Source organism: Triticum urartu, chromosome 6A, assembly GCF_056163025.1.
Source record: "Triticum urartu cultivar PI428250 chromosome 6A, HENAU_Tu73, whole genome shotgun sequence".
Classification (NCBI taxonomy): Eukaryota; Viridiplantae; Streptophyta; class Magnoliopsida; order Poales; family Poaceae; genus Triticum; species Triticum urartu.
Window position 1 is genome coordinate 190,234,366 of NC_141878.1, and position 72,089 is coordinate 190,306,454.

General features: G+C 46.4%; 3 protein-coding genes across 3 annotated transcripts; 1 reads left to right on the plus strand and 2 right to left on the minus strand.

Annotated features, from left to right (window-relative positions):
- The first annotated feature begins 40,987 nt into the window (after positions 1-40,987).
- On the plus strand, positions 40,988-44,176 carry LOC125517534 (Exostosin family protein). The gene is made up of 5 exons (XM_048682735.2): positions 40,988-41,508; positions 41,975-42,261; positions 42,755-42,987; positions 43,122-43,279; positions 43,660-44,176. The coding sequence occupies exons 1-5, from the start codon at positions 41,071-41,073 to the stop codon at positions 43,759-43,761; spliced, it is 1,218 nt and encodes a 405-aa protein (XP_048538692.1). The 5' UTR covers positions 40,988-41,070; the 3' UTR covers positions 43,762-44,176.
- A 265-nt stretch (positions 44,177-44,441) lies between these two features.
- LOC125517536 (cyclase-like protein 1) lies at positions 44,442-49,488 on the minus strand. Its single transcript, XM_087527425.1, has 6 exons — positions 49,031-49,488; positions 46,434-46,478; positions 45,673-45,745; positions 45,485-45,582; positions 45,249-45,319; positions 44,442-44,895 (listed from the first exon to the last, which is right to left on the minus strand). The coding sequence occupies exons 1-6, from the start codon at positions 49,413-49,415 to the stop codon at positions 44,770-44,772; spliced, it is 798 nt and encodes a 265-aa protein (XP_087383551.1). The 5' UTR covers positions 49,416-49,488; the 3' UTR covers positions 44,442-44,769.
- A 432-nt stretch (positions 49,489-49,920) lies between these two features.
- LOC125517535 (cyclase-like protein 1) lies at positions 49,921-52,620 on the minus strand. Its single transcript, XM_048682737.2, has 6 exons — positions 51,912-52,620; positions 51,470-51,514; positions 51,044-51,116; positions 50,834-50,931; positions 50,599-50,669; positions 49,921-50,354 (listed from the first exon to the last, which is right to left on the minus strand). The coding sequence occupies exons 1-6, from the start codon at positions 52,447-52,449 to the stop codon at positions 50,229-50,231; spliced, it is 951 nt and encodes a 316-aa protein (XP_048538694.1). The 5' UTR covers positions 52,450-52,620; the 3' UTR covers positions 49,921-50,228.
- Between the last annotated feature and the right edge of the window lie 19,469 nt (positions 52,621-72,089).

The following is a 72,089-nucleotide window of genomic DNA, read 5'->3' on the forward strand; positions in this document are numbered from 1 at the left end:
CGCCACAAATTCCAAGGTGGAGAGTGCCATGAACCACAGGCGTCGCCGAGCCGTTCTCCGTGACGCTTGTTTCTCCCAAGAGGCATTTGACGCCTTCAACTCGGGAGACGCGTACCTCCGTGCTGCTCAGAATGGTCTAGCCAGAGCCACGGACCAATATGTAAAGGATATACGGGTGAGAGAATTTGATGATTATATATAGTAGTAGCCCCTGAGACTTGAAACAGTTAGAATAACTGATTTAAGGATCATTTGTTATGCAGGTTCTTACAGAAAAGAATACCCAATTGTCCCATGAGCTTGAAGAGTGTAAGGCCCAACTTCAGGCCGCACTGGCCGCCGAAGAGAAGTCCAAGAAGACCCCCTCTGGTAACACATATTTAAAATGATAGATACCGTACAGAGTGCGGCATATGTGCACATATGACAACAAATATTGCAGATGATGCTGGAGGAAATACGGATGAGCAACATCTCTTATGCCGGCTAAAGGCCGGCGAGAGCGTGCTTACGAGGGTTAGGAAGGAGAAAAATAATCTCCAGGATGCCAACACCCAGCTGGGCGTGGAACTGAAGGACATTCGTGCCCAACTGTCGGACTCCGTGAAGGAGAATCAGCGGCTTCGACGCGGCATTTTCAGTAAGTGCTTGAACGAACTTGTTAAAAAGAGTTCGGCGAAGAAGCCTGCTAACAGAGTTATGTCTGTAGGTATGCTGACGGGTCGTCCCACGGATGAGATGCACGGGTCTGCGGGTGATCTTCTACCAGAGCTGTCGCAACTGCACGAACGAGTTCGGCAGGTGATGCGAGGTGTTGCCCAGGCCTTATGGCCATCCGACTCCCTGCCTCAAGGTCTTGGAGAGCTTGCGGAGAAGCTTAAGGGAGCGCGGCGGCGCTTCCGATTATGGAAGATATCGGCCTGCCGTCAAGGTTCCAGGGAAGCCTGTGCCATGGTGAAGACACGGTATACCAAGGCGACCCAAACCACATGGCCGAGGTCGGACCTGTGGGGCCCGATGGGAAAGAGATCCCCGTGAGCTTAGTGTACGGGCAAGTAGAATTGGCCGCAAAGTATTCCCAACAGGACTGTAGACTAGACAGCTTGTTGGATGGTATAGAAGAGGAATTTAACCAGTCAAATTGACTATGTAATTAAATTGACATGTATAATGCCTTCTAGCCGGATTGTAGATCATTTGTCATGGCGGACCTTTCCGCTTCAACCTCGGGACCCGATAGTCCGGAGTGTATTCGAATACCCTCTCGGTTATGTAAGAACCGAGGCATGCATGGAAACCAGGCGTAGGGGTCATTAGTGCTTGAACAGACAAGTGCCCAACTAGTTATGTTATATTACATGGTTAGTAAGAAACATCTTCCAGGGAGAATAGTTCCGTTAGGGGTTCCTTTCCCTGGGTTCGCATGCCCTAAAGTGCATGTCTAGATTGCGAAAAGAGACGCAGAAAAGAGCATCTAGGGGCACATATATAAATAAGTAAAAAATCATCTTTTGTTCACCGACCGAATATTCCCTTAAGAACGCTAGCTTTCGGCTTCACCCAGTCTGAGGTACACATCCGGCTGACCCAGCAGTAACAATCGCAAAGGTGCTCCCCTTATGCCCTAGCCGAATTAACGGGAACGTAGGGCATAAATACAAGAGCCAGGCAACCCAGCTTGGCCAAAACTTAAGTCATATCGATGCATATAATGGTGAATAAAAGGTACATGTGGAAGAATGACACATGTGATGGGCATGAAGCCCGTATAGATAAATAAGCTTTTGTGAGAGAAGCCCCCAGGTATAATGAGCGCGGATAGCGCGTCCATTGTGCGCAAATAAGGCACAAATTGGCCCTTAAAGGTTGTGAGAGAAAAGAAGGGGGGAAGGAGAGAAATAAAAGACAGATAGTAAAAAGTGGATAGAGGAAGGAGATGAACACATAGTCCGGCGCTAGGCGTAGAATCTTTGGAGTCTGGCTGCGTTCCATGGGTTCGGCTCGAGTCGATTATCCGATGCATCCCGCAGACGGTACGCTCCACCAGTCATAACTTGGTCAATAATGAAGGGACCCTCCCATTTGGGCTTGAGTTTGTCCTTTTTCTTCTCCGGCAGGCGTAGAACTAACTCGCCAATGTTATAGGTTTTGGCCCGTACTTCTCTGCTTTGGTATCTTCGAGCCTGCTGTTGATAGAATGCGGAACGGGCTTTTGCCATGTCACGCTCCTCCTCCAGGGCGTCCAAACTGTCCTGTCGATCGAGCTCGGCTTCTCTTTCTTCGTACATGCGCACTCGAGGTGAGTCATGAATTATGTCGCAGGGCAGAACTGCCTCTGCGCCGTATACCATAAAGAATGGTGTGTATCCGGTAGTGCGATTCGGCGTGGTCCGCAGCCCCCTGAGTACGGAGTCGAGCTCCTCTACCCAGTGCGTGTTAGATTCCTTTAGGGACCGCACTAGTTTGGGTTTGATGCCGCTCATGATAAGACCATTTTCTTGCTCGACTTGACCGTTAGTTTGTGGGTGATAGACGGAAGCATAATCGAGCTTGATGCCCATGTTTTTGCACCAGAGTTTTACCTCGTCGGTCGTGAAGTTTGTGCCGTTATCTGTGATGATGCTGTGGGGGACACCATAACGGTGTACAACCCCAGATATAAAGTCTATCACCGGTCCAGATTCGGTCGTTTTAACAGGTTTGGCTTCTATCCATTTGGTGAATTTATCCACCATGACCAGCAAGTATTTCCTCTTGTGGGTTCCCCCTTTAAGGGGTCCAACCATGTCGAGCCCCCAGACCGCGAAGGGCCATGTAATGGGGATTGTTTGGAGGGCGGTGGGTGGCATATGGCTTTGGTTTGCAAAAGGCTGGCAACCAACGCAGCGTTGGACTAAGTCCTGAGCGTCTGCCCGGGCCGTCGGCCAATAAAAACCTGTACGGAAGGCCTTGCTTACAAGGGCCCGGGCTGCAGCGTGGTGGCCTCCGAGTCCGGCATGAATTTCAGCCAGAAGCTTCCGCCCTTCCTCTTCGGAGATGCACCTTTGAAGGACTCAGGTGGTTCTTTTCTTATAAAGCTCTCCCTCATGGACCTTATGGGCTTTAGATCGCCGCACTATGCAGCGTGCCTCATTTTGGTCCTCGGGGAGTTCCTGCCTAGTTAGGTAGGCCAGGAATGGTTCTGTCCACGGGGCGATGACGGCCATTATAACGTGGGCTGAAGATGTTATTTCGGTGGCAGAGCCTCCGATTATGTCAAAGTGTTCGGTATCGGGCATTGCGGTTGGGTCCCGGCTGTTATTGTTGGGTTCCCCTTCCCATACCATGGATGGCTTGAATAGCCTCTCCAAAAATATTTTGGGGGACTGCATCGCGTTTTGCACCGATGCGTGCGAGGACATCTGCCGCCTGATTGTTTTCCCGGGCTACATGGTGAAATTCGAGCCCCTCAAACTGAACTGACATTTTTAGGACGGCGTTGCGATAGGCCGCCATTTTTGGATCCTTGGCATCAAAGTCTCCATTTATTTGGGATATTGCGAGGTTTGAATCCCCCCGCACCTCTAGGCGTTGAATGCCCATGGATACTGCCATCCGGAGACCATGTAAAAGGGCCTCATATTCGGCTGCGTTGTTGGAGTCCGTATACATTATCTGGAGTACGTATTGAACTGTATCTCTGGTTGGGGACGTTAAAACGATGCCAGCCCCCAGACCAGCCAACATTTTGGGCCGTCGAAGTGCATGATCCAGTTGAAATACGCGTTGTACTCTTTAGGGAGTTCGGCTTCCGTCCAGTCAGCGACAAAGTCGGCCAGTACTTGCGACTTAATGGCTCGCTGCAGCTTGTAAGTTATGTCGAACGGGAGAAGCTCAATGGCCCATTTGGCAATCTGGCCCGTGGCATCGCGGTTGTTTATAATATCATTAAGTGGCACTTCCGAGGCTACTGTTATCGAACACTCTTGAAAGTAGTGTCGCAGTTTGCGGGATGCCATGAATACCGCGTATGCTATCTTTTGATAATGCGGGTACCATGACTTGCATGGAGTAAGGACAGTGGATACATAGTAGACCGGATTTTGAAGGGGGAATTTATGTCCGTCCATTTCTCGTTCGACGGCGAGCACTGCGCTCACAACTTGATGGGTTGCCGCAATGTATAACAGCATTGGTTCGCCAATGTTTGGCGCGGCCAGGACTGGGTTGGTTGCTAATATGGCTTTTATTTCTTCCAATTCGGCTGTGGCGGCATTCGTCCACTCGAAGTGTTCGGTGCGTCGTAGGAGGCGATAAAGGGGTAATGCCTTTTCTCCCAGGCGGGAGATAAAGAGGCTTAGAGCCGCCACGCATCCGTTTAATTTCTATATTTGTTTGAGGTTCGTTGGGATATCCAACTGTGACAGAGCTCGGATCTTGGCCGGGTTTGCTTCAGTTCCTCTGCCGGATACAATGAAGCCCAGGAGCTTTCCGGCAGGCACGCAGAAAACGCATTTTTCCGGGTTGAGCTTGATGTCATATGTTTGGAGGTTATCGAATGTGAGTCTCAAGTTGTCTACTAGAGAGTCGACATGCTTGGTTTTGACGACCACATCATCTACGTATGCCTCCACTCTTTTGCCGATCTAGTTTGCCAGACATGTCTGAATCACGCGCTGATATGTTGCGCCGGCGTTTTTTAGCCCAAAGGGCATTGTGTTGAAGCAGAAGGGGCCGTATGGTGTGATGAATGCCGTTGCGGCTTGGTTGGGCTCCGCCATCTTAATTTGGTGGTAGCCGGAGTATGCGTCGAGGAAACACAAAGAGTCGTGTCCTGCGGTAGCATCAATAATTTGATCGATGCGGGGGAGGGGGAAGGGGTCCTTTGGGCTGGCCTTGTTGAGATCCTTGAAATCGACGCACAGGCGCCAGGATTTATCCTTCTTTGGTACCATCACCAAGTTTGCTAGCCAGTCCGGGTGTTTTATTTCTCTAATGAATCCGGCCTCCAATAACTTGGCGAGTTCCTCTCCCATAGCTTGTCTCTTAGGTTCAGAGAAACGCCGAAGAGCCTGCTTGACCGGCTTGAATCCTTTTAGGATATTGAGGCTGTGCTTGGCCAGCCTGTGTGGGATTCCTGGCATGTCTGAGGGATGCCAGGCGAATATGTGCCAATTCTCGCGCAGGAAATCTCGTAGTGTGGTGTCCACGGCGGGGCTTAACCATGCCCCGATAGTGGCTGTTTTTGTAGGGTCCGTTGGATGGACTTGTATTTTGACTGTTTCATCCGCTGGTTTAAAGGAGGTAGACTTGGATCTCTTATCAAGTATCACGTCGTCCCTATCCACCGTGGAGCGCAGCACAGTCAGTTCCTCGGCCGCGAGGGCTTCGGATAATGCCTCGAGGGCCAATGCGACTGTCTTATTTTCGGCGCGGAGTGCTGTGTCCGGATCGCTAGCGAGAGTGATGATTCCGTTGGGCCCGGGCATTTTGAGCTTCATGCACCCGTAATGGGGTATGGCTTGGAAGATTACGAACGCCTCCCGCCCTAGAAGGGCGTGCTATCCGCTATTGAACGGGGCCACTTGGAACGTAATCTCTTCGGACCTGTAATTCTCCGGCGTGCCGAACACCACATCTAGTGTGATTTTGCCTGTACAGCGCGCTTCTCAACTGGGGATTATTCCTCTAAAGGTTGTGCTGCTTCGCTCGATGCGGTTCCAGTCTATTTCAATTTTTTGAAGGGTTTCCTCATAGATGAGGTTTAATCCGCTGCCGCCGTCCATGAGCACCTTGGTGAGTCGAAATCCGTCCACGATTGGACTGAGGACCAATGCAGCTGGTGCTCGGGCTGTTCGGAACTTAGGTACATCACTGGCATTGAAGGTAATAGCCGTGTCACTCCATGGATTTATTGTTGCCACATGGTAGATTTCGGCAAGGCTGCGGAGCATTCTCTTTCGCCTATTATTTGATGCGAAGGTCTCAAAGACTGATAATACCATATTGTTATCCCTGGGATGGTGCTCTGTGGCCTCTGGGATGAGAAGATCCTCGCCACTTTTGGCTACCTGCTGGAGTATCCAACATGCTCTAAGGCTATGTGTTGGTGTGGCGCCTTCTGTATTATGAATTTTGCACGGTCCGTTGAGCCATCCCTCCAGTACGGTTCCATGCCCTGTAGAGGGTTTTTGCTTTTTGGTAGTTGACCCGGGTGTATTGTGATAATGTACCCTTTTATTTCGGACTGGGTTTGTATTCAGGACCGGATTATCCCAAAAGTTTGTTTCGGTTTTCCAGGCACTTTCCATCGCACAGTACTTTTGTACTATGGACGCCAAGTCAGCGAAGCGTGTTATCTCACGGTGATTTATGGCGTTAAGGATTCCCTTGTCCGTGCAATTATTGCAGAAAAATAGGATTGCGTCTTCCTCGCGACAGTCCTTAACCTTGTTCATCGCAAGGAGGAATCTGGCCCAATAGTGATGTACTGTTTCCTGGGGCTCTTGCCTGATGTGGGAAAGATCGCTTATGTTTGGGTGGGTGGAATTGAATCCGAACCCTTACCCGATCTGGGATCCAGGGGCCGAGGAGTTTCCAATTTTGGAGGTTCCGGTTCCGGGCTGTTACCCAATAATCCTGGCCCGCTGCCTGACTCTAAGTTCAGGGATTGGATGTTGTCCTCCCGCGAACGGGCATCCGGCTCGGAGAGCTCGGGAATCCGGACATAGTTGGTCCTCAAGATAGAGGAAAGTTCGCCGCATTGTTCCTCCACCACTACAATATGATGGGTGACCGGTGGAGAGTTAATCTCCCTTTGATCGGGTTTAAGCCCAATCCGATCATAGTCCGTAGCGACTCCCAAGGCGGTGATGCGATCCAAGAGCTCGTTTAAGGAAGCGAGCTCCATTGGATCCATCTGTTCGGCGAGTGCCGATTTGACGTGGAGGCTGTTTTCGATGACCCGAGAAGTCATCGTCGGCGCGGCGGCCGAACAGGCAGTCATGATGAAAATGCCTAGCCGGAGAGTTTGGCCGACAGCCAAAGCTCCCCCAACAGTAGTACCGTCTTTAAAGACGAGATGAGACATCCTTCCTTCTAGCGACGGCACAGTGGAACTCTCAATGAAAGCACCAATGTCGGTGTCAAAACCGGCGGATCTCGGGTAGGGGGTCCCAAACTGTGCGTCTAGGCGGATGGTAACAGGAGACAAGGGACACGATGTTTTTACCCGGGTTTGGGCCCTCTCGATGGAGGTAAAACCCTACTCCTGCTTGATTAATATTGATGATATGGGTAGTACAAGAGTAGATCTACCACGAGATCAGAGAGGCTAAACCCTAGAAGCTAGCCTATGGTATGATTGTTCTGATTGTGTCCTACAGACTAAACCCTCCGGTTTATATAGACACCGGAGGGGGCTAGGGTTACACAGAGTCGGTTACAAGGAAGGAGATCTACATATCCGTATTTGCCAAGCTTGCCTTCCACGCCAAGGAGAGTCCCATCTGGACACGGGACGAAGTCTTCAATCTTGTATCTTCATAGTCCAACAGTCCGGCCAAAGGTTATAGTCCGGCTGTCCGGATACCCCCTAATCCAGGACTCCCTCACCCCACCTCACTCAACTTGTTGTCTAGTCTAGGTGTAGGCATGGAATTAGGGGGAGTGTTGTTCTCTCAATGAACTTTCCCTCCCCCCATAATGCATAAACTAACCAAACTCTTTCACATTAGCCATTTTTTATGGTACTTGTGCTTCAAAGATGAGTGTTGGTCATGGGCCCAAGGTTAAAATCTTCCCGGCGCCATACCTCTGAACTCAAACATAGGTGGCCTCGGCCACCGTCCTCTCTTGGAGAGGTGTGTATCTTCTTTCTTTTATCGGTGTTGTGTGTGTGTGTGTTCTCGTTTTGTCTCGGTTTCTTCTCTTGTGTTCTGCCCGGTTTGGTCGGCCCTTTTTGCGGCAGAGTGGTACTACCGCTGACAAGCATCAAGCGGTACTACCGCCCACCCCAGCGCTACTACCGCTGCGGGGCGGGCGACGGGGGGTTATGTCGGGGCAGGGGGAGTTGTTTCTCCCCCATACCCATTCGCCCCCACTCGTCTTCCTCGTTGCTCCTGCAACCTCTCGCCGCAGGAGGGGCCAGGCCGGCCGCCGTTTTCGTGTCGTCCCTCTCCATTTCCTCCAGTGGAGTCGATCCCCACCACGTCCTCTAGCCATGGATGTCGGTATTGCCCCTGTTCCCGTTCTCTCTTTGCCTAGATCTTGCATCTAGTTTTTAGGGGCAATAGGCATTGTTCTTCTCGTCTTTTGGCTAAGGCGAGGCTTGAGTAGGATGGAGATGGCCTCTAGGCACTATGGATTGTAGTTTGGTAGGTTTCTTTTTGAATTTGGCATCTCCAGTAGTGTCGGATCTGACCACGGTAGTAGGGAACCGTCGTTCCCCATCTAGCGCGGTACTACCGCTCTCCTCGAGCGGTACTGCCACTATTGTGTCACGGTACTACCGCTCAAGTGGTACTGTCGTTGTTGGGTCGCGGTACCACCGCTGGATGCCCAGTTCCATCTTTTCCTACCAAGCTTTGATCCTTGTTGTTTTGTTTGGTGGCTTATGCTCTTTCTTTCGTGTGTTTCCTTTGGTCGTGTGTTTGCTTCCAGGTGATGATCATCCTGAGCAGCAGGTCCGTCGTGTCAACCCCGGTCATGCAACGTCAAAGCGCTACCACACTTCTGAGTCAGCAGGTGGTTCCTCTAGTGCCCAACCGCCGCCAGCAGGCGCAACCTTAAGTGCTCCACCGCCACCTCAGCACTCGAAGAGATCTGCAAACAAGCCAAAGGGAAAGACTGTGACTGAGATGACTGCCAAGGAATTTTGGGCAAAGCACCGCCGCAACCCCTATGAGGAAGACCAAGATCCCACTTTGGTTAACCGTTGATACGTCTCCAACGTATTTATAATTTTTGATTGCTCCATGCTATATTATCTACTGTTTTAGACATTATTGGGCTTTATTTTCCACTTTTATATTATTTTTGGGACTAACCTATTAACCGGAGGCCCAGCCCAGAATTGTTGTTTTTTGCCTGTTTTAGGGTTTCAAAGAAAAGGAATATCAAACGGAGTCCAAATGGAATGAAACCTTCAGAAACGTGATTTTCTCATTAGATAAGATCTAGGAGACTTGGACCCTCCGTCAAGAAAGCCACGAGGTGGTCACGAGGATAGGGGCGCCCCCCCCTAGGGTGCACCCCCCTGCCTTGTGGGCCCCTCGAAGCTCCACTAACGTACTTCTTCCTCCTATATATATCCACGTACCCCCCAAACGATTGAGGACGGAGCCAAAAACCTAATTCCACCGCCGCAACTTTCTGTACCCATGAGATCCCATCTTGGGGCCTGTTCCGGAGCTCCGCCGGAGGAGGCATCGATCACGGAGGGCTTCTACATCATCATCCAAGCCCCTCCGATGAAGTGTGAGTAGTTTACTTCAGACCTACGGGTCCATAGCTAGTAGCTAGATGGCTTCTTCTCTCTTTTTGGATCTCAATACAATGTTCTCCCCCTCTCTCGTGGAGATCTATTCGATGTAATCTTCTTTTTGCGGTGTGTTTGTTGAGACCAATGAATTGTGGGTTTATGATCAAGTCTATCTATGAATAATATCTAAATCTTCTCTGAATTCTTTTATGTATGATTGGTTATCTTTGCAAGTGTCTTCAAATTATCAGTTTGGTTTGGCCTACTAGATTGGTTGTTCTTGCCATGGGAGAAGTGTTTAGCTTTGGGTTCAATCTTGCGGTGTCCTTTCGCAGTGACAGAAGGGGCAGCAAGGCACGTATTGTATTGTTGCCATCGAGGATAAAAGATGGGGTTTTTATCATATTGCATGAAACTATCCCTCTACATCATGTCATCTTGCTTAAGGCGTTACTCTGTTTTTTAACTTAATACTCTAGATGCATGCTGGATAGCGGTCGATGAGTGGAGTAATAGTAGTAGATGCAGAATCGTTTCGGTCTACTTGTCTCGGACGTGATGCCTATATACATGATCATACCTAGATATTCTCATAACTATGCTCAATTCTGTCAATTGCTCAACAGTAATTTGTTCACCCACCGTAGAATACTTATGCTCTTGAGAGAAGCCACTAGTGAAACCTATGGCCCCCGGGTCTCTTTCTCATCATATCAATCTCCATCACTTTACTATTGCTTTGCTTTTACTTTGCTTTTACTTTATTTACTCTGCATCTCTATACCAAAAATACCAAAAAAATATTATTTATCATCTCTATCAGATCTCACTTTCGTAAGTGACCGTGAAGGGATTGACAACCCCTAAGCGCGTTGGTTGCGTTGAGATATTGTTTTTGTGTAGGTATGAGGGACTCAAGCGTAGCCTCCTAATGGATTGATACCTTGGTTCTCAAAAACTAAGGGAAATACTTACGCTACTTTGCTGCATCATCCCTTTCTCTTCGGGGAAATCCAACGCGGTGCTCAAGAGGTAGAAACCGCCCGTTCTGGAACCGCTTTCAGTTCTCCATCTTCTTTGATGTGATCAAGGCTAAGAACAATCACTTTGTTGATGTCCGTTCCATCGACACCGATCCAATGGAAAAGGACCCTAAGTACTTTGGCGAAGCCCTTCAGATGTGCACTTAGTTGAACATTCTCAGAATCATGCAGTTCAACAAGGACTTTGATGCCGACATCATATGCCAATTCTATGCCACTGTCCATCTTGGAACTGATGCAGAAAGGACCTTGACTTGGATGACGAATGGCAAGTTTCTCACTGTCACGTGGAAGGCCTTCATGGAGTTACTTGGGGTGGAAGATCACGGGCTTGAGCATCCAGTCGGCTTTCGTCCTCACCGCAATGTCACCTCCACCCACAAGCAAGCTCTCTAGCCCTACTGCTCTTAGAAGGTTAACCCCGAGACAAAGAAGGTAACCTATGAGTTGTCTACCTATCTATACATCCTTCACTGTGTCTTCCGCAAGACTCTTTTCCCGCGCATTGGGAATCTGGATATGGTTCACTCCTATCTTGTGGACATGCTTCTCTTCTGCCAGCATGAGAAGGAAGAAACCACTGGAGAGACCTTGGACATTTCTCATGTTATGTGGTCTGAGCTTCTGTCTGCCATTTCTGAGCGCAAGTACCCAATCTATGGTCCTTTCATCATGCTGCTCATTGAGAAGGCCTGGCCACATCACTATCCCAGGGCTGTGCTGGAAACTGGAGAGTTGATTTCTCATGATATCAAACGTCTGCGAAAGAAGGACAACTAGGGCACCCAGGCCCCTTGTTCTGATGCTCCACCTTCTGAGGCTGACATGGAGTCGGAGGATGATGCTGAGGCCGACAAGGATGAGGACTATGAGCCCTCCGGTGTGGAGCCCTCATGGGCTAAGTGGATCAAGCGCAAGATGAAGAAGCTTTTCTACATGGAGTCTCATGGACAGTACATGTCTCATGTCTCTGAGAAGAAGGCCCGCAGACGTCACAAGGAGCTCATGCGCCAGTTGGGTGCCACTGTTAACAGCGGATCTGAGGAGAGGATCACTGACGAGGAGAAGTGGGTTCAACAGCATTGCCCATGGACTGGTTCAGACGCCGAGCAGTTTCCAACCGACGACGGAGGTGCGGACGATCATGCTGAGATGTGATGTTCGTGATCCTCAGCTTGCTATCATCTGGAGCCGTAGCAACGCTCTTTGCCCTTTTGGTGTCTCGCTGCCAAAGGGGGAGAGAGTTTTAGGGATTTGTGTTGTTGCTGTGTTGCAAGTGTGTCTTTGTGGTGTGTGGTGTCTTGTGTGTTTTCTCGTCGTTTTCCTTGGTTTGGTTTGGTGCCGTGAGACCTAAGTTCTAGACATATGGTGTGAGACATATGCTACCTTATCTTTACCTTTATTATCTATGTCTATTCAGTACTGTAGTATCTGATGAGATGCATGCTTATCCTGTTCTATACCCTACTCTCATGTATCCTGTGCTTAGAATTTTTGGACTATAAAATATAGGGGGGTGTTGATCCTAATGTGTGTGTCCTGCATTCCAAAGGCACTACTATCTAGGTGCACACATTCAGGGGGAGCCCGTCTATATTTTGTAGTTCTAAGTATCCTTACTTTTATGTCTTTTCCCTGTGCAAATCCCTGGTTGTCATCAATCCACCAAAAAGGGGGAGATTGTTAAGGCATATCTCTCTCGATGTAGTTTTGGTGATTGATGACAACATGTTTGTGGACTAACCATGTGCTTTGAGCATTTCAGAGATTCATCCTTTGGCTCGAGACGATCTCTTTCCCCTCAGAGCGTGTTTAAAGACGGTGTAGCTCTTTCGTTTCTTGTTGGTGGACTAGTTTCGTAGGAGTCACCTTACTATCAAGAGGGGGTCCGCTTTGGTAAGGGTAGGGTGGAATCATCACATACACTTTCATTTCACACCCTCTGGGCCTTCCCGCGTTGTTGGAGGTTTGTTTCCTTGCTGTTTTGGGCAGTCTTTTGCCCCAGCAGTAGTACCGCGGTGTCATGCGGTAGTACCGCTTGAGGGTCCTCAGCGGCAGTACCACTGTGGTACCGGGCCACTACCGCCTCGACTCGAGGTGGGCACTTCTCATGTCGGGTTGAGCGGCAGTTGCAGCGGTAGTAGGTGCGGTAGTACCGCTCGTGAGCGGTAGTACCGCCCTGCCACCGCAGCGGTACCGCACGGGGCCTGTCCGGCAGTACCGCGCTGGGCCAGTCCCTCCTCTATCTTCAAGCCCTCTCTGGCTGTGCGGTAGTACCGTAAGGGGGAGCGGCCGTACCATTGGGTCCAGCAGTAGTACCGCTGCCCCCTACAGTAGTACCGCCCTCTGCGGGGCTGTTTAGTGGGGTAACAGTTGGATTGTTACCCCCGCTATAAAAGGGGGTCCCCTTCTTCTTCATTGAGCTACCTATTCCCCCAAAAAGCTCCATTATTGCTCCAAGCTCCATTTTCGCCCGATCTCTCTCCCTAGCCAACCAAACTTGTTGATTTGCTCGGGAGTAGTTGAGAAGTCCCCGATCTACACTTCCACCAAGAGATATTTGATTCTCCCACTAATCCCTAGCGGATCTTGTTACTCTTGGGTGTTTGAGCACCCTACACGGTTGAGGTCACCATGGAGCCATAGCCCATTGTGGTGAAGCTTTGTGGTGTTGTTTGGAGCCTCCGATTGAGTTGTGGAGTTTGCCCCAACCTTGTTTGTAAAGGTCCGGTCGCCGCCTCCAAGGGCACCAATAGTGGAATCACGGCATCTCGCATTGTGTGAGGGCATGAGGAGAATACGGTGGCCCTAGTGGCTTCTTGGGAGCATTGTGCCTCAACACCGCTCTAACGGAGACATACTTCCACTCAAAAGGAGGGAACTTCGGTAACACATCCTCGTCTTCACCGGGTCCACTCTTGGTTATCTCTTACCTTACTTGTGTAAGCTTATTAGTGTTACTTCTCTTGCTTGCTTGTATGTTCATTGTTGTTGCATCATATAGGTTGCTCACCTAGTTGCACATCTAGACAACCTACTTTGATGCAAAGTTTTAATTTGGTAAAGAAAAGCTAAAAATTGTTAGTTGCCTATTCACCCCCTCTAGTCAACCATATTGATCCTTTCGCCTTCATTTGTAAGCAAAACAAATGTATCCAATTTAGGCAGCATCATATTCTCATGAACATTAGAATCATTACCAAGAAACGAAAGTACCTGATAATTTAATTGGCGTGCGCGAGCTCTAGTAATTGGTCCAGTATGTATAGCAGCAGGGGCTGTGGGTGTAACAATGGTATTGATGTCCTCATCATCGCTCAACGACGGTACTGTGCTGGTCCTAGGCTAGACCATGCTAGAGAAGCGAGCCTAGAAAACTAACAAAATCACGACGCTGCACATAAACAAGGGAAAAGCACACTCTGGAACTTTTTTTCGCTTTGTTTTTTTTGTGCTCCTCTTTTTTTTTGCGCTCCTCTTTTTTTGCGAAAAAACACTATAATGGAGAGTGTCTCAAAACTCTTCCCTCGTCAAACTGACAGGATGGGCACGAAATTTTTTTGACTTTTTTCAGAAATCAGGGCAGCGACGACGAGAAAGTGCGACAAAAAATCACTATGATGGCACATGGCTCAAAAGACTCAGAAAAGCCTAAAAAATAGGATAGGGAAAAATATTTTTGGTCGCTGAAATTATGGCCTAAAAACTGCCCGGGGGTCTCCAGACTCTTTTTTTTCAAGACCTACTCAGGCAAGGAAACACAAAACGAAAACTAGATGGATCTCGAAAACAAACCTAATATGAAAAGAACTCGGATTGGTGGTGGACAGGCAGATATATATGTGGACTCGGATTGGTGGTGGATAGGCGGATGTATATGTGGACTCGGATTGGTGGTGGACATGCGGATGTATATGTGGACTCGGATTGGTGGTGGACAGGCGGATGTATATGGCAGCGGTAAGGAATATGTTGGTTGTGGTGGTATGTGGTAGGAACGATGACGATGGTGCGGCGGTGGCATGACAACTTGTGAACAGAACTCGAAACTCTAAAGGAAACTAGACGCTAAGACCAGCAACTAGACAGGATGATGCAACCGCAAATTCAACAATGCAAAACCCTAAAAAGATTATGCAAAGGCTCAGATTGGTTCGGATATGATGACCTAACCCTATTTTTTGGCTTTTTCGTGGACTGTAGGTATGAAGAACAGACTCGATCTAAACTATGAAAATTGTAAAATCTCACCGAGCAACCTGGAAATCTAATACCACTTGATAGAGGCAAAGGTGTCCCGTATTTCGATGAGATGGTGGCTATCATTTTGGAGGAAGTCGACTTTGACGATCCGACTACGAACGTGCGAGGACGTCGTGCCTTAGCAATCGCTAAACCAACTCCGAGAGGTTATTGACCACGCCGGAGCACGATCAACCTGACCACGAAGGTCTATTTCCTGCAGGCAAACGAAGAACAAGCAAGAAACTAAGATTGCAATCTAGATATTGCGAATATAAGAGGAAAGCTTTATTGATAAAGGGTGGGGTTCTGTGACGTCTTGGTCTGGTCATTGGACACAAACGAAGTACGCGAAGTTGCAGCTAGGGCGAACTTTTAATCTAAACAAAACCCAAAGTCTAAACGACGCCCTAAGGGCTGTATATATGGAGGAAGAGGGGGGGATTTCGTGGCCCTTGGAGGAGGGGTCCGAAATCAACCCCAACTCTTGTTTCCCCAGACATACGGACTCTAAAAACAGCCTATACTTAAGTATTTCGAAAATACATGGGCCTGGCCCAATAATAAGGTGACGCAGCACCTAGAATAGCCTCTGGATGAAATTTATGAAGTGACATCTTGTATATTTCGTCCGAGGCTTCATGCACTCCTTATGGTGGCTTCAAAGTCCTGAAATCATCACTTGTAACTCCGTTCTTGATCCCCTTGCGCATGCCATCATCTCCATGCTTGGTCTTGCTCCAGTGTTCATCCCTCTTATCCGTGCCAGGCCCTTCATTTGTAAGCAAAACAAATGTATCCAATTTAGGCAGCATCATATTCTCATGAACATTATAATCATTACCAAGAAACGAAAGTACCTGATAATTTAATTGGCGTGCGCGAGCTCTAGTAATTGGTCCAGTATGTATTGCAGCAGGGGTTGTGGGTGTAACATTGGTATTGATGGCCTCATCATCGCTCAACAACGGTACTGTGCTGGTCCTAGGCTAGACCGTGCTAGAGATGCGAGCCTAGAACACTAACAAAATCACGGCGCTGCACGTAAACAAGGGAAAAGCACACTCTGGTACTTTTTTCTCGCTCTGTTTTTTTTGTGCGCTCATCTTTTTTTTGTTTTTTTTTGCGAAAAAACACTATAATGGCGTGTGTCTTAAAAACTCTTCCCTCGTCAAACTGACAGGATGGGCACGAATTTTTTTTGACTTTGTTTTTTGGAAATCAGGGCAGCGACGACGAAAAAGTGCGACAAAAAATCACTATGATGGCACGTGGCTCAAAAGACTCAGAAAAGCCTAAAAATAGGATAGGGAAAAATTATTTTTGGTCGCTGAAATTTTGGCCTAAAAACTGCCGGGGCTCTCGAGACTTTTTTTTCGAGACCTACTCAGGCAAGGAAACACAAAACGAAAACTAGATGGATCTCGAAAACAAACCTAATATGAAAAGAACTCGGATTGGTGGTGGACAGGTGGATATATATGTGGACTCGGATTGGTGGTGGACAGGCGGATGTATATGTGGACTCGGATTGGTGGTGGACAGGCGGATGTATATGTGGACTCGGATTGGTGGTGGACAGGCGGATGTATATGGCAGCGGTAAGGAATATGTTGGTTGTGGTGGTATGTGGTAGGAACGATGACGATGGTGCGGCGCCGGCGTGAGAACTTGTGAACAGAACTCGAAACTCTAAAGGAAACTAGACGCTAAGACCAGCAACTAGACACGATGATGCAAAGGCTCAGATTGGTTCGGATATGATGACCTAACCCTATTTTTTTTTGGCTTTTTCGTGGACTGTAGGTATGAGGAACAGACTCGATCTAAACTATGAAAAACTATAAAATCTCACCGAGCAACCTGGAAATCTGATACCACTTGATAGAGGCAAAGGTGTCCTGTCTTTCGATGAGATGCTGGCTATCATTTTGGAGGAAGTCGACTTTGACGATCCGACTACGAACGTGAGAGGACGTCGCGCCTTAGCAATCGCTAAACCAACTCCGAGAGGTTATTGACCACGCCAGAGCACGATCAACCTGACCACGAAGGTCTATTTCCTGCCGGCGAACAAAGAATAAGCAAGAAACTAAGATTGCAATCTGGATATTGCGAATATAAGAGGAAAGCTTTATTGATCAAGGGTAGGGTTCTGTGACGTCTTGGTCTGGTCATTGGACACAAACGAAGTACGCGAAGTTGCAGCTAGGGCGAACTAATCTAAACAAAACCCAAAGTCTAAACGACGTCCTAAGGGTTGTATATATGGAGGAAGAGGGGGGGATTTCGTGGCCCTTGGAGGAGGGGTCCGAAATCAACCCTAACTCTTGTTTCCCCACACATACGGACTCTAAAAACAGCCTATACTTAAGTATTTCAAAAATACATGGGCCTGGCCAAATAATGAGGTGACGCAGCACCTAGAATAGCCTCTGGACGAAATTTATGAAGTGACATCTTGTATATTTCGTCCGAGGCTTCATGCACTCCTTATGGTGGCTTCAAAGTCCTGAAATCATCACTTGTAACTCCGTTCTTGATCCCCTTGCGCATGCCATCATCTCCATGCTTGGTCGTGCTCCAGTGTTCATCCCTCTTATCCGTGCCAGGCCCTTCATTTGTAAGCAAAACAAATGTATCCAATTTAGGCAACATCATATTCTCATGAACATTAGAATCATAACCAAGAAATGAAATTACCTGATAATTTAATTGTTGTGCGCGAGCTCTAGTAATTGGTCCAGTATGTATAGCAGCAGGGGTTGTAGGTGTAACAATGGTATTTATGTCCTCATCATCGCTCAACGACGGTACTGTGTTGGTCCTAGGCTAGACCGTGCTAGAGACGCGAGCGTAGAACACTAGAAAATCACGGCGCTGCATGTAAACAAGGGGAAAGCACACTCTGGAACTTTTTTTCGCTCTGTTTTTTTTGGCGCTCCTTTTTTTGCGCTCCTCTTTTTTGTTTTTTTTTGTGAAAAAACACTATAATGGTGAGTGTCTCAAAACTCTTCCCTCGTCAAACTGACAGGATGGGCACAAAATTTTTTGTGACTTTTTTTTCCGAAAATCAGGGCAGCAACGACAAAAAAGTGCGACAAAAAATCACTATGATGGCACATGGCTCAAAAGACTCAGAAAAGCCTAAAAAAGGATAGGGAAAAAATATTTTTGGTCGCCGAAATGTTGGCCTAAAAACTGCCCGGGGCTCTCGAGACTCCTTTTTTCGAGACCTACTCAAGCAAGGAAACACAAATCGAAAACTAGATGGATCTCGAAAATAAACCTAATATGAAAATAACTCGGATTGGTGGTGGACAGGCAGATATATATATATATATGTGTGTGTGTGTGTGTGTGTGTGTGTGTGGACTCGGATTGGTGGTGGACAGGCGGATGTATATGTGGACTCGGATTGGTGGTGGACAGGCGGATGTATATGGCAGTGGTAAGGAATATGTTGGTTGTGGTGGTATGTGGTAGGAACGATGACGATGGTGCGGCGGTGGCGTGACAACTTTTGAACAGAACTCGATACTCTAAAGGAAACTAGACGCTAAGACCAGCAACTAGACACGATGGTGCAACCGCAAATTCAACAATGCAAAACCCTAAAAAGATTATGCAAAGGCTCAGATTGGTTCGGATATGATGACCTAACCCTAATTTTTTTTGGCTTTTTCGTGGACTGTAGGTATGAAGAACGGACTCGATCTAAACTATGAAAACTATAAAATCTCACCGAGCAACCTGGAAATCTGATACCACTTGATAGAGGCAAAGGTGTCCCGTCTTTAGTCAACTTTGATGATCCGACTACGAATGAGGGAGTCCTGGATTAGGGGTTATCCGGACAGCTGGACTATTTCTTTGGTCCGGACTATTGGACTACGAAGGTGCAAGATTGAAGACTTCATCTCGTGTCCGGATGGGACTCTACTTGGCGTGGAAGGCAAGCTAGGCAATACGGATATGTATATCTCCTCCTTTGTAACCGACCTTGTATAACCCTAGCCCCTCCGGTGTCTATATAAACCGGAGGGTTTTAGTCCGTAGGACAATATACAATCATACCATAGGCTAGCTTCTAGGGTTTAGCATCTCCAATCTTGTGGTAGATCTACTCTTGTACTACCCATATCATCAATATTAATCAAGTAGGACGTAGGGTTTTACCTCCATCAAGAGGGCCCGAACCTGGGTAAAACATTGTGTCCCCTGCCTCCTGTTACCATCCGCCTTAGATGCACAGTTCAGGACCCCCTACCCGAGATCTACCGGTTTTGACACCGACATTGGTGCTTTCATTGAGAGTTCCTCTGTGCCGTCGCCAGAAGGAAGGATGTTTCGTCTCGTCTTTAAAGACGGTACTACTGTCGGGGGAGCTTTGGTTGTCGGCCAAACTCTCTGGCTAGGCGGTTTCATCACGACCGCCTGTTCGGCCGCCGCGCCGACGATGACTTCTCGGGTCATCGAAAACAGCCTCCACGTCAAATCGGCACTCGCCGAACAGATGGATCCAATGGATCTCTCCTCCTTCAACGAGCTCTTGGATCGCATCGCCGCCTTGGGAGTCGCAATGGACTATGATCGGATTGGTCTTAAACCCGATCAAAGGGAGATTAATTCTCCACCGGTCACCCATCATATTGCAGTGGTGGAGGAACAATGCGGCGACCTTTCCTCTATCCTGAGGAACAAATATGTCTGGATTCCCGAGCTCTCCGAGCCGGACGCCCGTTCGCGGGAGGACAACATCCAATCCCTGAACTTAGAGTCAGGCAGCGGACCAGGATTAGCGGGTAACATCCTGGAACCGGAACTTCCAAAATTGGAAACTCCTCGGCCCCTGGATCCCAGATCAGGTAGGGGCTTGGATTCAATTCCACCCACCCACCCAAACACAAGCGACCTTTCCCATATGAGGCAAGAGCCCCAGGAAACAGTACATCATTACCGGGCCAGATTCCTCCTTGCGACGAACAAGGTTAAGGACTGTCGCGAGGAAGACGCAATCCTATTTTTCTGCAATAATTGCACGGACAAGGGAATCCTTAACGCCATAAATCGCCGTGAGATAACACGCTTCGCTGACTTGGCGTCCATAGTACAAAAGTACTGTGCGATGGAAAGTGCCTGGAAAACCGAAACAAACTTTTGGGATAATCCGGCCCGGAATACAAACCCAGTCCGAAATAAAAGGGTGCATTATCACAATACACCCGGGTCAACTACCAAAAAGCAAAAACCCTCTACAGGGCATGGAACCGTACTGGAGGGATGGCTCAATGGACCCTGCAAAATTCATAATACAGAAGGCGCCACACCAACACATAGCCTTAGAGCATGTTGGATACTCTAGCAGGTGGCCAAAAGTGGTGAGGATCTACTTATCCCAAATACCACAGAGCACCATCCCATGGACAACAATACGGTGTTAACGGTCTTTGAGACCTTCGCGTCAAATAATAGACGCAAGCGAACACTCCGCAGCATGGCCGAAATCTGCCACGTAGCAGTAATAAATCCATGAAGTGACACAGCTATTACCTTCAATGCTAGTGACGAACCTAAATTCCAAACAGCCCGAGCACCAGCCGCACTGGTCCTCAGTCCAATCATGGACGGCTTTCGACTCACCAAAGTACTCATGGACGGCGGCAGCGGATTAAACCTCATCTATGAGGAAACTCTTCAAAAGATGGAAATAGACTGGAACCGCATTGAGCAAAGTAGCACAACCTTTAGAGGAATCATCCCCAGTCGGGAAGCACGCTGTGCTGGGAAAATCACACTAGATGTGGTATTCGGCACACCGGATAATTACAGGTCCGAAGAAATTACATTCCAAGTGGCCCCGTTCAGCAGTGGTTATCACGCTCTTTTAGGACGGGAGGCATTCACAATCTTCCAAGCCGTACCCCATTACGGGTACATGAGCTCAAAATGCCTGGGCCCAACAGAATCATCACTCTCGCCAGCGATCCGGACACAGCACTCCGCGCCGAAAACAAAACAGCCGCATTGGCCCTTGAGGCATTATCCAAAGCCCTCTCGGACGAGGAATTAACTACGCTACGCTCCACAGTGGACAGGGACGACGTGATACTCGACAAGAGATCCAAGTCCACCTCTTTTAAACCAGCGATGAAATAGTCAAATTCCAAGTCCACCCAACGGACCCTACAAAAACAGCCTCCATCGGGGCACAGCTAAGCCCCGCTGTGGACGCCGCACTACGAGAGTTCCTGCGCGAGAACTGGGACATATTCGCCTGGCATCCCTCAGACATGCCAGGAATCCCACGCAGGCTGGCCGAGCATAGCCTCAATATCCTAAAGGGATTCAAGCCGGTCAAGCAAGCTCTTTGGCGTTTCTCCGAACCAAAGAGACAGACCATGGGAGAGGAACTAGCCAAGTTATTGGAGGCCGGATTCATCAAAGAAATAAAACACCCGGACTGGCTATCAAACCTGGTGATGGTACCAAAGAAGGACAAATCCTGGCGCCTTTGTGTCGACTTCAAAGACCTTAATAAAGCTTGCCCAAAGGATCCCTTCCCCCTCCCACGCATCGATCAAATCATTGATGCTACTGCAGGACATGAATCATTGTGTTTCCTCGACGCATACTCCGGTTACCACCAAATCAAGATGGTGGAGTCCGACCAAGCCGCAACGGCATTCATCACACCATACAGTCCCTTCCGTTTTAACACAATGCCTTTTGGGCTCAAAAACACCGGCGCAACATATCAGTGCATGATTCAGACATGTATGGAGAAACAAATTGGCAAAATAGTAGAGGCATACCTAGACGATGTGGTCGTCAAAACCAAACACGTCGACTCTTTGATAGACGACTTGAGGCACACATTCGACAACCTCCGAACATATGACATCAAGCTCAATCCAGAAAAATGCGTTTTCAGCGTACTAGCCGGAAAGCTCCTGGGATTCATTGTCTCCAGTAGAGGTATTGAAGCTAATCCGGCCAAAATCTGAGTGTTGTCACAGTTGGCTACCCCAACAGACCTCAAACAAATCCAGAAGCTAACTGGATGTGTGGCGGCTCTAAGCCGCTTTATCTCCCGCTTGGGAGAAAAGGCTTTACCCCTTTATCGCCTCCTTCGGCGCACCAAACACTTCGAGTGGACGGACGCGGCCACAGCCGGATTGGAAGAAATAAAGGCCATTCTGGCAACCAACCCGATCCTGGCCGCACCAAACATCGGCGAACTAATGATGTTGTACATTGCGGCAACTCATCAAGTTGTAAGCGCGGTGCTCGTTGTCGAACGGGAAATGGACGGACACAAATTCCCTCTTCAAAATCCGGTATACTATGTATCCACTGTCCTCACTCCATGCAAATCACGGTACCCGCATTACCAAAAAATAGCATATGCGGTATTCATGGCATCACGGAAACTGCGACACTACTTTCAAGAGTGTTCGATTACAGTAGCCTCGGAAGTGCCACCTAATGATATTATCAACAACCGCGACGCTACGGCTCGGATTACCAAATGGGCCATTGAGCTCCTCCCATTCGACATAACATACAAACCTCGTCGGGCCATTAAACCGCAAGTACTGGCTGACTTCGTCGCCGAATGGACGGAGGCCGAACTCCCTAAAGAGTATGGCGCATACTCTAATTGGATCATGCACTTCGACGGTTCTAAAATGCTGGCCGGTCTAGGGGCTGGCGTCGTCCTGACTTCCCCAACCGGAGATACCGTTTGGTACATACTGCAAATATTGTATACAGATTCCAACAATGCAGCCGAATACGAAGCTCTGTTGCATGGTCTTCGGATGGCAGTCTCCATGGGCATTCAACGCCTGGAGGTGCGTGGGGATTCAAACCTCGCAGTATCCCAAATAAATGGAGATTTCGACACCAAGGATCCGAAAATGGCGGCCTATCGAAATGTCGTCCTAAAAATGTCAGCTCGGTTCGAGGGACTCGAATTTCACCATGTGGCTCGGGAAAACAATCAGGCGGCGGATATCCTCGCCCGCATCGGCGCAAAACGCAACACGGTCCCCCCCAACATATTTCTGGAAAGGCTCTTCAAGCCATCCATAGCATGGGAAGGGGACACCGGTAACAACAGTCCGGACCTGGCCAAAATACCCGATACCGAACTCTCTGACACAATCGGAGGCTCCGCCACCGAAATAACACCTTCAGCCCACGAAATAATGGCCATTATTGCCCCGTGGACAGAACCATTCCTGGCCTACCTAACTAGACAGGAACTTCCGGAGGACCAAAATGAGGCACGCTGCATAGTGCGGCGATCCAAGGCCTACAGGGTCCATGAGGGAGAATTGTACAAAAAAAGCACTACCGGAGTCCTTCAAAGGTGCATCTCCGAAGAGGAAGGGCGGAATCTTTTGGCAGAAATTCACGCCGGACTCGGCGGTCATCACGCCGCAGCCAGGGCCCTTGTAAGCAAGGCCTTCTGCATAGGATTCTATTGGCCAACAGCCCGGGCAGACGCATAGGACTTGGTCCAACATTGCGCCGGTTGCCAGCTCTTTGCAAATCAAAGCCACATGCCACCCACCGCCCTCCAAACAATCCCCATTACATGGCCCTTTGCGGTCTGGGGGCTTGACATGGTTGGACCCCTCAAAGGGGGAACCCACAAGAAAAAATACTTACTGGTCATGGTGGATAAATTCACCAAATGGATAGAGGCCAAACCTGTTAAAACAGCCGAATCCGGACCGGTGATAGACTTCATATCAGGGGGTTGTACACCGTTATGGCGTCCCCCACAGCATCATCACTGACAATGGCACGAACTTCACGACCGACGAGGTAAAACTCTGGTGCAGCAAAATGGGCATCAAGCTCGATTATGCTTCAGTCTATCACCCACAAACTAACGGTCAAGTTGAGCGAGCAAATGGTCTTATAATGAGCGGCATTAAACCCAGATTAGTGCGTTCCTTAATGGAGTCTGACACGCACTGGGTAGAGGAGCTCGACTCCGTACTCTGGGGGCTGCGGACCACGCCGAATCATAGTATCGGATATACACCATTCTTTATGGTGTACAGCGCAGAGGCAGTCTTGCCCTGTGACATAATTCATGACTCACCTCGAGTGCGCATGTACGAAGAAAGAGAAGCCGAGCTCAATTGGCAGGACAGTCTGGACACCTTAGAGGAGGAGCGCGACGTAGCCAAAGCCCGTTCCGCATTTTATCAGCAACAGGCTTGCAGATACCAAAGCAGAGAAGTACGGGCCAAAACTTATAACGTTGGCGAACTAGTTCTATGCCTGCCGGATAAGAAAAAGAACAAGCTCGAGCCCAAATGGGAAGGTCCCTTCATTATTGACCAAGTTCTAACCGGGGGAGTGTACCGACTGCGGGATGTATCGACTAGTCGACTCGAGCAGAACCCATGGAACATGGCGAGGCTCCGAAGATTCTACGCCTAGCATCGGACTCTATGTTAGTCCCCTCTCTCTGTCCATTTTCTGCAAATACATTATCTGTCTTGTTTTCCTTTCTTTCTTTCTTTTCTTATTTCTCTAGGCCTTCAAGGGTCACCTTGTGCCTTGTTTGCACATTACAGATGCGCTAGCCGCACTCTTCATACCTGGGGGCTTCCTTCATAGAAGCTTAAATTATTTATCTGGGCTTCATGCCCAACACATGTGTTATACTTCCGCATGTACCTTTTTTCACCATTACATGCATCGATATGACTTAAGTTTTGGCCAAGCTGGGTTGCCTGGCTCTTGTATTTATGCCCTACGTTCCCGTTAATTCGGCTAGGGCATAAGGGGAGCACCTCTGCGATTGTTACTGCCGGGTCAGCCGGATGTGTACCTCAGACTGGGTGAAGTCGAAAGCTAGTGTTCTCAAGGGGATATTCGGTCGGTGAACAAAAGATGATTTTTAATTTTCATATCTGCCCCCAGATGTTTTTCCTGTGTTTCCTATTGCAGTCCGGACATGCACTTTAGGGCATGCTTGCCCAAGGAAAGGAACCCTTAACGGAACTATTCTCCCTGGAAGATGTTTCTTACTACCCATGTAATATAACATAACTAGTTGGGCACTTGTCTGATAAAGCACTAATGACCCCTACGCCTAGTCTCCACGCATACCCCGGTTCTTATGAGTGGGTATTCGGATACACTCCGGACTATTGGGCCCGGAGGCTGAAGCGAAAAGGTCTGCAACGACAAAAGATCTACAATCCGGCTAGAAGGCATTATACATGTCACTTCAATTACATAGTCATGCAGACTGACTAAATTCTTCTTCTATACCATCCAACAGGCGGTCTAGCTTACAATCCTGTTGGGAATACTTTGCGGCTAATTCTACTTGCCCATAAACTAAGCTAACGGGAATTTCTTTTCCGTCGGGCCCCACAGGTCCGACCTTGGCCATGTGATTTGGGTCTGCTTTGGTATACCGCATCTTCACCATGGCCCAGGCTTCTCTGGCACCTTGTCGGCAGGCAGATATCTTCCATAATCGGAAGCGCCTCCGCACTTCTTTGAGCTTCTCCGCAAGCTCCGCAACACCTTCTGGCTGGGAGACGGACGGCCACAAAGCCTGGGCAACACCCTGCATCACCTGCCGAACTTGTTCGTGCAGATTTGACAACTCGGACAGAAGATCACCGGCAGACCCGGGCATTTCCTCCGTGGGACGACCCGTCAGCATACCTACAGACATAATGCTGTTAGTTGGCTTCTTCGCCGAATACCTTTAAAGGATTCATTCAAGCACTTACTAAAAATGCCGCGTCGAAGCCTCTTATTCTCCTTCTCGGAGTCCGCAAGCTGGCCCCGAACGTCTTTTAGCTCAACGCTCAGCTTAACATTGGCATCTTGGAGACTGTTTTTCTCCAGCATAACCTTAGACAGCACGCGTTTGCCAGCCTCTAGCTGTCGCATAACATGCTGGTCCCCCGGACTTTCTCCGGACTCATCTGCAAAATCAATTGTTAGATCTGCAGACACGCCGCACACTATATGGTAACCACCATCCTTTAAAGTAAAATGTTACCAGCGGGAGGCTTTTTCTGTTCCTGCATTGCGGCAAGAGCAGCCCCCAGTTGGGTCTTGCATTCCTCCAGCTCCTGGGACAACCTAGTATTCTTCTCTATAAGAACCTGCACATTAAAGATGATCCTTAAATCAGTTCTGCTAACTGATTCAAGTCTCAGGGCCTACTGATACATATAAATCGTCAGATTTACTCACCCGTACATCCTTTACATATTGATCTGTGGCTCTGGCTAGACCATCTTGAGCGGCACAGAGGTACGCCTCTTCAGAATTGAAGGCGTCGAACGCCTCTGGTGAGAAACAAGCATCGCGGAGTACGGCCCGGTGGCGCCTATGATTCATGGCGCTTTCCACTTCTGAGTTTGTAGTGGATAATCTATCAGCATCCTCTGTCGGGGGATTATTTTGCGCCTGCCCCATATTGCCTTCCGCCTCCATGTCCGGTCCTGGCGCCCGACTGGTGGAAGCTTGATTGGCAGCATCGCCGGACATATTCCGGCGAGCGTTCTTTCTGTTAAAAGAAACGCAGGCGTCATTACATTTTGAGAAAGACGACAACCACGGAGCAGGGTTTTTCCTATACCTTTGCGCCGGCGTCTCCGTCCTGACCGCCTTCCTTTTTGGCCTACCCGACCTCAGCACCTCTTGTCGGCGAGTTGTCGCGGGTTCGGCAGGGCGTCCCGAATGCCTTCCCTGTAAAAGATGCCATGTGTATATGGTGGATGAAGTGCCTAAAAGGGGATCCTAGTTTTGGAGTTGGGACTTTTTGATTTTTCTTACCTGCGATACAGGGAGCAGTCCGGGATAGTCGGCCATAATGGCCACCGGGGCATCGTCGCAGCTTAACTGATAGAACTGCCGATCTATCAGTTCCACAGAGATAACCGGATCTTCTTCGAGTTCGGAATCGAGGGCCCGGTCAGGGTCCTCTGGTTGTGGAGAAGGGCTACTGACCTCCTTTATGGCTTTCCGCAGTTCCTGCCGCAGGGTGGCAAGGTGAATACTTACGACTAAGAATGCGGGAAAAATGGGAGCAGGGAAATATAACTTACCCAGCTTGGAGGATTGTACATAGAGAATCCATCCCGTGGCTTGATGCAGGTGAACTCCTCTTCCTCGCCCTTGAACAGTTTGGACAGAATCTTCGCTAGAGTGGCAGCATTGTCTAGACCCTTACGCCTGCAGCGGGTGGCGTCATCCGCCCCGTTATAACACCACAAGGGGTGCCCACGATATTGGAGTGGCTGCACTCCCCGCATTATGCAAATCGACATAACTTCGATTATTGTCAATCCAGATCGAGCTAGTGCTTTGATCCGGTTCATCAGATAGAGGGCTTCTCCGTTGTCTTCCGCCTGGGGGCTTCGTGGGCGCCAACTTTAGCGCTTCTTCATAGGAGCATTGTTGAACTCGGGTAGACCCCGCCGAACAGGGTCCGGAAGGGGGACGTCCTCCATATAAAACCATTCTGAAGGCCAGTCTTCGGACGGCTTCTTCGGGGTACCGGACAAATGTCCGGTATCGGCGATGCGCCATACTTCGGCTCCGCCCACTTGATAAAGTGATTCCCTCTGTGTGCGAGGGACAAGGCAAAATATCCTTTTCCACAGCTCGAAATGAGCCTCGCAACCCAAGAACAACTCGCAAAGGGCAACATAGCCGGCGATGTGTAAGATGGAGGCAGGGGTGAGATTGTGTAGTTGGAGGCCATAGAACTCCAGGAGCCCGCGGAGGAACGGATGAATTGGAAATCCGAGTCCCCTTAGTAAGTAAGGAACAAGGCAAACCGGTTCCCCCATGGAGGGACAGGGAAAGTTCTCGGCTTGCTCCCCGCCATTGTAGGTGGCGAGCCCGGCTCGAACGGGCACCATGTATGCTGAAGGAAGAAATCCTTTAGTCTGCAGCTTGACTAATCGACTGTGCGGGACTGAAAACCTCTCCCAATCACCGGGCTTAGGGCTATGGGGGCGGGAGGAAGAGCTGCGGAGGTCGGCCATGCTGGAATGGATCTTTCTGAAGCACGCTCTGATGAATTCTCGCTGGGGGAGGATGGTATGGATCGGATCTAAGAATCCCCATCCCTTTAATAGACAATTTATTTATCTGGCTAGGGGGGCGAATGTAAAAACGCCCTGGCGCCTCGTATTCATTCGACGCGTGGGATATAGCCCTTATTGGGCACAGAAGCCAAGGGGTTCAACATTTATGGAGCCGGACACTGCCTGCGAATACTTGAAAGTTGGAGAAGAACCTGCCTTGCAATGCCGAAGACAACACTGCGCGTCGGACTCATCGTCATTGAAGCCTGGTTCGGGGGCTACTGAGGGAGTCCTGGATTAGGGGGTATCCGGATAGCCGGACTATATCTTTCGTCCGGGCTGCTGAACTACGAAGGTACAAGATTGAAGACTTCATCTCGTGTCCGGATGGGACTCTACTTGGCGTGGAAGGCAAGCTAGGCAATACAGATATGTATATCTCCTCCTTTGTAACCGACCTTGTGTAACCCTAGCCCCTGCGGTGTCTATATAAACCGGAGGGTTTTAGTCCGTAGGACAATATACAATCATACCATAGGCTAGCTTCTAGGGTTTAGCCTCTCCGATCTCGTGGTAGATCTACTCTTGTACTACCCATATCATCAATATTAATCAAGCAGGACGTAGGGTTTTACCTCCATCAAGAGGGCCCGAACCTGGGTAAAACATTGTGTCCCCTGCCTCCTGTACCATCCGCCTTAGACGCACAGTTCGGGACCCCCTACCCGAGATCCGCCGGTTTTGATACCGACAACGAACGTGTGAGGACGTCGCGTCTTAGCAATCGCTAAACCAACTCCGAGAGGTTATTAACCACGCCGGAGCACGATCAACCTGACCACGAAGGTCTATTTCCTGCCGGCCAATGAAGAACAAGCAAGAAACTAAGATTGCAATCTGGATATTGCGAATATAAGAGGAAAGCTTTATTGATCAAGGGTGGGGTTCTATGACGTCTTGGTCTGGTCGTTGGACACAAACGAAGTACACGAAGTTGCAGCTAGGGCGAACTTTTAATCTAAACAAAACCCAAAGTCTAAACGACGCCCTAAGGGCTGTATAAGAAAGAGGGGGGGATTTCGTGGCCCATGGAGGAGGGGTCCGAAATCAACCCTAACTCTTGTTTCCCCACACATACGGACTCTAAAAACAGCCTATACTTAAGTATTTCGAAAATACATGGGCCTGGCCCAATAATAAGGTGACGCAGCACCTAGAATAGCCTCTGGACGAAATTTATGAAGTGACATCTTGTATATTTCGTCCAAGGCTTCATGCACTCCTTATGGTGGCTTCAAAGTCCTGAAATCATCACTTGTAACTCCATTCTTGATCCCCTTGCGCATGCCATCATCTCCATGCTTGGTCTTGCTCCAGTGTTCATCCCTCTTATCCGTGCCAGGCCCTTCATTTGTAAGCAAAACAAATGTATCCAATTTAGGCAGCATCATATTCTCATGAACATTAGAATCATTACCAAGAAACGAAATTACCTGATAATTTAATTGGCGTGCGCGAGCTCTAGTAATTGGTCCAGTATGTATAGCAGCAGGGGCTGTGGGTGTAACAATGGTATTTATGTCCTCATCATCGCTCAACGACGGTACTGTGCTGGTCCTAGGCTAGACCGTGCTAGAGACGCGAGCCTAGAACACTGACAAAATCACGGCGCTGCACGTAAACAAGGGAAAAGCACACTCTGGAACCTTTTTTCGCTCTGTTTTTTTGGCGCTCCTTTTTTTTGTGCTCCTCTTTTTTTTTGTTTTTTTTGCGAAAAAACACTATAACGGCGAGTGTCTCAAAACTCTTCCCTCGTCAAACTAACAGGATGGCACGAATTTGTTTTTGACTTTTTTTAGAAATCAGGGCAGCGATGACAAAAAAGTGCGACAAAAAATCACTATGATGGCACGTGGCTCAAAAGACACAGAAAAGCCTAAAAATAGGATAGGGAAAAATATTTTTGGTCACCGAAATTTTGGCCTAAAAACTGCCCGGGGGTCTCCAGACTCTTTTTTTTCGAGACCTACTCAGGCAAGGAAACACAAAACGAAAACTAGATGGATCTCGAAAACAAACCTAATATGAAAAGAACTCGGATTGGTGGTGGACAGGCGGATATATATGTGGAGTCGGGTTGGTGGTGGACAGGCGGATGTATATGTGGACTCGGATTGGTGGTGGACAGGCGGATGTATATGTGGACTCGGATTGGTGGTGGACAGGCGGATGTATATGGCAGTGGTAAGAAATATGTTGGTTGTGGTGGTATGTGGTAGGAACGATGACGATGGTGCGGCGGCGGCGGCGTGACAACTTGTGAACAGAACTCGAAACTCTGAAGGAAACTAGACGCTAAGACCAGCAACTAGACACGACGATGCAACCGCAAATTCAACAATACAAAACCCTAAAAAGATTATGCAAAGGATCAAATTGGTTCAGATATGATGACCTAGCCCTAATTTTTTTGGCTTTTTCGTGGACTGTAGGTATGAAGAATATACTCGATCTAAACTATGAAAAACTATAAAATCTCACCAAGCAACATGGAAATTTGATACCACTTAATAGAGGCAAAGGTGTCCCGTCTTTCGATGAGATGGTGGCTATCGTTTTGGAGGAAGTCGACTTTGACGATCCGACTACGAACATGCGAGGACGTCGCGCCTTAGTAATCGCTAAACCAACTCCGATAGGTTATTGACCACGCCGGAGCACGATCAACCTAACCACGAAGGTCTATTTCCTGCAGGCAAACGAAGAACAAGCAAGAAACTAAGATTGCAATCTGGATATTGCGAATATAAGAGGAAAGCTTTATTGATCAAGGGTGGGGTTCTGTGACGTCTTAGTCTGGTCGTTGGACACAAACGAAGTACGCGAAGTTGCAGCTAGGGCAAACTTTTAATCTAAACAAAACCCAAAGTCTAAACGACGCCCTTAGGGCTGTATATATGGAGGAAGAGGGGGGAATTTCGTGGCCCTTGGAGGAGGGGTCCGAAATCAACCCTAACTCTTGTTTCCCCACACATACGGACTCTAAAATCAGCCTATACTTAAGTATTTCGAAAATACATGGGCCTGGCCCAATAATAAGGTGACGCAGCACCTAGAATAGCCTCTGGACGAAATTTATGAAGTGACATCTTGTATATTTCGTCCAAGGCTTCATGCACTCCTTATGGTGGCTTCAAAGTCCTGAAATCATCACTTGTAACTCCGTTCTTGATCCCCTTGCGCATGCCATCATCTCCATGCTTGGTCTTGCTCCAGTGTTCATCCCTCTTATCTGTGCCAGGCCCTTCATTTGTAAGCAAAACAAATGTATCCAATTTAGGCAGCATCATATTCTCATGAACATTAGAATCATTACCAAGAAACGAAATTACCTGATAATTTAATTGGCGTGCGCGAGCTCTAGTAATTGGTCCAGTATGTATAGCAGCAGGGGCTGTGGGTGTAACAATGGTATTGATGTCCTCATCATCGCTCAACGACGGTACTGTGCTGGTCCTAGGCTAGACCGTGCTAGAGACGCGAACCTAGAACACTAACAAAATCACGGCGCTGCACGTAAACAAGGGAAAAGCACACTCTGGAACCTTTTTTCGCTCTGTTTTTTTGGCGCTCCTTTTTTTTGTGCTCCTCTTTTTTTTTGTTTTTTTGCGAAAAAACACTATAACGGCGAGTGTCTCAAAACTCTTCCCTCGTCAAACTAACAGGATGGCACGAATTTGTTTTTGACTTTTTTCAGAAATCAGGGCAGCGACGACGAAAAAGTGCGACAAAAAATCACTATGATGGCACGTGGCTCAAAAGACACAGAAAAGCCTAAAAATAGGATAGGGAAAAATATTTTTGGTCGCCGAAATTTTGGCCTAAAAACTGCCCAGGGGTCTCCAGACTCTTTTTTTTTCGAGACCTACTCAGGCAAGGAAACACAAAACGAAAACTAGATGGATCTCGAAAACAAACCTAATATGAAAAGAACTTGGATTGGTGGTGGACAGGCGGATATATATGTGGAGTCGGGTTGGTGGTGGACAGGCGGATGTATATGTGGACTCGGATTGGTGGTGGACAGGTGGATGTATATGTGGACTCGGATTGGTGGTGGACAGGCGGATGTATATGGCAGTGGTAAGAAATATGTTGGTTGTGGTGGTATGTGGTAGGAACGATGACGATGGTGCGGCGGCGGCGTGACAACTTGTGAACAAAACTCGAAACTCTAAAGGAAACTAGACGCTAAGACCAGCAACTAGACACGACGATGCAACCGCAAATTCAACAATACAAAACCCTAAAAAGTTTATGCAAAGGCTCAAATTGGTTCAAATATGATGACCTAACCCTAATTTTTTTGGCTTTTTCGTGGACTGTAGGTATGAAGAATAGACGCGATCTAAACTATGAAAAACTATAAAATCTCACCAAGCAACATGGAAATTTGATACCACTTGATAGAGGCAAAGGTGTCCCGTCTTTCGATGAGATGGTGGCTATCGTTTTGGAGGAAGTCGACTTTGACGATCCGACTACGAACATGCGAGGACGTCGCGCCTTAGTAATCGCTAAACCAACTCCGATAGGTTATTGACCACGCCGGAGCACGATCAACCTAACCACGAAGGTCTATTTCCTGCAGGCAAACGAAGAACAAGCAAGAAACTAAGATTGCAATCTGGATATTGCGAATATAAGAGGAAAGCTTTATTGATCAAGCGTGGGGTTCTGTGACGTCTTAGTCTGGTCGTTGGACACAAACGAAGTACGCGAAGTTGCAGCTAGGGCAAACTTTTAATCTAAACAAAACCCAAAGTCTAAACGACGCCCTAAGGGCTGTATATATGGAGGAAGAGGGGGGAATTTCGTGGCCCTTGGAGGAGGGGTCCGAAATCAACCCTAACTCTTGTTTCCCCACACATACGGACTCTAAAAACAGCCTATACTTAAGTATTTCCAAAATACATGGGCCTCGCCCAATAATAAGGTGACGCAACACCTAGAATAGCCTCTGGACGAAATTTATGAAGTGACATCTTGTATATTTCGTCCAAGGCTTCATGCACTCCTTATGGTGGCTTCAAAGTCCTGAAATCATCACTTGTAACTCCGTTCTTGATCCCCTTGCGCATGCCATCATCTCCATGCTTGGTCTTGCTCCAGTGTTCATCCCTCTTATCCGTGTCAGGCCCTTCATTTGTAAGCAAAACAAATGTATCCAATTTAGGCAGCATCATATTCTCATGAACATTAGAATCATTACCAAGAAACGAAAGTACCTGATAATTTAATTGGCGTGTGCGAGCTCTAGTAATTGGTCCAGTATGTATTGCAGCAGGGGCTGTGGGTATAACAATGGTATTGATGTTCTCATCATCGCTCAACGACGATACTGTGCTGGTCCTAGGCTAGACCGTGCTAGAGACGCGAGCCTAGAACACTAACAAAATCACGGCGCTGCACGTAAACAAGGGAAGAGCACACTCTGGAACTTTTTTTCGCTCTGTTTTTTTTGGCGCTCCTTTTTTTTGCGCTCCTCTTTTTTTTGCGAAAAAACACTATAATGGCGACTGTCTCAAAACTCTTCCCTCGTCAAACTGACAGGATGGGCACACAATTTTTTTTGACTTCTTCGGAAATCAGGGCAGCGACGACGAAAAAGTGCGACAAAAAATCACTATGATGGCACGTGGCTCAAAAGACTCAGAAAAGCCTAAAAATAGGATAGGGAAAAATTATTTTTGGTCGCCGAAATTTTGGCCTAAAAACTGCCCGGGGGTCTCCAGACTCTTTTTTTCGAGACCTACTCAGGCAAGGAAACACAAAACGAAAACTAGATGGATCTCGAAAACAAACCTAATATGAAAAGAACTCGGATTGGTGGTGGACAGGCAGATATATATGTGGACTCGGATTGGTGGTGGACAGGCGGATGTATATGTTGACTCGGATTGGTGATGGACAGGCGGATGTATATGTGGACTCGGATTGGTGGTGGACAGGCGGATGTATATGGCAGCGGTAAGGAATATGTTGGTTGTGGTGGTATGTGGTAGGAACAATGACGATGGTGCGGCGGCGGCGTGACAACTTGTGAACAGAACTCGAAACTCTAAAGGAAACTAGACGCTAAGACCAGCAACTAGACACGATGATGCAACCGCAAATTCAACAATGCAAAACCCTAAAAAGATTATGCAAATGCTCAGATTGGTTCGGATATGGTGACCTAACCCTATTTTTTTGGCCTTTTCGTGGACTGTAGGTATGAAGAACAGACTCGATATAAACTATGAAAAACTGTAAAATCTCACCGAGCAACCTGGAAATCTGATACCACTTAATAGAGGCAAAGGTGTCCCGTCTTTCAATGAGATGGTGGCTATCGTTTTGGAGGAAGTCGACTTTGACGATCCGACTACGAACGTGCGAGGACGTCGCGCCTTAGCAATCGCTAAACCAACTCCGAGAGGTTATTGACCACGTCGGAGCACGATCAACCTGACCACGAAGGTCTATTTCCTGCCGGCAAACGAAGAATAAGCAAGAAACTAAGATTGCAATCTAGATATTGCGAATATAAGAGGAAAGCTTTATTGATCAAGGGTGGGGTTCTGTGACGTCTTGGTCTGGTCATTGGACACAAATGAAGTACGCGAAGTTGCAGCTAGGGCGAACTTTTAATCTAAACAAAACCCAAAGTCTAAACGACGCCCTAAGGGCTGTATATATGGAGGAAGAGGGGGAGATTTCGTGGCCCTTGGAGGAGGGGTCCGAAATCAACCCTAACTCTTGTTTCCCACACATACGGACTCTTAAAATAGCCTATACTTAAGTATTTCGAAAATACATGGGCCTGGCCCAATAATGAGGTGACGCAACACCTAGAATAGCCTCTAGATGAAATTTATGAAGTGACATCTTGTATATTTCGTCCGAGGCTTCATGCACTCCTTATGGTGGCTTCAAAGTCCTGAAATCATCACTTGTAACTCCATTCTTGATCCCCTTGCGCATGCCATCATCTCCATGCTTGGTCTTGCTCCAGTGTTCATCCCTCTTATCCGTGCCAGGCCCTTCATTTGTAAGCAAAACAAATGTATCCAATTTAGGCAGCATCATATTCTCATGAACATTAGAATCATTACCAAGAAACGAAAGTACCTGATAATTTAATTGGCGTGCGCGAGCTCTTGTAATTGGTCTAGTATGTATAGCAGCAGGGGTTGTGGGTGTAACAATGGTATTTATGTCCTCATCACAAAGGCACATCACTCCCCGGCAACGGCGCCAGAAAAGAGTCTTGATGACCCACAAGTATAGGGGATCTATCGTAGTCCTTTCGATAAGTAAGAGTGTCGAACCCAATGAGGAGCAGAAGGAAATGATAAGCGGTTTCCAGCAAGGTATTCTCTGCAAGTACTGAAATAAGTGGTAACAGATAGTTTTGTGATAGGATAATTTGTAACGAACAACAAGTAACAAAAGTAAATAAAGTGCAGCAAGGTGGCCCAATCCTTTTTGTAGCAAAGGACAAGCCTGGACAAACTCTTATATAGAGAAAAGCGCTCCCGAGGACACATAGGAATATCGTCAAGCTAGTTTTCATCACGCTCATATGATTCGCATTCGGTACTTTGATAATTTGGTATGTGGGTGGACCGGTGCTTGGGTGATGTCCTTACTTGGACGAGCATCCCACTTATGATTAACCTCTATTGCAAGCATCCGCAACTACAACGAAAGTATTAAGGTAAACCTAACCATAGCATGAAACATATGGATCCAAATCAGCCCCTTACGAAGCAATGCATAAACTAGGGTTTAAGCTTCTGTCACTCTAGCAACCCATCATCTACTTATTACTTCCCAATTCCTTCCTCTAGGCCCAAATAATGGTGAAGTGTCATGTAGTCGACGTTCACATAACACCACTAGAGGAGAGACAACATACATCTCATCAAAATATCGAACGAATACCAAATTCACATGACTACTAATAGCAAGACTTCTCCCATGTCCTCAGGAACAAACATAGCTACTCACAAAGCATATTCATGTTCATAATTAGAGGGGTATTAATATGCATATAGGATCTGAACATATGATCTTTCACCAATTAAACCAACTAGCATCAACTACAAGGAGTAATTAACACTACTAGCAACCCACAGGTACCAATTCCGGACTTGGAGACAAGAATTGGATACAAGAGATGAACTAGGGTTTTGAGAGGAGATGGTGCTGATGAAGATGTTGATGGAGATTGCCCTCTCCTGATGAGAGGAGCGTTGGTGATGACGATGGCGATGATTTCCCCCTCCGGGAGGGAAGTTTCCCCGGCAGAACAGCTCCGCCAGAGCCCTAGATTGGTTCCGCCAAGGTTCCGCCTCGTGGCGGCGGAGTTTCGTCCGAGAAGATGGCTTGTTATTTTTTCCCATCGAAAGACTTCATATAGCAGAAGATGGCCACCGGAGGGCCACCAGGGGGCCCACGAGGTAGGGGGCGCGCCCCCCACCCTCGTGGGCAGGGTGTGGCCCCCTGGTGAACTTCTTGCACTCAATATTTATTATATATTCTGAAATTGCCTTCCGTGAAGTTTCAGGACTTTTGGAGTTGTGCAGAATAGGTCTCTAATATTTTCTCCTTTTCCAGCCCAGAATCCCAGCTGTCGGCATTCTCCCTCTTTATGTAAACCTTGTAAAATAAGAGAGAATAGGCATAAGTATTGTGACATAATGTGTAATAACAGCCCATAATGCAATAAATATCGATATAAAAGCATGATGCAAAATGGACGTATCATAACCCAATTTGCACTAATGGCATAGATGACAAGCCCATGCTTATTGGCATTTGTTTTTCTTCTGATGATATTGATATTCTCCATTTGCATCATTTATCTCATATGCCATGCCATGAACACCTAGCTTCGGATATGCATTGTTTTGGATGTTGTCCATTTTCTCCATATGATGTTTCCATTATTGCTCATGAGGAGACCCCCATAGTTTCCTCATACATTTTAGGAGATTTTGATTCATCCCATTCATTGCATGATCCCAATACTTGTGTGCACCATATGCTTCCCATGAATAAACATGCTATTGATGTGCCATATACTTGTATGCTAAATTTGCATCCCCATCGTGTCATAGACAATAACTATTCTTTCATGATGGATGACATGTTCTTATACCATGCATCAAATTTCTTTGACCGATGCTTATCTTGTGCTAACTCACACGTGCACATACACATCATGATGGATGATGTGTACATTTACCACGCGCACAATTTCTTTGGTTTGTGTCTCTTTTGTGTAGGTACCCATGAATACTTGTCAACCTCACAATCCCATGAGTTGACAAAACGAGCTCTAGAGAGCAAATATGATTTGGGATCCCATGGATTGCCTTTCCCACCGCTCTCTTCACGCGAAGTCTTCACGCATTTCTTCTACATGGCCCTCACTTGGTTATGGGTTATTGTCCATTATATATCATTTGCCCATATTGCCATGTTCACTTTGCATGATATGCTCATTACTATGCCTTTGCCATGCATTTGTGACCCATGCTTTGCATTACACATGATGATTGATTCTCATACTATATGTATCTGCAAGCTTGGTGGAGATATCACTTGTCATTGCCATTGATATGATCTTGCTTTGTGTTCGTGCTTGCGATATGTCATGTGCATTGCCTATGCCTATTATTTGCTCTCATGACATGATTGCCATGATTTACTCTATTATGTTGCATCTTCGCACTACTAGCTTGCATGACTTGATTACTATGCTTGCTTCTGTTGCATCACCAATGATTCATACTTCCTCACTTCATGCGGTTGATGACAACCATCTACATGCTTTGCACATGATTGTTATTGCTTGCCGTCATATATCGCCATATATATGTTGCCTCTCTCATGTTAGATGATTTTCCATGTATTGAGTGCAACCATGATTTTAGTCTTCCTAATGAGATTGCCCCCATAGCATTCTCGCATATATTTGGAGATTTTGACATATTTTTTGTGAAGCATGCTTGTCTTCCTTCTTTGCACCATATACCTCATGACATGAATATTGCCATTGTTGCATCATATTGTTCATGCACTTGTGCTTCTAATAGTTATGTGCAAGAGAAGAGAACCATCATGATGGATGATGTGTTTATCTACCATGCGCATATGTTCTTTGTTTTGTTGTGTGCATGTGTAGGATACTTGGACCTTGTGTCAACTTCCACGTCACGTGAGTTGACAATCCGAGCTCCTGAGAGCGAACCACCTTCTACCACGACGATTCTACATTGCACTTGCTTGTGCTTCGGCATTGTGAAGAATGCACAAGGACATGCTTTCAAGGTGATATCCTTCTCTTTTGAGAACCCCCAAACCATGATCATGGATATTATGGATCATACTACTTGTGTTGCTTGCCCCATGAGACTTATTGTTCATCTTGGACCACTTGATTGCACACATGTTAGAGATCTTGCTTCGACTTGTCATTTTCACCATTCCATGCATCATGATATATATGCCTTGTGTGTTGCATCAAATTCTTGGATTACTTGTTCCTCTCACATGTTTGGTTGCAACAATGTCATCACTTCACATATGCCATGTACCATTGATTGCTACATGCTTGTCTTGATTGCCTCACACATGATGAACAATTGCTCTTTCTATTGTGAGTGCCATACTATCTTCACTACACCATATGCACATTATGCTTGGATTGTCTTGCACTTGACCCATGTGTTTAGACACTTCATTTTACTTGGTGTTGTGAATGATTCCTATGCCTACCATCAACCATTTGTCGAGCGCTTTATGCATGATCGCTATGACCATGAGGTTGATGCTTCTTCTCTTGTTACACATATTTGCATCACTACCTCACATTTACATGCTTGTTTCCATGATGTCCTTCTTTGTGCTCAATTTCTGTGCTTACATGCCATGTCACAATCCTTTGTCACACCATATGCTATGCTTGATGACAACACTTGTTGGGTGAATCACCTCTTGAATGCTTGGTTTTGCACTAACGCTAACTGCATTTGTTTTTTCAAGTGTTTGTTCTCCTTGCTCCTTTTGAAGGAATCACGAGACGGTGCGACATTGGAGAGTGCCCATTTCAAGCTTCAAGATGACGAGAACTTGGTGATCGACCACTTCTACACGGCGACGCCATCTCTTTCCCACGGTGATTTAGATTTCGATCCGAGGTCGGATCTTTCCCAAGGGGGAGGGGATGATGCAGACATCACCATGTCAAGAGTTCATTCGTCAAGTGACACGTGCGACATCTACTTCACATACACAAAGGTGAATCATCTCCTTTACACGTGTTCACTTGACCCTCTTGAGGATGGTATACTACTTGACACTCCTCCCGTGTGCATGCATAGGTATTGTCGGAGCTTCACGAATGTCGAGGAGGAGTGCAAGTGCCAAGGAACAACTACACCATCCGCGAGGGAAGCGTGGAAGAGAAGGAAGAAGAAACGTGGACATGTTTCTGGAAAGCCCGGAAGTTCCGGCCGCTGCCCGGAACTTCCGGCCACCGGAACCTCTGGCCATTCCGGAGCTTCCGGCCCTGCTGCACCGAAGCCGTCCAAGAGTGTGCCAACTCTCTAGATAGCCCGGACCCTGCCCGGACCTTCGCCCGGAACCTCCGGCGCCCGGACCTTCCGACCGTCCCCGGAACTTCCGGCCCTACCTGCGCGCAGAGACTCGGGCCAAGGCCCATGTACCCATTCGCCCCTCACTTACCCCTTCGCGGCTGCTACTATATATACTCACCCCCCTCCTCCATTCTAGGGTCAGCAAAGGATTAGCTCATGTTTGTGTGAGAGCTTTGCTCATCCACTTGGTTACCTTCTCCACGGAGATCGTGCCTCCTCGAAGAAGATCCTCCCAAGCGGATTCAAGACCCCCTCTTGGGTGGCCCCCCTCAAGACCTCCTCACGGAGATGAACTCTACCTTGTATCTTTCCCTTTGTTGTTCATGTACCTTGTGGATCTTGTGTGTTTGATTGTCTAGTGGATGTGTGATTGGACTTGTTCTTGAGTGTTTCCCCTTGTGTTTTCTCTCCTTTCTCCCCCGTGTTCTTCGTGTTATTCGTGGGATCCGCTCCTTTTGTGAAAGATCGGGCCGTTAGGGTTCTACCCTACATCACAGCTTGGAGGGGTCGGGGCGGCCGCGACATAGATCGTCGAGGAGCGGTATGGGGTGAGAGGCTTCATGGTGGCCTGCGTGGGGGCAGGGTGAGGCGACGCGACAGTGGTGAAAGTTCACAGTGGCGGTTGGGTTCCCGGCACGAACTCGATGACCGCGACGGACAACACCAAGGGATGGGATGGGGTGGACAACGTCGGTAGGATGGCACAACCACGTAGCCAGCTCGGAGGGGTTGGGCGGCCGCGACGTAGATCGCCGAGGAGCGGTATGGGACGAGAGGCTTCACGGTGGCCGACGTGGAGGCAGGGTGAGGCGACGCGACAGTGGTGAAAGTTCACAGTGAGTGCTGGGTTCCCGCCACAACCGTTTTTGTTTTAGGGCAGCTGCCAGTGGCGATTCCACTAGGGAGGCTTCGACAGGCTTAAGCCTACCCTCCAAAAATCCTATTTAAGCTAAAAATACCACTTGACAAGTATATATTCTGGTGCTTTACATGCAACAATTGCAATGCATTTGCTAATTAGACTTAGGAAATTTATGTTTTAGACCTACCCTCCAATGTCCTGCTAGATTCGCCACTGGCAATTGCTAGTTGTGTTGCAAATATATACTCCACTTGGAGTTAAAATTTGGGGCTGATGTAAATTTTTGGCACCAAATAGAGATACATCATCTGTTGGAGGTCGTTGTTTTACATCACCCTTTGAAGATGCTCTTGCATGCACATATAGTACTTTTCTTTGGCTTGCTTGCTGTGGTGTATCAAGAATATTGATGACTCCCGCAAAAAAAAAAGAATATTGATGACAGCGTGCACAAACTGAGAGCCGTTTATCCAGAAACCAACGCTTGAGATCGACCAGGACATAAATAAGTTTTTATTAGGAAAAACAAAAGGATCGCAGAGGAATGAGAAGATCTAAACGGCCTCTTTGTTAACAGAAAACACCCTCGAGTCGCCTTTCCTTTTCAATCCGCACCCCGCATCACTCCCTCGCTCCACTCCTCTCCTCACCTCCGGCGATGGCCGGCCGCCTCGCCGGCGCCGGCGCTTCCTCGCCCCTCCCCCGCGCGCTCCTCCTCCTCGCCGCGGTAGCCCTCTTCTCCATATCCTTCCTCTCCCTCCGCTCGCTCCGCCCCGCCGCGGCCCCCTCCCTCCCCCTAGATGAACCCCGCCGTCTCCGTTTCTCCTCCCCTCTGCCGGCGTCGCGCCCCTCGGTCTACCACTCGCCCGAGGCGTTCGCGGCGGGGTACGCGGAGATGGAGCGGAGCTTCAAGGTCTACATCTACCCGGACGGCGACCCCAAGACCTTCTACCAGACGCCCCGGAAGCTCACGGGCAAGTACGCCAGCGAGGGATACTTCTTCCAGAACATCCGGGAGAGCCGCTTTCGTACCGAAGACCCCGACAAGGCCGACCTCTTCTTCGTCCCCATCTCGCCCCACAAGATGCGCGGCAAGGTCCCCCCTACACTCTCTGTAACCCTACTGCTCGTTTTACCGCATTATAACGCCTTCAGTATTGTACTGTTCTTGGTATACTCGGATATTACTGTGTGGCTGGCGAGCTACGCGCATTGTCAAACTCTGAAGTAATATGGATTCTGACGGTATGTTAGTTAATGTGTACACAGATCACAGCTGAAACAAAAGTAGAACGATGTTGTAGAGATGCTGTTTGAATTGGTTGGCTATATATTGACGTAAGATGTTCGGTGTTTCAACTTGCTTGCTCGCAAAAGTAATGGAAAATTATTCTTTCTTATGATAGGCATGGTTGAACTGTTTTTCTTTTTAAGTTTAGCGAACAGCTGTATGACCAGAAGTGACTTGAATTTCACACGCTGGTTATTTTGTGTGTGTTCTTCTGATTTTGTGATTGAATTGCTCTGATATTTATTTACATGCATCATTTTTAGTCTTGCAGGGTACTTCATATGAAAATATGACAATGATAGTTAAGGATTATGTTGAAGGCTTGATAAGCAAGTACCCTTACTGGAACCGCACACTAGGAGCGGACCACTTCTTTGTCGCATGCCATGATGTAGGCGTGAGGGCGTTCGAAGGACTTCCGTTCATGGTGAAGAACTCTATTAGAGCTGTCTGCTCGCCAAGCTATAATGTTGACTTTATCCCTCATAAGGATGTTGCTCTGCCTCAAGTATTACAGCCATTTGCTCTACCTGAAGGAGGGAATGACATTGAAAACAGGTTGAAATGGCACTTCCTATTTGTTGTGCTATATAATGTAATTATAATGGCCTCTATATGTGATATAAAAGAAAAAAATTCTGTATGCTAGTTTTTATTTCATTGAAACACGTCAGAAATTCATAGTATTTAAATGTTTGGAACTCTTGAGTACTTTTTTTTCTAGACTTAGTGGCTTGGTGCCTTCCAGTATGACTCTAATAACTATACCCTCTTGCAAAATGAATCTGTTTTGTGTCAGAAATTTTGTGAAACACAGACTCTTATTACCCAACTGTCTCCTTATTTATGCATTGAGGTTTATACTCTTTGAATCTGATTTGTTTGTGCACATGATTTTAAACTGTGATAAATGTTTTCTTCTAGTGCATATTGGAATTTGGAAGTTACTCGTAATTGATAGCCATAAACTGGTCGCCACTGCAGCGTAAACATCTATCTGCACTCTTGACATATCTGTATCTTAAATTGCTTCTTTTGCAATGGAAAACAGGACAAATCTTGGATTTTGGGCTGGTCATCGCAACTCGAAAATACGAGTTATTTTGGCACGAGTCTGGGAGAATGATACAGAACTTGCTATTAGCAATAATCGGATTAATAGAGCTATTGGCGAGCTAGTTTATCAGAAGCAGTTCTACCGTACTAAGTTCTGTATCTGCCCTGGTGGCTCTCAAGTTAATAGTGCTCGTATATCTGATTCAATACACTATGGCTGTGTCCCTGGTTAGTATTTTTGACATGCAAAATACATGGCACCCATGACCATTCCTTATTGTTATTCCCCTTTCATGGGCAATCAAATTTTTTAGTGATCCCCATATTATTATTTTCTAATTATCTCTATTGCGTCCTTTTAGTTATTTTGTCGGACTACTATGATTTGCCTTTCAATGATGTTCTTGACTGGAGAAAGTTCGCGGTTGTACTTAAGGAGCGCGACGTATATGAACTAAAGAGTATCCTGAAATCTATATCACAGCAAGAATTTGTTGCATTGCACAAATCTTTAGTTCAGGTATGCATCTTTTGAGTAAATAATTGAGTAGTAGATTTTGTCATTATAGAACTTCCAATTTATGCATTCATCTTCCTTTATCTACTGTACAAGATAGAGTAGTTATTCACGGTCTGAAGGACGCTGTTAAATATTGAATCTTATTGTGATGGAAAATAATCTAGAAGATCAGGGTACAAAGTAACAAGAGCTTGTTCGTTGGCTGAGTTTCTAATGTGTCACTTGACTTGACCTGCTGTAATCTGAAAAAACAAGAGTGAAGAACTGAGTAGTGGAATCTTTGATTTGGCTATTTTATTTCTTCTGTAGTGCATCAAAAACCAGATGGTTATCAAAATTCTAGTGCGGTCCGATACTAATATGTTAACTTGGGATTGCAGGTTCAGAAACACTTTGTATGGCACTCACCTCCTGTTCCTTATGATGCATTCCACATGGTTATGTATGAGCTGTGGCTGCGGCATCATGTGATCAAGTACTAACTCAAGGCTTCACGCTCAATATTTGCAACATAATGGCGTGATCCATCAGAATGATGTTATAGGTCTACCTGCTTGTGATATACCAAGTGCGGCCCCTGTTCTTCGCTCTTGTAGTTAGTAGCTGGATGGGTCATTGGTGCAGCGGAAAACATCTACATAGAAATGTTGGCAATCGACGATATCGCTCAAATGGTGTTGTAGTTATTAGATTCATTAGCCATTCTTCGATTAGCTGGTTCCCCTCATATTCGAGTCCTTTCTGTGGCATTGCTTTTGTAGTTTGCTTTGCTATATACTGATCTGCCTGAGTAATCGCTTATGCTTATACAAATTTTGCACCTACTCTTGTAAAGTAATGTACGCTGTTACTGATGAGATAGTAAGCATCCAAAGATATATTAGATTGACATAATCACCTCTTTTTGCTCCTGCGAGACATGATCCAACTACTTTACTCATATATATGATTATTACGGATGAGATGGTAAATGCAGAGACATGTCAGATTGACATGCTAGCATCAATGTGCACCCAGAGGCTCATACGGTTTTACCCGGGGGGGCTAATATGGCTGTGCATGACAGTTTTCATGTTACTTTTGCATCACTATCATCCATGTGCACCCAGAGGCTCAAACGGTAAGCATTCAATGTATCATCAATGGTAGTAGCACTAACAGATTTCATCATAGGCATGTTGAGTCAAAATATTGCAGAAATCGCTTGAGCGCAACATGCCAACATGTACTTGAAAGTTGCTGAACTCATGTGGTTCAACATGGTTACAGCGTGGCAGCGGCAGAGCAACCAGACTACCATGGGTCTACAAGTGCATTGTTCATTTCTAGCAATGCTAAATATGAATGTTGATTTGGCAGTACAGACTTGTATACATGACATCAGGCATTTTATTTTTACGGATATGGACTGTGCACCAAGACATTAGCTAGGGTGTAGCATCTGTGGGCACGATACATTGCAGCCTTTGGCAAGAGCAGCCGCCAAGTGATCACTTGATAAGAATGCACCTGATTGGTGAACCCTCGGAGCCAACCAGTCTTAGAGGTAAGCAGTGCAGCATGTATAGTCCAGTGTTGATGTTGTCTAGTTTCAGGACTTCGACTGGGATGATATCCTGACAGAACAAAGTAAAGTAAAACAACCGACACTTTCGATCAACGATGCTGTCTCTAAGAAGGCAATTTATTTGTGTTCTTCGTCACCGACATGTGAAATGTCTTTGGAAGAGCATTAGAATTTAGAATATCGTAAGCAAGCATTGTTCCCCCCAAAGAGGTTGATCAGCAAGGAATTGGTGGGACCAAGACTTTGATCAATTTGTCAACATGCAATGTTGTACTAACATGTTGTCAGACTTGGGGAATAAGCAGCATATGACCAGAGGCTAGTGCAAAACTATGAGGTTATAACTGGTGGCTTCAATTTCACATGGGTTTCTTTTTGGGGCCATGAAAGGGCACATCTTACCGCATTTTTTAAGAAGGCCACATGGGCAGTGATCAAGTGATCAAATGAAGCAACTGATATATAGTCAATCCCTGCATAATTTGCCAACATCACCATGTTAAGTTCACATCAGATAAGGTATGCATATATTGATCCACCAGTTAAAAGGTCATGAACTAACTGAACCTAGGCAGTTCACAATTTCACAAGGTCCTTACAAATTTGGTGCAATACAAGTACAACTCCTGTTTACTTACCAACAAGCTTGATGTCGGTGTTGTCAACTAACCACTGTGCACCATCCTCCGTAAATCCAACAAAACTCATATCACCTCCTTGCTTCCACATGAGCCCCCTACAGATCATTTGCTTACATGCATGTAGTAATGATATGGTGAAAAATATATTATCTACTTGAATATTTGCCCTTCAAAGAGGCCAATACCTGTCTGTGTTCAATGTCCTGAAGAGAACTCGACGAACACCTCTTGGTATATTTAGGGATTCCATTGCTTCAGCTGCATGGAGTTAGAGGGGAATTGAATCCTTAGGAATTTCTCTATGTAGGTCCTTTGATTCACATGAATGGAATCCTTAGGATTTTTTTCCTAAGGAAGCCTTTGCAGTTCATTTTGGAGGAAAGTTTCTATCCACTCAAACCTCTTTTTCTACGCCCTTCGTTTTCCTGCGGTGTATCAGATCGTTGGTGCTAATTCTTGTCGGTTTCTGTTCATATATATTCATGTGTACAATAACACTAAAATCATGTGTTTTTCCTATTCTTGTATTTTAAAATCCTTGCGAATCAAAGAAGTCCTTACGGATTCCGTTGCTTCAGCTGCATAGAATTAATGGTGCCATGATATACCAAATACCAGACAACATTGATGTGAATCGAATATTTTTAGTAAAGAGTATTAGCACTTCCCATTTTTTCAAAATGAAGATGCTGGTAAATGCATACTGAATTTGCAACAACCCACCGTAAAGAAAACATGAAGTAAGTGATATTTGAATACGATGCCATATTAGAATGCACATGTATCTCTAATGCCATGTTAAATTAGTCTTGTGACATGATATGAGAAGTTCATTAACAGGGTGATTCATCATCGATGATGCAATAGAGGAGCTGATCTCCATGTAAAAGAAGAGAGAACACATCCCCAGGTCCTTTTTTTCGATAAAGACATCCCCAGGTCCTACCTGTTATATTTGTGTGTCTTGGAACATCGACCAGTAAGGCAGGACCTGTCCAGATACAAGAATAAGTCGACCATTAATAAATCATTCATTAGTACCATGCTAATTTTAATGATGTCTGGCATGGAAATCTTTGGGTCGAAAAATATTAAGAGGGCATTTGGCGATATAGTTCTTTTATCTTGAGAGTACGCCAAAGGCTTACCATGTCCCTATAGAAGTCATTTTGCGATATTGTTTGCCCTTCTTAAGCAACTTGGACAGATCCTGTCTCACAGCTACTCCGGATCAGAGAACATCAACTACAAGGAAAATCGATTGTCGTGTTGCCCACATGAATTGGCATCTATAGTTCTCCAAGAGAGGGACTCAGGGGCGAGCCCAAGATATGAAGTGTGTGTAACTTCTGCTGTAGCTTTTATTGTACCTGGCGGCTACATGGTTGATGGTTCACCGACACTTGCGGAGAGATTTGCTTTTAAAAGTCTATGGTAATGTATTGGCTTTCATTGTCTCCATGGCGGCTACAATTTTTCTAATATTACATGGGCAGCCTATGTTAGACCTACGAGACATGAATGGTACATGAAGAAGGCCTACTACGACATGGTGTTTTCTGTGGATCTGGTAAGTATTTGATATTAGATCCACTCACCAGTGGAGCTTAGTGAGGGCCAAAGGGGGCCATGCCCCCCCCCCCCCCTACTAAATTTACACATAGTATAACACATACTCTCTCTGTAAAGAAATATAAGACTTGTTATATAACTAAAGTAGATCTAAAAAGTCTTATATTTAACACCATTTGGGTCAAATTTAACATAAGTACACTAGATTAGCCCTCTCAACTCTATTTACGACTCATTTATCCCCCTCTCAAATCGCGTTGAAGCCCCATCACTAGGGACTGAGCCATTGATGTCCCGAAGATTCAAATTCTCCCATGTTAACCATTAATAGGATACATGCTTCACATGGTCAGACAAATGGTATGTTATCTTGCATATGGATTAGTCCATCACAAGTAAGATGTATCACTATCACTACATCTACTAAGCTCCCTAGAAAGGAAGCCTTGTGGCACAATGGAGTTGGGGCACGATGACGGCGGCCCGAACAGGGGTCGATGGGAGCCGAATCGATGGCAACGACGGTTGAAACGGTTTATGGGAGGTGTCGGCTAGGGTTTGGCGGCGCGGCTCCTCAATTTTTACTAACTAGTAGTTCAATTGGTCCCTTGTATGTTTGGACTTTTTAATTAATACGTGTTTTGTTTCTTCAGATTTACTATAATCAGTCCTGCAAACGGTGCTCGACACTTCCTTTATTCAATTGGTCCCTTGTATGTTCTTGTTGATCATTGTTCAGATTTATGCGTAAGTTTCCTACAACTTAAAATTTCAGTGGTGGGATGATGATGGCAGGCGCGATAGGGCGTCGGCGGAGGCCACCGGTGGTGGCACGGTTCACGTCTTACAGGGTCGTGGTCAAGGTATGAGGTAGACTGGTTGGAAATATTCCAAATTACTTTTTTTTGCGAGATAAATTACTATTATTTCGATTGCTAATTACAGTGATTTGAATGATTGATATGATGTTTACTATTTGGAATGCTAGTTACGGTGATTTGATTGATATGATTTTTTTTTCTTTTGAAATGCTAGTTATGGTGATTTCGATTATGCTTTATTTTTTGGAATGCTAGATTTGATTGATACATACGATGCTCTTTTAATGCTAAATAGCAAAATGCCCGTGCATTACACGGAACATCAAGATGCGTTTTTTTTACAGAACACTTGTTGTGATTGACCCATGCAGGAGTAATCTCATGTGTAAAAACTAATGATATCTCGAGAAACATGAGAGATAAGGTGAGGAGGAGTAGGGCGTGGTGGTGATTGGTGGTCGGACTGAGCGAAGGCATGGGGATGGACGACGCCGGCAGTGGCCACCATGCCAGATTGTTCCAGAGGCTTTTTTTTAATTGCTCAACAATAAAGTTATGGGAGATAAGGATGAACGAGAGAAGACCTTATCTGTAAATATGGAGAGATGTGCGGGTATCTTTTTGTAAAATTGTCATAATTTGCTTTCTATCTGTCAGATATACCGGACAGTCTATATTACAAGATGGCAGGTACACCATCATCACCAACTCGATTTTTTTATAAAAAAAAGCAGAGACGATGGTGTCTTTTGATTGCTAACTATGTTGCTTTAATTGATACAACGGCGCTAGAGCAATGTAGGTCATCAGATCTGAGATAATGGAAGGCTGATATTAAATGTTTCTGTCATAACTTGCTTGTTTAATAGTAGTGGAGATGGAGATGGAGATACTTGCTCCTCTTAGCCTAAAATAGGGAAATGGTGCAAAGTTTTGAGGAGTAGAAGTTAAATTTTTGATATGTTTAGAGAATCTGGCAGCTGATATTTAGTTTTCTAAAATATATTTTTTCTCAAATGCAACTTTTGAGGGATCTTTTGAGATGCTGTAGCTAACCATTTAACCAGGGTTTATTTGCGAGACCGCAGGGCGGAGATTCACAAAAATTGTCAAAGCCTAGTTGTGATCGGAGAAAACCAGGGACGCTCACCGTTGAGGACCTCCAGGTCGAGCGTGTCGACGTCGAGACCGGCGGCGAAGTGGGCCTGGATCATGTGCCCCGGCGCGTCGACGTGGGTGCCCATGTGGCAGGGCATCCGGAGCTCCGACAAGTTGTAGTCCGACCCGTTCTCCATCGACTCCTTGAGCCGCACCAGGGGCCCCGCCGCCGCGTCGGGCGGCATGCCCGGCCGGTACGCGTGCGTGATGTCCACGATGCGCCCGCCGCCGTACTCCTCCAGCCCCGGGGCATGGCGCCGGCCTGCCGCGCCTCCGGCCGCCGGCCCGCCGTGCGCGTCGCCGGCTGCTGTGGCGATAGCCTGGTGTGCCGGGAGGAGGACCAGCAGGAGGAGGGTGAGAGCTGGCGGGTCCGCCATGCCGCCGAGCGCTGACTGCGGACTCTCTGGGCTGTGATGGTTACTGCAAGTTGCAGCTCTTTCCTTGACTTCTGGTGGTCAATACAATGCTGATGAATGGAGAAGCACGCACCGAGCTTTTCTCAGGCCGGCTGGTTGAGATTGAGACAAACGGACAGTGAGAGGGGCGGTGTCTGAAAACCACAGGATTTTAGACTGTTCAAACACTCCCCGGCAAATAGTATGTATCTGTCAACCATCCGTGCACCTGTTGTATCACTCATCCGTGTACACCCAGAGGAAGAATGAGAACTCATATCAAAAGATTGTACTACTTACACATGTTCACCGGCATGCAACTTATTTTGCTTTACAAGAAACGTAGCTGCAGATATACATATTTTTTTTTTGCGGGGTCTGCAGATATACATATTACAACAGTATGGCACGCTAGCATTACAGAGAACAGTCCAACGTATCAGCAACGGTAGCAGGCGAGTCGAGTCGAAATATTGCAGAAACTGCCTGAGAGGAAGATGCACTTGAAAATTACTGAACCCGGTTGGAAATTATACAGCTAACAAATTCGTGTGGTTCATCATTGGTTACAGACTGACACGAGTCGCTATAAGTCTGTCTTGCAGTACTTGCTTATTCGTAGTACTGCTATATTTCTTTTGTTCATTTTACAATACAAACTTGTATGCATGACAAGAGGCATTCTCTTTTTCCACTAGGACGGACCGTGGACAAAGATATTGTAGCATCTGCGGGCACGATACGTTGCGGCCTTTGGCAAGAGCAGCCACTCGGATAAGAATGCACCATGGGTGATCACTTGATAAGAATGCACCTAATTGGTGAGCCCTCAGAGCCAACCAGTCTCAGAGGTAAGCAGTGCAGCGTGTATAGTCCAGTCTTCACGTTGTCTAGTTTCAGGGCTTCGACTAGGATGATATCCTGACAGAACAGAGTAAGTAAACCAACCGGTAGTTTCAATCAATAGTGCAATTGCTAAGACGGTAAGTTCATCACTGATATGTGAATTTAATGTTCTCTAGAGAAGCATCAAAATAGTGTATAGAAACATTGTAGCCCCAAAAGAGGTTGGTTAGCAAGGAATTTGTGGAACCAAGGCTCCAGTCAAGGGTGGCTTCAAATTCACATTCTTTGAGATCATTAAAGGGCAGCATCTTATTCTTACCGCATTTTTGAAGAAGGCCACATGGGCAGAGATCAAATGATCAAATGCAGCAACTGATATATAGTCAATCCCTGCAGAATTGCCAATGTCATATGTTAGGTTCACACCAGATAAGGCAAGTAAATGCATATATTGAGCCACCAAAGGGCATGAACCAACTGCACCTAGGTAGTTCACAATTGCACATGGTTCTAGCAAATATGTTATAATACGAATACAGCTCCCGTATACTTACCAACTAGCTTGATGTCCGTGTTGTCAACTAACCACTGTGCACCATCCTCTGTAAATCCAACATAACTCATATCACCAGCTGCCTTCCACATGAGCCCCCTACATATCATCTGCTTACTTACATGTTCAATACAGCCTATAGAAAGATCGACTGGCGATATGGTGAAGAATGTAGCATCTACTTGAATATCTCTTCTTAAAGAGGTCATACCTGTCTGTGTTCAATGTCCTGAAGAGAACACGACGAACACCTTTCGGTATATTTAGGGATTTCATGGATTCAGCTGCATAGAATTAGTGGGGCATCATATATCAAATACTAGACAACGTGGATGTGAATCAAATATTTTTAGTAAGAATATCAGCACTCAATTTTTTTTTTCAAAATGCAGATGTTGGTTTTAGTAAGAATATCAGCTTACTGGATTTGTATCAAACAGGATGAATTCTATGGAGAAACCAATATCTGAATACATAACCACATTAGTAATGCACATGTTTCTTTCATGTCATGTTAAATTAATCTTGTGACATGATATGAGAAGAAGTTCATTAGCTGGGTGATTCATCATCATTGATGCAATAGAAGAGCTGAGCTCCCTGTAAAAAGAGAGAGAAGACTTCCCCCACACCCTACCTGTTATATTTGTGTGTCTTGGAACATCGACCAGTAAGGCAGGACCTGTCCAGGAACAAGAGTAAGTCAATTGTCAATGCTAATTTCAATGAAGTTTAGCAGGGAAATCTTTCGGAAAAATATATAGAAAATGCTAATTGTCAATGAACAAGAGTCTTTTGTCCTTTATAAACAATTTTAATGGACAGAGTTTGTTCTACAGCTACTCCGAATCAGATTCAGAGGACATCAGCTACAAGAAAATGATGTCAGGCGGCCGCAATCCATGCTGCCGTGCTGCCTCTATGAATTGGCATCTAGAATTCCCCATCTCATCATCTAGCCAACCATTTAACCAAGGTGATCATATATATGTGCAAAGACGGCAGGCCGGAGACTGACAAAAATGGTCAAAGCCTAGTTCTGATCGCCGATCGGAGAAAACCAGGGACGCTCAGCTCACCGTTGAGGACATCGAGGTCGAGCGTGTCGACGTCGAGGCCGGCGGCGAAGTGGGCCTGGTTCATGTGGCCCGGCGCGTCGACGTGGGTGCCCATGTGGCACTCCATCCGGAGCTCCGACAGGTTGTACTCCGACCCGTCCTCCATGGACGCCTTGAGGCGCACGAGGGGGCCGACCGTCGCGCCGGGCGCGAACGCCGGCATGCTGGGGCGGTACGCGTGCGTGATGTCCACGATGCGCCCGCCCCCGTACTCCTCCAGCGCCGGGCCGTGGCGCCGGCCTGCCGCGCCTCCTCCGGAAGGGGGAGAGCCGCCGGGCGCCGCCCCGCAGGTGTCGGCCTCCGCGCCCGCGTAGCCCGGGTGCGCGTCGCCGGCCGCCGTGGCGAGAGCATGGCGCGCCGGGAGGAGCACCAGCAGCAGGAGGGTGAGAGCCGCCGCGGCCATGGCTGCCGATTTGCTGCGCCGAGCGCTCACGCTGGACTCCGTGGACTCTGGGGAGTGGGGAGTGATGGTAGTACCAGGAAACTGCTGCTCTGGCATTGGTACAGTACAGTGGTACCGGAAGTCTGGATGGGACAAGGGGCTGCCGATAAGTACGGACCGAGTTCGGTTGACTAGATTGGCAAATTAGATGCCTGCTTCTGTCAGGCTTCAAAGCTGGACAAGAGAAAGAGCCGCTTCCTGGAAACCAACCACAGAAACTGATTCGATCGGATGGACGTCTCCTCGTCGGACGCTGGTCTTGCCGTTCTAGGCTAGATAGGTAGATCCTGAAGATCAGCTACACCCCAAACACCACAAATAAGAAGAACGATAAACAACAAAGCACCATTTGAGGTAAACGGCCGAACATCGATGAGTCGAGGCCACCAAAGTGGTGTGTTGAGGAAGGGCACGACACCGTTGCCACCGCCCGATCAAAATGATTTGAGATTTCATTCGGAGTGTCTCAAAGAGGATCGAGCAGCCACAAAGATGCCTTCAAGAAGGATGACGCCCACGGGCGCCTCACCGATGGCCTATCCAAAGACAGACAAGGTTTTCACCCCCAGCTCACACGATCCATGCCTGAAACATGGTACGGGCATACTGCCGTACAACCACCACCGACCGCCGATCGCCAACCACCACGCGCGCCTTCACGTCCATGATAGCCGGCCAACATCCGAGCCACGGCAGAGCAGGTCGCTCGTGACCCAGGTCGCACGCAGCCCCGTTGCACGACGGGTCGCCGATGCTAGATCGGCCAGATCTGGCCGGGACCGTCCTGCACGACACCACACGAGAAGACGCCGCTCACAGCCGCCGCACACCGCCAGGGCCACAAGACGCTGCTACACCACCGCCATGCAGAGCCGTCGCCACCCATCGCGCCCGACGCCACGCCACTGGGCCCCGCATCAGCACAATGTCTAAGCACGTTACGCAATCCCGCGCCAGCCGCCGCCAAGAAGAGAGGAAACAGACCCCCGCCGCCACCAACGCTGGTCGGGCTTTGCCCGGCGGAGGAGGGGAGAGAGGCCGGGGGAGAAGGAAGATGGGTGGCGCTAGGGTTTCCCCCGAGGACGCTCGCAGGAGCGGCTTGGGGGAGAAGCCTTCATTTAATTGTATCCATGTTCTATTTTTTTTGCATGTGATCTCGACATGAAGGCTACTCGGAAGATGGACGCTGAGAGGGACCGCCGGATTTGGGACCGTATAGTCGCCCCAGAGGCCACCGTAGACAATGGCATATGGCCGAAGTGGGATGCACCCGCCCTAGACCGCTCCTCTCCGCCGAGGCCCGCAATGTTGGCGCCCGCGCATGTTCGGCATGGGATAAGGCTACCTTGGCCCGTTTCCACGAGATTGATGCTGCCAATGCCGCATATCGCACCGACAAGTCATGCCTGTTACAGCCACAACTAGTTTAATTACTTTTTATTTTTATTTTTACTTTTTGAGAAAAGTTAGTTTATTTGGTTGTCTATACTAATAAAAGTCGTGGTGTGACTCATTTTCCACCCCTTTCTATGAATGAAATCGCTTGTAATTCTATTTTACATGAATCTGTTATCATTCGAAGCAAAAACTATGCGTATTGTGCGTTGATGAGTGGGGAATTGGGGGAAAGAGTTAACCAATGACATATAGGTCCCACACACATGGAAATTTTGGAGGTTGTATTTTTTTCAATTCTGAGATTGCGCGTGGAATCTAGAGTCTCCATATTCCTAGCAATCACCTCCATCATGATTATGGCAATCCATATTCTTGACGATTCTACCAAAGTTGCTCTAACACTTTTTTTCTCGAGAAAGCACATGAGTATGGGTTTCATATATTGATAGGAAGAGAGAGGTGAAAGAACACCGGTCCACAAAGTTACGCCTTGGCCCATGGGACAAAGCTCATATTACAAAAGGCTAATTTTCCCTAACCGCCCTCATAGACAACTCAAGCAAACAAGGGGCCATGTCAACCTTGAAGAACCCTACCTGAACTCACTCTGATGTGACCTGCATAACCTGGCGAAGGATGTCCCGCACGGATGCAGTAGCACCGTCAAAGACCACCACATTGCGGTGCTTCCACGTCTCCCAGAGCACTAGAGTCACGAAAGTGTTGATGTCCTTTGGGTGCCTCGAAAACATGGCAAGTGTTGAGCACCATGGCAGGAGGCGATCAGCTTGTCTGGGAACCCACTCACCATGCCCCCAGGCTGAGAGAGCCTCGAACCACACCATGCGGGAGAAGATGCAAGCCCCTCCTCACCAGCCCGTCAGAGGTCCAAATTTTGTTCTTGAGGATTAGCTAGGTAAAGAATTTACACCACATAGGAGCCTTGGAGCGCCAAGTGAAGCTTGCCGCAATGTCGTGTTCATGCCCAATGAACTTGCTGGCATAAGCCGATCGAACCGAGAAAGCGCCTGAGGTCTCCCACGCCCAACAGGCCGAATCGACGATTCCTGCATGAAGCTCCACTGGGGCTAGTATGTCCCAAAGCAAGAGGAATTGGGCCAGCTCGGCATGAGTGAGGTCTAGGCCAAGATCTCTCGTCCAAGCCCCTACCATGGCGTCCGCGACCGTTCTAGAGGCCCCAATCCATGGCTTGATCTTGGCGTACACTAACGATGCGATCTCTGAAGGAAATATGCCCTAGAGGCAATAATAAAGTTATTCTTTATTTCCTCATATCATGATAAATGTTTATTATTCATGCTAAAATTGTATTAACCGGAAACATGATACATGTGTGAATACATAGACAAATAGATTATCACTAGTATGCCTCTATTTGACTAGCTCGTTGATTAAAGATGGTTATATTTCCTAACCATAGACATGAGTTGTCATTTGATAAACGAGATCACATCATTAGGAGAATGATGTGACTGACTTGATCCATCTCGCCAGCTTAGCACTTGATCGTTTTAGTTTACTGCTATTGCTTTCTTCATGACTTATACATGTTCCTATGGCTATGAGATTATGTAACTCCCGATTACTGGAGGAACACTTTGTGTGCTACCAAATGTCACAACGTAACTGGGTAATTATAAAGATGCTCTAGAGGTGTCTCCGATGGTACTTGTTGAGTTGACATAGATCAAGATTAGGATTTGTCACTCCGATTGTCGGAGAGGTATCTCTAGGCCCACTCGGTAATGCACATCACTATAAGCCTTGCAAGCATTGTAACTAATGAGTTAATTGCGGTACGATGCATTACAGAACGAGTAAAGAGACTTGCTAGTAACGAGGTTGAACTAGGTATTGAAATACCGACGATCAAATCTCGGGCAAGTAACATACCGATGACAAAGGGAACAACGTATGCTGTTATGCGGTTTGACCGATAAAGATCTTCGTAGAATATGTGGGAGCCAATATGAACATCCAGGTTCCGCTATTGGTTATTGACCAGAGACGTGTCTATTGGGGAACGTAGCAATAATTCAAAATTTTCCTACGTGTCATCAAGATCAATCTATGGAGTCATCTAGCAACGAGGGAGGAGTGGATCTACATACCCTTGTAGATCGCGCGCGGAAGCGTTCAAGAGAACGGGGTTGATGGAGTCGTACTCGTCGTGATCCAAATCACCGATGATCCTAGCGCCGAACGGACGGCACCTCCGCGTTCAACACACGTATGGAGCAGCGACGTCTCCTCCTTCTTGATCCAGCAAGGGGGGAGGAGAGGTTGATGGAGATCCAGCAGCACGACGACGTGGTGGTGGAAGTAGCGGGATTCCAACAGGGCTTCGCCAAGCGCTGCGGGAGGAAGGAGATGTGTCATGGGAGGGAGAGGGAGGCGCCAGGGCTTTGGTATGGTTGCCCTCCCTTCCCCCCCACTATATATAGGGCCAAGGGAGAGGGGGGCGCAGCCTTGGCCCTTCCTCCAAGGAAGGGTGCGGCCAAGGGAGGAGTCCCTCCTCCCCAAGGCACCTCGGAGGTGCCTTCCCCCTTTAGGACTCTTCCTTTCCCTCTTCTCTTGGCGCATGGGCCTCTTGGGGCTGGTGCCCTTGGCCCATATAGGCCAAGGCGCACCCCCTACAGCCCATGTGGCCCCCCGGGGCAGGTGGCCCCACCCGGTGGACCCCCGGGACCCTTCCGGTGGTCCCGGTACAATACCGGTGACCCCGAAACTTGTCCCGATGGCCGAAATAGCACTTCCTATATATAATTCTTTACCTCCGGACCATTCCAGAACTCCTCGTGACGTCCGGGATCTCATCCGGGACTCCGAACAACTTTCGGGTTACCGCATACTAATATCTCTATAACCCTAGCGTCACCGAACCTTAAGTGTGTAGACCCTACGGGTTCGGGAGACACGTAGACATGACCGAGACGACTCTTCGGCCAATAACCAATAGCGGGATCTGGATACCCATGTTGGTTCCCACATGTTCCACGATGATCTCATCGGATGAACCACGATGTCAAGGACTTAATCAATCCCGTATACAATTCCCTTTGTCTAGCGGTACGATACTTGCCCGAGATTCGATCGTCGGTATCCCGATACCTTGTTCAATCTCGTTACCGGCAAGTCTCTTTACTCGTTTCGTTACACATCATCCCGTGATCAACTCCTTGATCACATTGTGCACATTATGATGATGTCCTACCGAGTGGGCCTAGAGATACCTCTCCGTTTACACGGAGTGACAAATTCCAGTCTCGATTCGTGCCAACCCAACAGACACTTTCGGAGATACCTGTAGTGTACCTTTATAGCCACCCAGTTACGTTGTGACGTTTGGCACACCCAAAGCACTCCTACGGTATCCGGGAGTTGCACAATCTCATGGTCTAAGGAAATGATACTTGACATTAGAAAAGCTTTAGCATACGAACTACATGATCTTGTGCTAGGCTTAGGATTGGGTCTTTGTCCATCACATCATTCTCCTAATGATGTGATCCCGTTATCAATGACATCCAATGTCCATGGTTAGGAAACCGTAACCATCTATTGATCAACGAGCTAGTCAACTAGAGGCTTACTAGGGACATGGTGTTGTCTATGTATCCACACATGTATCTGAGTTTCCTATCAATACAATTCTAGCATGGATAATAAACGATTATCATGAACAAGGAAATATAATAATAACTAATTTATTATTGCCTCTAGGGCATATTTCCAACAGTCTCCCACTTGCACTAGAGTCAATAATCCAGTTCACATCGATATGTGATTAACACTCAAGGTCACATCCCCATGTGACTAACACCCAAAGAGTTTACTAGAGTCAACAATCTAGTTCACATTACCATGTGATTAACACTCGATGAGTTCTGGGTTTGATCATGTTATGCTTGTGAGAGATGTTATAGTCAACGGGTCTGAATCTTTCAGATCCGTATGTACTTCGCAAATTTCTTATGTCATCTTGTAGATGCAACTACTACGCTACATTTGGAGCTATTCCAAATAACTGTTCTACTATACGAATCCAGTTTACTACTCAGAATAATCTGGATTAGTGTCAAAGTTTGCATCGGCGTAACCCTTTACGACGAACTCTTTTACCACCTCCATAATCGAGAAAATTCCTTAGTCCACAAGTTACTAAGGATAACTTTGACCGCTGTCCTGTGATCCATTCTTAGATCACTCTTGTACCCCTTGACTGACTCATGGCAAGGCACATTTTAGGTGCGGTACACAGCATAGCATACTGTAGAGCCTATGTCTTAAGCATAGGGGACGACCTTCGTTCTTTCTCTCTATTCTGCCGTGGTCGAGCTTTAAGTCTTAACTTCATACCTTACAACTCAGGCAAGAACTCCTTCTTTGACCGATCCATCTTGAACACCTTCAAGATCATGTCAAGGTATGTGCTCATTTGAAAGTACCATTAAGCGTTTTGATCTATCCTTATAGATCTTGATGCTCAATGTTCAAGTAGCTTAATCCAGGCTTTCCATTGAAAAACACTTTCCAAATAACCCTATATGCTTTCCAGAAATTCTATGTCATTTCTGATCTACGATATGTCAACAACATATATTCATCAGAAATTCTATAGTGCTCCCACTCACTTCTTTGGAAATATAAGTTTCTCATAAACTTTATATACACCAAAATCTTTGATCATCTCATCAAATCATACATTCCAACTCCGAGATGCTTACTCCAGTCCTTAGAAGGATTGCTGGAGCTTTGCATACTTATTAGCATCTTTCAGGATTGACAAAACCTTCCGGTTGTATCACATACAACCTTTACTCAAGAAAATCGTCGAGGAAACAATGTTTTGACATCCTATCTGCAAGATTTCATAAATAATGCAGTAATCGCTAATATAATTCCAACAGACTTTTAGCATCGCTACGTGTGAGAAAGTCTCATCGTAGTCAACTCCTTGAACTTGTCGGAAAACATCTTAACGACAAGTCGAGCTTTCTTAATGGTGATACTTACCATCATTGTCCGTCTTCCTTTTAAAATCCATATGTACCTAACAGCCTTACGACCATCAAGTAGTTCTTCCAAAGTCTACACTTTGTTTTCATACATGGATCCTATCTCGGATTTTATGGCCTCGAGCCATTTATCGGAATCCGGGCCCACCATCGCTTCTCCATAGCTCGTAGGTTCATTGTTGTCTAGCAACATGACTTCCAAGACAGGATTACGTACCACTCTGAAGTAGTACGCATCCTTGTCATCCCACGAGGTTTGGTAGTGACTTGATCTGAAGTTTCATGATCACTATCATAAGCTTCCACTTCAGTTGGTGTAGGTGCCACAGGAACAACTTCCTGTGCCCTGCTACACACTAGTTGAAGAGACGGTTCAACAACCTTATCAAGTCTCCACCATCCTCCCACTCAATTCTTTCGAGAGAAACTTTTCCTCGAGAAAGGACCTGATTCCAGAAACAATCCCTTATTGCTTTCGGATCTGAGACAGGAGGTATACCCAACTGTTTTGGGTGTCCTATGAAGATGCATTTATCCGCTTTGGGTTCGAGCTTATCAGCTTGAAACTTTTTTCACATAAGCGTCGCAGCCCCAAACTTTTAAGAAATGACAGCTTAGGTTTCAGTAAACCATAGTTCATACGGTGTCATCTCATCGGAATTACGTGGTGCCCTATTTAAAGTGAATGTGGTTGTCTCTAATGCCTAACCCATAAACTATTGTGGTAATTCGATAAGAGACATCATGGTATGCATCATATCCGATGGGGTGCAGTTATGATGTTCGGACACACCATCACACTATGGTGTTCCAGGCTGTATTAGTTGTGAAACAATTTCCACAATGTCTTAATTCTGTGCCAAACTCGTAATTCAAATATTCATCTCTATGATCATATCATAGATATTCTATCCTCTTGTCACGATGATCTTTCAACTTCACCCTGAAATTACTTGAACCTTTCAATAATTCAGACTCGTGATTCATCAAGTAAATATACTCAACATCTACTCAAATCATCTGTGAAGTAAGAACATAACGATATCCACTACATGCCTCAGCACTCATTGGACTGCACACATCAAAATGTATTACTTCCAGCAAGTTGCTTTCTTGTTCCACTTTACTGAAAACGAGGCTTTCAGTCATCTTGCCCATGTGGTATGATTTGCATGTCTCAAGTGATTCAAAATCAAGTGAGTCCAAACGGTCCATTTGGATGGAGTTTCTTCATGCATATACACCAATAGACATGGTTCACATGTCTCAAACTTTTCAAAAACGAGTGAGTCCAAAGATCCATCAACATGGAGCTTCTTCATGCGTTTTATACCGATATGACTTACGTGGCAGTGCCACAAGTAGGTGGTACTATCATTACTATCTTTTGGCATGAACATGTGTATCACTACGATCGAGATTCAATGAACCATTCATTTTAGGTGCAAGACCATTGAAGGTATTATTCAAATAAACAGAGTAACCATTATTCTCCTTAAATGAATAATCGTATTGCGATAGACATAATCCAATCATGTCTATGCTCAACGCAAACACCAATCTCGATGGTAGAGGGAGCGTGTGATGCTTGATCATATCAACATTGGAAACACTTCCAACACATATCGTCAGCTAGTCTCCGTTTATTCCGTAGCTTTTATTTCGAGTTACTAACACTTAGCAACCGAACCGGTATCTAATACCCTGGTGCTAATAGGAGTACTAGTAAAGTACACATTAACATAATACATCCAATATACTTCTATCGACCTTGCCAGCCTTCTTATCTACCAAGTATCTAGGGTAATTCTGCTCCAGTGGCTGTTCCCTCTATTACAGAAGCACTTAGTCTCGGGTTTGGGTTCAACCTTGGGTTTCTTCACTAGAGCAGCAGCTGATTTGCCGTTTCATGAAGCATCCCTTTTTTCCCTTGCCCTTCTTGAAACTAGTGGTTTCACCAACCATCAACAATTGATGCTCCTTCTTGATCTCTACTTTTGTGGTGTCAAACATCGCGAATATCTCAAGGATCATCATATATGTCCCTGATATATTATAGTTCATCACGAAGCTCTAGCAGCTTGGTGGTAATGACTTCGGAGAAACATCAATATCTCATCTGGAAGATCAACTCCCACTCGATTCAAATGATTGTTGTACTCAGACAATCTGAGCACAAGCTCAACAATTGAGCTTTTCTCCTTAGTTTGTAGGCTAAGAAAATCGTCAGAGGTCTTATACCTCTTGACGTGGGCACGAGCCTGAAATCCCAATTTCAGCCCTCGAAACATCTCATATGTTTCGTGACATTTCAAAAAGTCTTCGGTGCCTCAACTCTAAACCGTTTAACTGAACTATCACGTAGTTATCAAAATGTGTATGTCAGATGTTCGCAGCATCCACAGACGACGTTCGAGGTTTAGCACACTGAGCGGTGCATTAAGGACATAAGCCTTCTATGAAGCAAATGAGGACAATCCTCAGTTTACGGACCTAGTCCGCATAATTGCTACTATCAACTTTCAACTAAATTTTTCTCTAGGAACATATCTAAACAGTAGAACTGAAGCGCGAGCTATGACATAATTTGCGAAGGCCTTTTGACTATGTTCAGGATAATTAAGTTCATCTTATGAACTCCCACTCAGATAGACATCCCTCCAGTCATCTAAGTGATTACATGATCCGAGTCAACTAGGCCGTGTCCGATCATCACGTGAGACGGACTAGTCAACATTGGTGAACATCTTCATGTTGATCGTATCTACCATACGACTCATGCTTGACCTTTCGGTCTCTTGTGTTCCGAGGCCATGTCTGTACATGCTAGGCTCGTCAAGTCAACCTAAGTGTTTTGCATGTGTTCCGAGGCCATGTCTGTACATGCTAGGCTCGTCAACACCCGTTGTATTCGAACGTAAGAATCTATCACACCCGATCATCACGTGGTGCTTCGAAACGACGAACTTTCGCAACGGTGCACAGTTAGGGGGAACACTTTCTTGAAATTTTAATGAGGGATCATCTTATTTACTACCGTCGTTCTAAGCAAATAAGATGTATAAACATGATAAACATCACATGCAATCAAATAGTGACATGATATGGCCATCATCACTATGCTCCTTTTGATCTCCATCTTCGGGGCTCCATGATCATCATCGTCACCGGCATGACACCATGATCTCCATCATCATGATCTCCATCATCGTGTCTTCATGAAGTTGTCTCGCCAACTATTACTTCTACTTCTATGGCTACCGGTTAGCAATAAAGTAAAGTAATTACATGACGTTTATGTTGACACGCAGGTCATAAATAAATAAAGACAACTCCTATGGCTCCTGCCGGTTGTCATACTCATCGACATGCAAGTCGTGATTCCTATTACAAGAACATGATCAATCTCATACATCACATATCATTCATCACATCCTTTTGGCCATATCACATCACATAGCATACCCTGCAAAAACAAGTTAGACGTCCTCTAATTGTTGTTTGCATGTTTTACGTGGCTGCTATGGGTTTCTAGCAAGAACGTTTCTTACCTACGCAAAGACCACAACATGATATGCCAATTGCTATTTACCCTTCATAAGGACCCTTTTCATCGAATCCGATCCGACTAAAGTGGGAGAGACAGACACCCGCTAGCCACCTTATGCAACTAGTGCATGTCAGTCGGTGGAACCAGTCTCACGTAAGAGTACGTGTAAGGTCGGTCCGGGCCGCCTCATCCCACAATGCCACCGAATCAAGATTGGACTAGTAATGGTAAGCATATTGAACAAAATCAACGCCCACAACTACTTTATGTTCTACTCGTGCATAGAAACTACGCATAGACCTAGCTCATGATGCCACTGTCGGGAACGTAGCAATAATTCAAAATTTTCCTACGTGTCACCAAGATCAATCTATGGAGTCATCTAGCAACGAGGGAGGAGTGGATCTACATACCCTTGTAGATCGCGCGCGGAAGCGTTCAAGAGAACGGGGTTGATGGAGTCGTACTCGTCGTGATCCAAATCACCGATGATCCTAGCGCCGAACGGACGACACCTTCGCGTTCAACACACGTACGGAGCAGCGACGTCTCCTCCTTCTTGATCCATCAAGGGGGGAGGAGAGGTTGATGGAGATCCAGCAGCACGACGACGTGGTGGTGGAAGTAGCGGGATTCCAACAGGGCTTCGCCAAGCGCTGCGGGAGGAGGGAGATGTGTCATGGGAGGGAGAGGGAGGCGCCAGGGCTTTGGTATGGTTGCCCTCCCTTCCCCCCCACTATATATAGGGCCAAGGGAGAGGGGGGGCGCAGCCTTGGCCCTTCCTCCAAGGAAGGGTGCGGCCAAGGGAGGAGTCCCTCCTCCCCAAGGCACCTCGGAGGTGCCTTCCCCCTTTAGGACTCTTCCTTTCCCTCTTCTCTTGGCGCATGGGCCTCTTGGAGCTGGTGCCCTTGGCCCATATAGGCCAAGGCGCACCCCCTACAGCCCATGTGGCCCCCCGGGGCAGGTGGCCCCACCCGGTGGACCCCCGGGACCCTTCCGGTGGTCCCGGTACAATACCGGTGACCCCGAAACTTGTCCCGATGGCCGAAATAGCACTTCCTATATATAATTCTTTACCTCCGGACCATTCCAAAACTCCTCGTGACGTCCGGGATCTCATCCGGGACTCCGAACAACTTTCGGGTTACCGCATACTAATATCTCTATAACCCTAGCGTCACCGAACCTTAAGTGTGTAGACCCTACGGGTTCGGGAGACACGTAGACATGACCGAGACGACTCTTCGGCCAATAACCAATAGCGGGATCTGGATACCCATGTTGGTTCCCACATGTTCCACGATGATCTCATCGGATGAACCACGATGTCAAGGACTTAATCAATCCCGTATACAATTCCCTTTGTCTAGCGGTACGATACTTGCCCGAGATTCGATCGTCGGTATCCCGATACCTTGTTCAATCTCGTTACCGGCAAGTCTCTTTACTTGTTCCGTTACACATCATCCCGTGATCAACTCCTTGATCACATTGTGCACATTATGATGATGTCCTGCCGAGTGGGCCTAGAGATACCTCTCCGTTTACATGGAGTGACAAATTCCAGTCTCCATTCGTGCCAACCCAACAGACACTTTCGGAGATACCTGTAGTGTACCTTTATAGCCACCCAGTTACGTTGTGACGTTTGGCACACCCAAAGCACTCCTACGGTATTCGGGAGTTGCACAATCTCATGGTCTAAGGAAATGATACTTGACATTAGAAAAGCTTTAGCATACGAACTACATGATCTTGTGCTAGGCTTAGGATTGGGTCTTTGTCCATCACATCATTCTCCTAATGATGTGATCCCGTTATCAATGACATCCAATGTCCATGGTTAGGAAACCGTAACCATCTATTGATCAACGAGCTAGTCAACTAGAGGCTTACTAGGGACATGGTGTTGTCTATGTATCCACACATGTATCTGAGTTTCCTATCAATACAATTCTAGCATGGATAATAAACGATTATCATGAACAAGGAAATATAATAATAACTAATTTATTATTGCCTCTAGGGCATATTTCCAACAGTGTCTCGATCATGTCTACATAGTTCTCGAACCCGTAGGGTCCAAGCGCCTAAAGTTCGGTGACGATCGGTATTATGAGTTTTTGTGTTTTGATGTACCGAAGGTAGTTCGGAGTCCCGGATATGATCACGGACATGACGAGGATTCTCAAAATGGTTGAGACGTAAAGATCGATATACTAGATGACTATATTCGGACACCGGAAGTGTTCCGGGTGATTTCGAAGAAAACCGGAGTGCCGGAGGGTTACCGGAACCCACCGGGAGAAATAATGGGCCTTATGGGCCTTAGTGGATAGAGAGAGGGCTGGCCTAGGGCAGGCCGCGTGCCCCTCCCCCTCTGGTCCGAATTGGACTAGGAGAGGGGGCGGCGCCCCCCTTTCCTTCTCCCTCTCCCCCTTCCTTTCCCCCTCCTAGTAGGAGTAGGAAAGAGGGGAGTCCTACTCCTACTACGAGGATTACTCCTCCTCCTGGCGCGCCATAGAGGGCCGACCGACCTCCCCTCTTGCTCCTTTATATAAGGGGGCAGGGGGGCACCTCTAGACACACAAGTTGATCATTGATCCCTTAGCCGTGTGCGGTGCCCCCTCCACCATAATCCACCTCGATCATATCGTACCGGTGCTTAGGCGACGCCCTGAGCCGGTAGCAACATCATCACCGTTAACACGCCGTTGTGCTGACGAAACTCTCCCGTGAAGCTCTCCTGGATCGGAGTTCGTGGGACGTCATCGAGCTGAACGTGTGCTGAACTCGGAAGTGCCGTGCGTTCAGTACTTGGATCGGTCAGATCGCGAAGACGTTCGACTACATCAACCGCGTTCTCATAACGCTTTCGCTTACGGTCTACGAGGGTACATGGACGATACTCTTCCCTCTCGTTGCTATGCATCGCCATGATCTTGCCTGTGCGTAGGATTTTTTTTGAAATTACTACGTTCCCCAACAGTGGCATCTGAGTCTGGTTTATGCGTAGATGTTATATGCACGAGTAGAACATAAGTGAGTTGTGGGCGATACAAGTCATACTGCTTACCAGCATGTCATACTTTGGTTCGGCGGTATTGTTGGATGAAGCGACCCGGACCGACATTACGCGTACATTTAGGTGAGACTGGTTCTACCGACGTGCTTTGCACACAGGTGGCTGGCGGGTGTCAGTTTCTCCAACTTTAGTTGAACCGAGTATGGCTACGCCCGGTCCTTGAGAAGGTTAAAACATCACTAACTTGACAAACTATCGTTGTGATTTTGATGTGTAGGTAAGAACGGTTCTTGCTCAGCCCATAGCAGCCACGTAAAACTTGCAACAACAAAGTAGAGGACGTCTAACTTGTTTTTGCAGGGCATGTTGTGATGTGATATGGTCAAGACATGATGCTATATTTTGTTGTATGAGATGATCATGTTTTGTAACCGAGTTGTCGGCAACTGGCAGGAGCCATATGGTTGTCGCTTTATTGTATGCAATGCAATCGCCCTGTAATTGCTTTACTTTATCACTAAGCGGTAGCGATAGTCGTAGAAGCAATAGTTGGCGAGACGACAACGATGCTACGATGGAGATCAAGCTGTCGCACCGGTGACAATGGTGATCATGACGGTGCTTCGGAGATGGAGATCACAAGCACAAGATGATGATAGCCATATCATATCACTTATATTGATTGCATGTGTTGTTTATCTTTTATGCATCTTATTTTGCTCAGATCGACGATAGCATTATAAGATGATCTCTCACTAAATTTCAAGGTACAAGTGTTCTCCCTGAGTATGCACCATTGCGAAAGTTCATCGTGCCGAGACACCACGTGATGATCGGGTGTGATAAGCTCTACGTTCACATACAACGGGTGCAAGCCAGTTTTGCACATGCAGAATACTCGGGTTAAACTTGACGAGCCTAGCATATGCAGATATGGCCTCGGAACACTGGAGACTGAAAGGTCGAGCGTGAATCATATATAAGATATGATCAACATATTGATGTTCACCATTGAAACTACTCCATCTCACGTGATGATCGGACATGGTTTAGTTGACATAGATCACGTGATCACTTAGATGATTAGAGGGATGTCTATCTAAGTGGGAGTTCTTTAATAATTTGATTAACTGAACCTTAATTTATCATGAACTTAGTACCTGATAGTATTTTGCATGTCTATGTTGTCGTAGATAGATGGCCCGTGTTGTTGTTCCGTTGAATTTTAATGCGTTCCTTGAGAAAGCAAAGTTTAAAGATGATGGTAGCAATTACACGGACTGGGTCCGTAACTTGAGGATTATCCTCATCGCTGCACAGAAGAATTACGTCCTGGAAGCACCGCTAAGTGCCAAACCTGCTGCAGGAGCAACACCAAATGTTATGAATGTCTGGCAGAGCAAAGTTAATGACTACTCGATAGTTCAGTGTGCCATGCGTTACGGCTTAGAACCGGGACTTCAACGACATTTTGAACGTCATGGAGCATATGAGATGTTCCAGGAGTTGAAGTTAATATTTCAAGCAAATGCACGGATTGAGATATATGAAGTCTCCAATAAGTTCTACAGCTGCAAGATGGAGGAGAATAGTTCTATCAGTGAACATATACTCAGAATGTCTAGGCACCATAACCTCTTGACTCAACTGGGAGTTAATCTTCCTGTTGATAGTGTCATTGACAGAGTTCTTCAATCATTGCCACCAAGCTACAAGAGCTTCGTGATGAACTATAACATGCAAGGGATGAATAAAACAATCCCCGAGCTCTTCCTAATGCTAAAGGCTGTGGAGGTAGAAATCAAGAAGGAGCATCAAGTGTTGATGGTTAACAAGACCACCAGTTTCAAGAAAAAGGGTAAAGGGGAGAAGAAAGGGAACTTCAAGAAGAACGGCAAACAAGTTGCTGCTCAAGAGAAGAAACCCAAGTCTGGACCTAAGCCTAAGACTGAGTGGTTCTACTGCAAACAGACTGGTCACTGGAAGCGGAACTGCCCCAAGTATTTGGCGGATAAGAAGGATGGCAAGGTGAACAAAGGTATATGTGATATACATGTTATTGATGTGTACCTTACTCGGGTTAAACTTGACGAGCCAAGCATATACAGATATGGCCTCGGAACACGGAGACCGAAAGGTCGAGCGTGAATCATATAGCAGATATGATCAACATAGCGATGTTCACCAATGAAACTACTCCATCTCACGTGATGATCGGACATGGTTTAGTTGATTTGGATCACGTAATCACTTAGAGGATTAGAGGGATGTCTATCTAAGTGGGAGTTCTTAAGTAATATGATTAATTGAACCTAAATTTATCATGAACTTAGTACCTGATAGTATCTTGCTTATTTATGTTTTATTGTAGATAGATGGCCCGTGCTGTTGTTCCGTTGAATTTTAATGCGTTCCTTGAGAAAGCAAAGTTGAAAGATGATGGTAGCAATTACACGGACTGGGTCCGTAACTTGAGGATTATCCTCATTGTTGCACAGAAGAATTACGTCTTGGAAGCACCGCTGGGTGCCAGGCCTGCTGCTGGAGCAACACCAGATGTTATGAACGTCTGGCAGAGCAAAGCTGATGACTACTCGATAGTTCAGTGTGCCATGCTTTACGGCTTAGAATCGGGACTTCAACGACGTTTTGAACGTCATGGAGCATATGAGATGTTCCAGGAGTTGAAGTTAATATTTCAAGCAAATGCCCGGATTGAGAGATATGAAGTCTCCAATAAGTTCTATAGCTGCAAGATGGAGGAGAACAGTTCTGTCAGTGAGCATATACTCAAAATGTCTGGGTATAATAATCACTTGATTCAATTGGGAGTTAATCTTCCAGATGATTGCGTCATTGACAGAATTCTCCAATCACTGCCACCAAGCTACAAGAGCTTCGTGATGAACTATAATATGCAAGGGGTGAATAAGACTATTCCCGAGCTCTTCGCAATGCTGAAAGCTGCGGAGGTAGAAATCAAGAAGGAGCATCAAGTGTTGATGGTCAACAAGACCACTAGTTTCAAGAAAAAGGGCAAAGGGAAGAAGAAGGGGAACTTCAAAAAGAACAGCAAGCAAGTTGCTGCTCAAGAGAAGAAACCCAAACCTGGACCTAAGCCTGAAACTGAGTACTTCTACTGCAAGCAGACTGGTCACTGGAAGCGGAACTGCCTCAAGTATTTGGCGGATAAGAAGGATGGCAAGGTGAACAAAGGTATATGTGATATACATGTTATTGATGTGTACCTTACTAATTCTTGTAGTAGTGCCTGGGTATTTGATACTGGTTCTGTTGCTAATATTTGCAACTCGAAACAGGGACTACGAATTAAGTGAAGATTGACAAAGGACGAGGTGACGATGCGCGTGGGAAATGGTTCCAAAGTCGATGTGATCGCAGTCGGCATGCTACCTCTACATCTACCTTCGGGATTAGTATTATACCTGAATAATTGTTATTTGGTGCCAGCGTTAAGCATGAACATTATATCTGGATCTTGTTTGATGCGAGACGGTTATTCATTTAAATCAGAGAATAATGGTTGTTCTATTTATATGAGTAATATCTTTTATGGTCATGCACCCTTAAAGAGTGGTCTATTCTTTTTGAATCTCGATAGTGGAGATACACATATTCATAGTATTGAAGCTAAAAGATGCAGAGTTGATAATGATAGTGCAACTTATTTGTGGCACTGCCGTTTAGGTCATATTGGTATAAAGCGCATGAAGAAACTCCATTCTGATGGACTTTTGGAATCACTTGATTATGAATCACTTGGTACTTGCGAACCGTGCCTCATGGGCAAGATGACTAAAACGCCGTTCTCTGGAACTATGGAGCGAGCAACAGATCTGTTGGAAATCATACATACTAATGTGTGTGGTCCGATGAATATTGAGGCTCGCGGCGGGTATCGTTATTTTCTCACCTTCACAGATGATTTGAGCAGATATGGGTATATCTACTCGATGAAAAATAAGTCTAAAACATTTGAAAAGTTCAAAGAATTTCAGAGTGAAGTGGAAAATCATCGTAACAAGAAAATAAAGTTTCTATGATCTAATCGTGGAGGAGAGTATTTGAGTTACGAGTTTGGTCTTCATTTGAAACAATGCGGAATAGTTTCGCAACTCACGCCACCCGGAACACCACAGCGTAATGGTGTGTCCGAACGTTGTAACCGTACTTTACTAGATATGGTGCGATCTATGATGTCTCTTACTGATTTACCGCTATCGTTTTGGGGTTATGCTTTAGAGACGGCTGCATTCACGTTAAATTGGGCACCATCTAAATCCGTTGAGATGACTCCTTATGAACCGTGGTTTGGCAAGAAACCAAAGTTGTCGTTTCTTAAAGTTTGGGGCTGCGATGCTTATGTGAAAAAGCTTCAACCTGATAAGCTCGAAACCAAATCGGAGAAATGTGTCTTCATAGGATACCCAAAATAGATAGTTGGGTACACCTTCTATCACAGATCCGAAGGCAAGACTTTTGTTGATAAGAATGGATCCTTTCTAGAGAAGGAGTTTCTCTCGAAAGAAGTGAGTGGGAGGAAAGTAGAACTTGATGAGGTAACTGTACCTGCTCCCTTATTGGAAAGTAGTTCATCACAGAAACCGGTTTCTGTGACACCTACACCAATTAGTGAGGAAGCTAATGATGATGATCATGAAACTTCGGATCAAGTTACTACCGAACCTCGTAGGTCAACCAGAGTAAGATCTACACCAGAGCGGTACGGTAATCCTGTTCTGGAAGTCATGTTACTAGACCATGACGAACCTACGAACTATGAGGAAGCGATGATGAGCCCGGATTCCGCAAAATGGCTTGAGGCCATGAAATCTGAGATGGGATCCATGTATGAAAACAAAGTGTGGACTTTGGTTGACTTGCCCAATGATCGACAAGCCATCGAGAATAAATGGATCTTCAAGAAGAAGACAGACGCTGATGGTAATGTTACTGTCTACAAAGCTCGACTTGTTGCAAAAGGTTTTCGACAAGTTCAAGGAGTTGACTACGATGAGACTTTCTCACCCGTAGTGATGCTTAAGTCCGTCTGAATCATGTTAGCTATTGCCGCATTTTATGATTATGAAATATGGCAAATGAATGTAAAGACTGCATTCCTGAATTGATTTCTGGAAGAAGAGTTGTATATGATGCAACCTGAAGGTTTTATCGATCCAAAGGGTGCTAACAAAGTGTGCAAGCTCCAGCGATCCATTTATGGACTGGTGCAAGCCTCTCGGAGTTGGAATAAACGTTTTGATAGTGTGATCAAAGTATATGGTTTTATACAGACTTTTGGAGAAGTCTGTATTTACAAGAAAGTAAGTGGGAGCTCTGTAGCATTTCTAATATTATATGTGGATGACATATTGTTAATTGGAAATGATATAGAATTTCTGGATAGCATAAAAGGATACTTGAATAAGAGTTTTTCAATGAAAGACCTCGGTGAAGCTTCTTACATATTGGGCATCAAGATCTATAGAGATAGATCAAGACGCTTAATTGGACTTTCACAAAGCACATACCTTGACAAAGTTTTGAAGAAGTTCAAAATGAATCAGGCGAAGAAAGGATTCTTGCATGTGTTACAAGGTGTGAAATTGAGTAAGACTCGATGCCCGACCACTGCAGAAGATAGAGAGAAAATGAAAGATGTTCCCTATGCTTCAGCCATAGGCTCTATCATGTATGCAATGATGTGTACCAGACTTGATGTGTGCCTTGCTATTAGTTTAGCAGGGAGGTACCAAAGTAATCCAGGAGTGGATCACTGGAAAACGGTCAAGAACATCCTGAAATACCTGAAAAGGACTAAGGATATATTTCTCATTTGTGGAGGTGACAAACAACTCATCGTAAATGGTTATGTTGATGCAAGCTTTGACACTGATCTGGACGATTCTAAATCGCAAACCGGATACGTGTTTATATTGAACGGTGGAGCTGTCAGTTGGAGCAGTTCTAAACAAAGCGTCGTGGTGGGATCTACGTGTGAAGCGAAGTACATTGCTGCTTCAGAAGCAGCAAATGAAGGAGTCTAGATGAAGGAGTTCATATCCGATCTAGGTGTCATGCCTAGTGCATCGGGTCCAATGAAAATCTTTTGTGACAATACTGGTGCAATTGCCTTGGCAAAGGAATCCAGATTTCACAAGAGAACCAAGCACACCAAGAGACGCTTCAATTCCATCCGCGATCAAGTCCAGGTGGGAGACATAGAGATTTGCAAGATAGGATCTGAATGTTGCAGACCCGTTGACTAAGCCTCTCTCATGAGCAAAACATGATCTGCACCAAGACTCCATGGGTGTTAGAATCATTACTATGTAATCTAGATTATTGACTCTAGTGCAAGTGGGAGACTGAAGAAAATATGCCCTAGATGCAATAATAAATTTATTATTTATTTCCTCATATCATGATAAATGTTTATTATTCATGCTAGAATTGTATTAACCGGAAACATGATATATGTGTGAATACATAAACAAACAGATTGTCGCTAGTATGCCTCTACTTGACTAGCTCATTAATCAAAGATGGTTATGTTTCCTAACCATAGACATGAGTTGTCATTTGATAAACAGGATCACATCATTAGGAGAATGATGTGATTGACTTGACCCATTTCGTCAACTTAGCACTTGATCGTTTTAGT

What these genes read in the sequence shown, in the direction of transcription:
- LOC125517536 (XM_087527425.1), bottom strand. Translation starts at nt 49,415, where the DNA reads ATGGCGGACCCGCCAGCTCTCACCCTCCTCCTGCTGGTCCTCCTCCCG. An exon ending in AAGACACACAAATATAACAG is followed by an intron (nt 45,746 to 46,433) that starts GTAGGACCTGGG and finishes AACTCCATGCAG; the next exon opens with CTGAAGCAATGGAATCCCTA. An exon ending in TGGCCTTCTTAAAAAATGCG is followed by an intron (nt 44,896 to 45,248) that starts GTAAGATGTGCC and finishes TTGTTCTGTCAG; the next exon opens with GATATCATCCCAGTCGAAGT.
- LOC125517535 (XM_048682737.2), bottom strand. Translation starts at nt 52,449, where the DNA reads ATGCCAGAGCAGCAGTTTCCTGGTACTACCATCACTCCCCACTCCCCA. An exon ending in CGACCTCGATGTCCTCAACG is followed by an intron (nt 51,515 to 51,911) that starts GTGAGCTGAGCG and finishes GTTCCTGGACAG; the next exon opens with GTCCTGCCTTACTGGTCGAT. An exon ending in AGGACATTGAACACAGACAG is followed by an intron (nt 50,932 to 51,043) that starts GTATGACCTCTT and finishes GATGATATGTAG; the next exon opens with GGGGCTCATGTGGAAGGCAG.
- LOC125517534 (XM_048682735.2), top strand. Translation starts at nt 41,071, where the DNA reads ATGGCCGGCCGCCTCGCCGGCGCCGGCGCTTCCTCGCCCCTCCCCCGC. An exon ending in GGGAATGACATTGAAAACAG is followed by an intron (nt 42,262 to 42,754) that starts GTTGAAATGGCA and finishes AATGGAAAACAG; the next exon opens with GACAAATCTTGGATTTTGGG. An exon ending in TGCACAAATCTTTAGTTCAG is followed by an intron (nt 43,280 to 43,659) that starts GTATGCATCTTT and finishes TTGGGATTGCAG; the next exon opens with GTTCAGAAACACTTTGTATG.